The sequence below is a fragment of the Malania oleifera genome, chromosome 12, assembly GCF_029873635.1.
Source record: "Malania oleifera isolate guangnan ecotype guangnan chromosome 12, ASM2987363v1, whole genome shotgun sequence".
Lineage (NCBI taxonomy): Eukaryota > Viridiplantae > Streptophyta > Magnoliopsida > Santalales > Ximeniaceae > Malania > Malania oleifera.
The window spans coordinates 32,961,765-33,020,511 of NC_080428.1; the positions used below are offsets into that span (position 1 = coordinate 32,961,765).

General features: G+C 36.3%; 1 protein-coding gene across 1 annotated transcript; it reads left to right on the plus strand.

The window, feature by feature from the left end:
* Positions 1-29,713: 29,713 nt before the first annotated feature.
* Positions 29,714-46,865, plus strand: LOC131144297 (la-related protein 6A). Its single transcript, XM_058092852.1, has 11 exons — positions 29,714-30,122; positions 41,259-41,340; positions 42,880-42,974; positions 43,171-43,242; positions 43,321-43,400; positions 43,500-43,584; positions 44,632-44,679; positions 44,787-44,852; positions 44,924-45,052; positions 46,332-46,422; positions 46,576-46,865. The coding sequence occupies exons 1-11, from the start codon at positions 29,919-29,921 to the stop codon at positions 46,716-46,718; spliced, it is 1,095 nt and encodes a 364-aa protein (XP_057948835.1). The 5' UTR covers positions 29,714-29,918; the 3' UTR covers positions 46,719-46,865.
* The last annotated feature ends 11,882 nt before the right edge of the window (positions 46,866-58,747 follow it).

The following is a 58,747-nucleotide window of genomic DNA, read 5'->3' on the forward strand; positions in this document are numbered from 1 at the left end:
GAACTATCTCCTGAATGTAGATCTCCGCTAAACGGTTAAGGGAGTAGCCGATCTTGATAAATATATAGTGGGCTGTCTTAGTCAAACGATCAACAATCACTCAGATGGCATTCTGGCCATGTAATGCCGCCGGCAGTCCTGACACGAAGTCCATAAATATATGATCCCACTTCCACTCTGGGATAAATAATGGCTACAATTGCCCTGTTGGCCTCTGGTGCTCAGCCTTTACCTTTTGGCATGTCAAACACTGGGCTACATACTTGACGATCTCTCTCTTCATACCACTCCACTAGTACGACTCTCGCAAATCTCTGTACATTTTCGTACCACCGAGATGAACCGTATACAAAGATCTATGAGCCTCATTTAAAATAGTCTTCCTGATGTCAGCATCAGCTGGAACACATAATCTGGAACGGAACCGCAAAGCTCCATCATCTGAAATGCAGAATTCCTCCCCCTAACCACTCTGCACTCTGTCCATCACCTCTGCTAATTCTAGATCTTTCTTCTAAGTAACTTTAATTCTTTCTTGCAGCGTAGGCTGCACCACTAAACTGGCGATACATACTGGAGTATTACTCTCAATCAATTCAATGCCGAGTCTCTCTAGATCTATCATGATCGGATGCTGGGTCTCTATAGTCGCCAACGTTGATTCCCTGGACTTCCTGCTCAATGCAACAGCTACCACGTTTGCTTTTCCCGGGTGATAACTGATGGTACAATCAAAATCCTTAATTAACTCTAACCACCTTCTGTAGTGACCAGAAGAATGATATTATTTAAATAATAAGAAGGAGAGAAATAGATACACAAAAGGAGGCCGTAGACTTAGTGTTCGTCGATGACATTGCATTTTTGGGATAATTTTAATTTTAGGAAACTTCCAGGACTTGTCAACGAATATAGGGGTTCGTCGACGAGTGCAGAAGAAAATTCGTCGACGAACACATGGTTTCGTAGACGAGAAAATACCGAGGGAAGGTTCGGGCTACTCTGAATTTCATCGACAAATATAGGGCTTCGTCGATGAATTTACTGAAAGATTCATCGACGAAGTGATGCGTCTTGTCAACGAATCCTGCCCTATAAATAGATAAAAAACGGATTTTTACTCATTTCTCACGCCGCTCTCTCTCTCCTCTCTCTCACCTACAAACACTCTCCCTTCTCTTTTCATTTTCGGCCCCACCAAATGCCGGATTGACGATCCGAAGCCACCACGATGTTCCTGGCAGAGTTCTCTTCAAGTTTGCCAGGACGGATCATTGGTGGGATCGAGTTGGATTTCATCCCAAATTCAGGGTAAGGCCTTTTAGCCCAATTTTGGTCTTCTAACAGTTATAGGAAATGATGTAGGCTAAAAATACTAATATTTGGTTCTGGAGAATATTGTGTTCAGGGTGTTGTGCAGGAGGCCCTGCGGGTGTTAGGCTAGTAAATTGTAGGGGGCTTTCTGGTCGTCAGGTAAGGGAAATATGCTATGCTAGGTATTTTTAAAATGTTATACAATTTATTTAATTACGAAAATTATGAATTAAAGTATCGTGTGGCTTGGGAATAAGAATATTGTATGAAGATATGTTTTATGATATTTCAATATCTTGATTTTACGATATTTCAGTACCATGATTTTATGAATCTCAATACCATGATTATACAAATATCAGTATTGTGATTATGCAATTACAATGTTATGATTATTCAGTTCTCAGATTTACAGTACAGTTTATGCAGCATCATGGTTATTCCAGTACTTCAGAATCATGGTAGATCAGATATATACGTATAAGAATATATTATATGATATCAGATCTTGTTGGACTTGCAGCTACAGAGCATGGTACCGTTGCTACAGATACTATGTTACTTTATGAGTGCAACCACCTATTTAGATAATACGTGGTAAGGTCATTCACTTAGGCCCTTGAAGAGGTTAGGCTCCCCATCCAGATATGGGTTGAGGTGGGCAGATCGACTTATGGAGTATAGTGATTTATTCATAGTTGGCCAACCAGGGTAAATCCAGTCTACGGGCTGCACAATCCTGTCATGAGGGGGCAAGTCATGACACACAGATAACCACAGGGAATAGTTTCAGTTACTATTACATACGTACGAATTTACAGAAACAGGGATCATACTTATGTACACTAGAAGTACTTTGAATTATAACCTATAATACTGCTATGTTAAGCAACATGGAAAGGGGTGGTGTATTTTATTATTTGTACTGTACTTTTGTATTCAGTTATTCATGTTTATATGAAAACAGATTTCATGATATATAGTAGCTCATTTGCCACACACTAGTAATAACATATTTCTTCTTACTGAGCGTTGGCTCATCCCAGTATTGAAACATTTTTCAGGTGATCTAGGTAGGCGAGCAGACCAGGCTTTTAGATAGAGGGGCTTCTGTACTGCCTTGCCAGTGGAGAGTGAGTACATTTTGGGAGTATTTTTGTATACCCTAGTTAGTTGAGAGTGTTTTTGGGAACAGTGATATGTGTATATTTTGAGAAATATGTAGTACTCTGGTATTGTGTGGCGTGGTATTGTATATATTTACATATGGTTATGTTTATTCAGTTCTACTTCTTGCTGCTTAGGTTATTGATTGAGTTTACTCCCAGTATGGTATCAGAGCATGTAGAATGTTATAGTATAAAAAAAAAATACCCAGTTTATTAAGCAGGTCGTTACACCTTCTCTACCTCATATTCAGTTCCTTCTACGTGAAGAAATACTTTAAACTCTTGTGGTTGGAGAAAATCTCACACTGCTCGCCGTACAAGTAATGCCTCCAAATTTTCAATGCGTGTACCACTGCAGCCAATTCAAGATCATGTGTAGGGTTGTTCTTTTCATATTCCTTCAACTGTTTAGACGAATATGCCACCACCCTGCCATGTTGCATCAATACACAACCAAGTCCCTTCAAAGATGCATCACTATAAATGACATACCCATCACCCCTAATGGGATAACCAATATTGGTGTTGTGACTAATCTTTGTTTCAGTTCTTGAGAACTCTACTCACAGCTGTCGTCCCACTCAAATTTAACATTTTTCCTCGTCAGTCGTGTCAAAGGTCCTGACAAAGCTAAGAATCCCTCAATGAAACGGCAGTAATAGCCAGCTAGCCCCAAGAAACTCCTGATCTCTTGGACATTTTTCAGTCTAGCCCAATTCACTACCGCCTCAATCTTGCCAGGATCTAAAAAAATACCGTCTACAGATACAACATGCCCCCAGAACACGACCTTCTCAAGCCCAAATTCACATTTACTGAACTTGGTGAACAACTTCTTTTCCCGAAGTGTTTACAAAACCTGCCTCAAGTGCGTCTCATGGTCCTCATAGTTCTTCGAATATACCAATACATTATCAATAAAAATAACAATAAACTGGTCTAGGTATTAGTGGAAGACTTTGTTCATCAAGTCCATAAATATCGCAGGAGCATTCGTTAAACCAAACGGCATAACAAGAAACTTGTAATGCCTGTACCTAGTCCTGAAGGCCGTCTTCGAGACGTCTTCTGCTTTCACTTTTACCTGATGGTAACCGCATCTGAGGTCAATCTTTGAATACACCCGTGTACCTTGGATTTGGTCAAATAAATCGTTGATACGGGTAAGAGGATACTTGTTCTTGATTGTCATTTTATTAATCTCCCTATAGTCTATACACATCCTCATAGACCCGTCCTTCTTCTTTACGAACAGTACTGGAGCTCCCCACGAAGATACACTAGGTCGTATGAAGCCCTTATCAAGCAAATCCTGCAACTAATCTTTCAGTTCTGCCAACTCTGCTAGTGTCATTCGATACGGTGCTTTAGAGATCGGCGCTGTACCTGTAAGTAGATCAATGGAAAAATCTACCTCTCGATCAGGTAGTGCACTTGGTAATTCATCTAGGAACACATCTGTAAATTCTTTTACCACAGGCATGCTAGCAAGTTTCAATTCATTCTCTGAGATCTCCTTTACAACAGCCACAAACCCCTGACAACCACTCAACAGTAGTCTTCTGGTCTGAATAGCTGAAACTAGCTGAGGCGGGGATTGCACTTGCGATCCTACGAACTTGAATTATGCTTCCCCGGAAGATCTGAATATCACTTCTTGTGCTCGGCAATCTATGCTGGAAAAATTAGCTGCTAGCCAATCCATGCCAAATATAACATCAAACCCGTGCATATCTAGGACTACCAGATCAGCAGACGAAGTCTTTCCTTGAATATCAACTAGACAACCTCGGAGCACCCAACTACACCTCACTACTGACCGAGTCGGTGTAGATACCAACAATTCAACATCTAATGATTGTGTTTCAGCCCCACTTAATTTAACACACCCCGAAGACATGAACGAGTGCGTAGCACCTGAATCAAACAATGTCATAACTTTAAAAGAAAGCATAATAACCATACCTGTCACCACGTCACCTGCCATCTCAGCCTCACTTGGCATCAGAGTAAACACCCTGGATGGAGCCATATTCCTCTACTGGCCCCCACGTGGCGCCTGATAACCTCCCTGGTATGGTCTGGGAGCTAGAACTGCATTTGGTGGGTAGGGCAGTCTCGCACCATATGCCCCAATCTACCGCAGCGATAGAACACCACCCCTCTTGCTCGACACTCTCCCAAGTGTCTCCTATCACAAGTTTGACAAACTGGCGGCCCCTGCCCTGTCTGCACCTCGTGTCCTCCGGTCTCCTGTCACCGTCCTCTGCCATAGTTTCCTCTCCTCCACTGACCCGGTCTATGACCCTACTAGTAGCCGGTAGATGCAGATCTCTTTCTCTGTCCCTGCTCCTCTGCATTAAGACGCTCACCAATCTCTGCCAAGGTTGCCCTGTCGACTAACTTAGCAAAGTCATGGATCCGCAACACCACCACCTGCTTGAATATACTCCGCCTCAAGCCTCTCTCAAACTCCCTCGCCTTCTTTACTTCATTAGGAACAATATACGAGGCGAAACGAGAGAGCTAGATGAAATACGTTGCATACTGCTGGATGGATAAATGTCCTTACTTCAGACTCAGGAACTCTTCTATGTTAGCCTCCTTGACAGTAGCTGGAAAAAATCTATCAAAGAACAATTCTGTAAATCGGTCCCATGTCATGGCTATTGGAGTCACCCTCTGCTGCTCCAGTAGTCTCACCGCAGTCCACCACCTCTCGGCCTCTCCTGTCAGTCTAGAGGTGGCAAAGAGGACCCTCTATTCCTCAGTACATTGCAACATAGCCAAGACTTTCTCGGTCTCCTGCATCTAGTTCTCAATAGCTGCAGGATCAACTCGACCTGAGAACGCCGGAGGATTTATCTTCATAAATTTTTCTATAGTGTACCCATGACTTGCAGATGTACCACTCTGCTCCCTCGAGCTCCTAGCGATCTTAGCCATAACCTGCTGAGCCATGCTACGTAATACAACATTAGAGTTGGTCCAAGCTTGTAACGACCTCAAAATTCTTATCATTTTTTTTTTAATTTTATATATATATACAGCAAACATTCATACGCAGCGGAAACATATAGCATGAAACCATTTATACATAAATTGCACAATACCAGATTCTAGAATATACAAACCATACAAAAATGCCACTCCAATGTTATCTATACCGAAAACATACACAACTTTGCCAAAAACTCACCCGATAACCAGGGTGGCCAAACACTCTCTCTATCCGCGAGCCTGATCTGCTCGCCTATCTGGCTCACATGAAAAATGTTAGAATAAAGGGGTGAGTCGACGCTCAGTAAGTGGAAATATGCTATCACTAGTGTGTGGCAACTAAGTTAAGGATACTTTTAAAATAATTACTGAACTGCAATGTAATAAATTATCTGTAAAACATATCTTTCTTTCACAATTTAAAACATATTGTAACATCTGTTTTTCTACTTTTCATACTGGTAATATCATACTATACTGTAAAACTGTAAACATATAAATATCTGTACTTTATCCCTGGGACTCTGTACGTCATGATTTGACCCCTCATGACAGGGTTGTGCGGCCCGTAGGCGGGATTCTATCTGGTCGGCCCTCCAGATAGGTCATCATACTCTACACTACCTCAGTCCAGCCAAACTGCATCCTCTCTTAAGCTCGGGACTGGCTACTACCTCGTCAAATCGGCCCCCTCAACCCAGTGTACTGGGGAGCTGCATACTCTCCGAGCACGGCTGATGGTACCCACATACTATATGAGATATGTGGTTGCACTCTATCTGTATCTAGCAACGGTACCGTGCTCTGTACTCTTTATCTGTCTGTATAACTTTCCTCAAGGATTTGATACTATATACATATATATATATATATATACTCTTTTACTGTTTTCATCGTGTTTCCAAAATTACCATAACTTTGTCTTTTTGTACTGTAAACACTGTATCTGTAGCCTCTGTATATCTATCTGTGTATTCTGTATATATACTCTGTCCGTGTTCTGTATGTTATGGTAATAGGACAAACATGGCATGTTATAACACTGTATATATGTATATACCGTTCTATAATAAACTGTAATATAAAATACTGATCTGAGTATCTGTATACATGTATTTGGGTATATGTATATAACCGTTTCATGAACTATTCATATAAAACTGTATATGCATGTGCATTTCTCTGTGAATATAAATCTATCTCTGTATAATCTCATATGTTGGAAAACCATATCAAATGTATATACTATCTATATTTTTGTATTTGGTATAGTATGATGTTTCATAACAACTATATAAATTCATTCTTCACATGAAAGTCTACTTAGGTCACACAAACATTTATGCTCATTTTCTATAAAACTGTATAATAAATTGACATAAAAATATGCTTATGAAATCTCTATTAACTCTATTAAAACTCCTAGCATAGCATATTTCCCTTACCTCAACTTTGAAAAGCCCCTATAAAAATTTGGCTCTATACCCGCAGGATTCCTAGATCAACCTCAGGAAAATACAATATCTTAGAACAAAATATTATTATTTTTCTGCCTACGTCATTTCTTATAACTACCATAAAGCCAAAAACTCAATAAAAGACCTTACCTAGAATTTGGGATGAAATTCAATTTCATTTTCTTGATGATCTGCTCCGGAAAACTTGTAGGGAATTTCACTAGGAGCGTCGTGGTAGCCTCGGATCGTCAATTCGGCGACTGGTGGGACTTGAAACGAAGAGAGAAGGGAGAGAAAGTCATAGGGAGAGAGAGGAGAGAGAGAGAGACTTCTTAAAATGAGATATTTTCCGAATTCCGCATATATATATATATATATATATATAACAGGGGATTTCGTCGACGAAATTCAGGCAGCCTCAGAACCCCTCTCGGTATTTTCTCGTCGACGAAGCCCTATGTTCATTGATGAAGTCTTACGGCCTCCTTCTGTTTCTGTATCTATTTTCCTCTCTCTTTAATATTTGAATATCAATATTTTTCTAGGTCATTACACAGCTGCACCTGATGGTCCTGCTCCATCACTGCCACTCGCATGGGCACTACTTCCTCCTCGATCCATCCTGGAAACAACAAACACAACTTAGAAATTCTATCCTTATAATTTACCTACCTATCCTCACTACTTATCTCAACATTTCTTACTTATTTCTAATCCCCAGTCTGACATTCTATGAACATAACCCGACAATAGCTTACTATGGTTTTCCTGAAATCGTCACCTTAGGAAAAACACAGAAACTACCACGGAAGTCTCGCCTAAAGACTATAGAACAAAACCTCAAATCATTTCCTAAACTCTGGTATTGTTTCCTCTGCATTCTAAAGTCTATAGAATCTAACAACCTAGGCTCTAATACCAAACTGTGACGACCTACTTAATTTCACATTTATATATATATAAATCAATATCACAAATCCCAACTCAACAAATCATAATCCACCTGGACCCGTGGATACCAGGGATAAATCAGAACACATAACGGAAGGCAAAGTAGTAGGAAACATACAATCATATACATCTCATTACACCATACATCATAATACCAGAGTTAGTACAATCACTGTATGTATATATACACAACACTCAACCCAAAAAGATGTCTTAGGGCCTTTTTCACAAAATACTTACCCTTTTGGAAGGGCAGATCTACCGTACTAGATCAGCGGGGCTTTACCCGCTCTCTTATTTGGGGCTCCTGAAAAGTTTATAAAATTTTGGGGTGAGACACCTCTCGGAAAGGGAAATAAACTAATACCAGTGTGTGGCAACATGAGTATTCTGTGTTATACATATACCATATAAAACATATTTAGTAAACTTTTATGTCAGATTTGAGAAAACATATATATCATCAAAACATGGCAGAACATATTGCATTTTCATAAACATATTTCATCTCATATAATAATAATACAAAAGCATTCTGGGTAGGTTAGCTGGCTATTGTTATGTATTACCCCTACATGACTGGGTTGTGTGGCCCGAAGGCGGGACTTGACAATGGTTGGTCGACCACTGTCAAGTCAAAAGTACAGTCTATAAGTCTAATGGGTCTGCCAGACTTAGTCCGTACACCAGGGGCGCTCACACACTTCTTAAAAATCACATCGACCATCCAATCTCACACCACTCCGTATAGTGGCGTTAACACAAATATCATGATCATGAAGACCATGGACACATAGCAATAGTACCGTGCAAGTACTAGCCTAGACCAAGCCAACCATATTCTAATATCATATAACATATACTGAAACTGTGATACATGGCTATCTCATATCATTAATTATCAAATCAATCATATCATTTTGCATATATATGTATATCATGAAAATCATCGGCCCGTACGCCAGTATTTCACATTTTATCATAGGTCGACCCATACGCTGGCAAATCATATAATAGCACAACCCGTATGTTGGCAAATCACATCCATAGCTCGGCCCGTACGCCAGCAAATCATATACATAGCTCAGCCCGTACGTTGGCAAATCACATCTATAGCACGGCCCGTACACCGGTAAAATATATCTATAGCTCAGCCCGTATGCTGGCAAATCATACACATAACATAGCCCGTACGCCGGCGAAACATATAAAAATCTTGGCCCATACGCTGGTTTTCCATTATAAAACTCTGTATCATTAACACATTCCTAAAAAACAATATTTCATAACAACTTCTACTCATGCCACACTAACAAGTTTTTCGTATACTCAACATACCATCATTTTCAATAGTATTTTCCCAAATATATAAATCATAAATAAATATATTTATTTTCTGAAATCGAATGCTATAACAATATATATATTTTCATAAAATATTAGCTTACTTTATCCCCTTACCTGATTCCTAAAAAGCCCATAAGAAAATCTGTCTCGCACCCGTAGGGTTCCCAACTCAACACCCTGAAAACTACATTCCCCAGAACTAAAGTTCGGCATTTCTACACGTATATCACTTCCTACATATGTCAATTAACCAAATACTGAGTAGAAAACCTTACCCTAGGTTTGGGATGGTTTCCAACTCAGCCCCACTGACGATCCGCTCCGGCAGACTTGCAGAGAACTTTCCCAGGAGAATCGTGGTGGCTTCAGATCGTCAAACCGGCGGAAATCCAGAGCGAAATCGAAGAAAGAAGAGGAGGGAGTCGAAGGGGGAGAGAGAATGTGAGTGGTTGCTTAATTTTGAAGTAAAAATCCGAGTTATTGATATTTATAGGACTAGATTCGTTGATGAGCCACGTCATCTCGTCGACGATTCTTTTAATAATTTCGTCGACGAAACCCACTCCTCGTCGATGAAATTTAGACTGCTCAAAACCTTTCTCGATAGTTCCTCGTCGATGAACCTTGCCTTCGTCGACGAGATCCTCTTATACCCTCGTCGACGAATCCCCTGTGTTCGTCGACGAGGCCCTGACAATTTCCCTTGGTTATTCCTTCCAAAATGCAATGTCGTCGACGAAGTCAACAACCTCCTTTTGTTTCCGGTTTCCAATCCCCTTTCTTTTTTATTATTTAAATACCATTATTCTTTGGGTCGTTACAATAAAAAAGTATTTGGGAGTGCAACCAGACTTCCAAACAAGTAAGTGCCACTATACCTTTTAACTGTTAACTCTCCAAAACTAGCAAGCCTTTGAGTTGTTTAACTGATCACCCAAAACCCATTGTCTAAGCTGTAGAGAGCTGAAGAATTATAGGAATTATGTAAATAAAAGAAAAGGGAGAAAATGACTTTTCAAAAAGGGGTTTCAGTAGTGTAAAAGCCCCAAAAAGAGATATAAAAGATTAGTGGATTGATTTCTAAAAAAAAAATTAATAATAATAATAATTAATTAATTAATTAATTAATCGGATTTAAAAGAAAAAGGGAAAAAAATTTAATTAATTAAAATTTATTTATTTATTTTTAATAAATATATTATTAATATTAATTAAAAATATATTATTATTATTATTATTAAACTACCTGAAGCTTCAAGCTTCAGGTAGATTCCAATTGGCACGCCCCCCCCCATCTTCTATCTTCTTCTTCTTTTATTCTTTTCTTTTCTTTTCTCTGCTTTTCTCTGCAACTTCTGTAATCTCTCTCTCTCTTCACGTTCTCTCTCCCTCTCTCCTTGATTTCGTGACGGATTTTCGCCCGATCGAAAGTCCGAAAATACCACTGGACTCCATTCACCATTGCTGTCATTTCTACTGAAGTGGATCGATGGTAGGAGCGGCGTAAGCGTATTCCCTAGGGTAAGCCATTTTTTTCTTTTTCTTTAATTTCTTACAAAATATAAGCCCAATTGACGAACGGACACCACCACGAGAATCTAGGGATGATTCTCTACAAGTCTAGTTGGACGGAATTCTCGTGGGGGTGTTGGGCCAAAACCCCAAATTTGGGGTGCGGCGATTATTAAGGAGCTTATTTTTAATTAATTAGCATTAATTTAGAAATGCTAAAATATTAAGCATTTGGGACTGAAGTAGGATTTATGAAATTTAGGGTCCGGGTGAGCGTCGTAGGTGTAATTTTGGGACTCGCAGGCAAAATTTGAAAAATTAAGTAGAGATGTTAAATAATAGTTTAAATATTAATTTGAGGTATATGGAGCCTAGAGAAGGTTAGATGAGCATTATTTTGGAGAAATAGATTAATTAATCTGGGGAAAATGTAAATTTCAGGAGTTGAATTTCGGGCGCTAAGGGCGTAGGATTTGGGTCCTAAGGAATTTCTCAATAGCCAGGTAAGGGAATAAATTAAAGCAGTAATTTTTCATGCAAATTATTATTGATTATGAGTAAATTTATTTTTAGAAAAACTTATGTTATATTGTGTATTATGAATGAAATTTACGATTGGGAAAATACTGCTATGATGATTAAAATATTTATGTATGTATGAGGTGCCGGAAAATCATGATTTTAGAATATGAAGTATGACTTTTAACAGCATATGTGTGGCATGAATATTATTTTATGTGAAATGTATTGTGATGTGAAAGATTTTACGAAGAAAGCATGATTTCAGGTATTATGAAAATATGAGTTATGTTGTGATGGTTTTGACGATTATGTGATAAATGATATATTTTCAGAATATATACACCTGAAACAATTTTGGCGCGAGGCCATATATTTATGTTATCGGCACGAGGCCGTATTTATGTTATTGGTGCGAGGCCATGTATTTATGTTTTCGGCACGAGGCCGTAATTACTATATTTTCGACACGAGGTCGTAATGATGTTATATATATGATCATGTATTATATGTTATCACCATCAGGATGTTAGTTTAGTTCAGTTCAGGGGCTCGGTACCGTAGCTATATGTGTAGATCAGATATCTACGACAGATTAGTGCTAATCATCCTACGAGGGGATGAGAGATGGATAGTCGATGTGACTTTCAGTAGAGTGTGGACGTCCACCTGGCAGTCCGAACGAGGGTGTGGCGGGCTCATACTTACAGACATATTTGATTCGGCAATGGTCAGCCAGCCATTGTCGGGTCCCGCCTTCGAGCTGCACAACCCGTCATGGGGGGTAATACATGACACCAGCTAACTATTCATCCTGAGTTTGTTTTCAGTACTACAGTTAGAACAGATGATTTTATGTATGATATGATTTATTAACAGATGTGAAAATATATGTTTACCCAGTACGATATGATTATGTTTATAGAATTATGAAATGTACTGTATACGTTCAAATGCATTAAATATTCATGTTGCCACACAGCTGTATTTAGTTTATTTTCCCTTACTGAAAAGTGTCTCACCCCCAAACTTAATTAATTTTTCAGGAGCCCCTGAGAGACCGGCGAGTGAGGTTACCCTGTGAGAAGGGTAAGATTTTGTAATAGGGTCATAATAATTTTGTGTTTGACCCTAGAGATATTTTGATGTATATGAGGATGTATAGAAGTACAGTTTTTTAATGTTATAGAATGTTCTGGTATTATGTTTTATGATTGGATGTTTGAGATTTTATGTTTACTGCTGCTAGGTTTTCCGATGTGTTTGACAGGTGTCCCCGTTGCCCATAGGTTTGGGTTGACCATTTTATTTATTATGTGACATTTTATATTAAGAAATTGAGGGACGTTACAAGTAGGGTCTCGTCGACAAGTGCAGAGTGCTCGTCGACGAACAAACTTCTTGGACTCGTCGACATGGGTGCGTGTGGCATGAGTATAACATTTCCATGAAAATTATATTATATTGAAATATTAAGATTTTTCCAAGATAAGCAAGTTATAGTAGTATTCAAGAAAACCCTAAAAACAGTACAGGAACCATGGTTTTAAGATTATGTTAAATAGTGTAAGAATTTATGTTTATTACGTTATGAATTATGCCGGCGTAAATGCTGTGATTTTTACGTTATGAATTATGCCGGCGTAAATGTCGTGATTTTTACATTATGAATTATGTTGATGCAAATGCTGTGATTTTTACATTATGAATTATGCCGGCGTGAATGTCGTGATTATGTATGATACGTAAGAAATCATTAAATATGTTTATGTCAAATGTTACTCTGAATTACAAAATAACTATGTTTTAATATGAAATGTAATATGTTATCAGAATTCGGATAGCTTAGTTTAGTTTTATGAAGCACGGTACCGTAGTTATATGTTTATGTTAGTGTTGTCACACATCTTATGTAGAGTGTAGGAGATGGCAGTCGATATGGCTTTATGGGAGTGTCATAGTTCTCCTGATAGTCCAACTCAGGTGGAATAGGCTCATTGTACTTACACACCTATGTTTGACTCAGTATGGTCGACCAGCCATTACTAGATCCTGCCTTTGGGCTACACAACCTTGTCATGTGGGGGGTAAGACATGACAACAACTGACTATCTATCCTGAGTAATAATTTAGAGTTTTTTTTTCCCATTTTATTTTTTTAAATATATATTAAATAATACATTTTTTAGGAAAATAATTCCCGGAATGAATCTGACATAATCTCGCTACTTGGTCTAGTGAGATTTGCCTTGACACGCGTCTAGATCAGATTTGGCTGTCATCTAAATCTTACTACACCAAGTAGCGAGATTTGCTGTGCGTATGAAATTTTTTGTGTTCTCCTTTTTTATTTATTTATTATAATACTGATTAATTAAATAATTGGAGGGAAGAATCATTTATTAATTTAAATTTTCACATATAATAAATTACAATTTATGATTTAAAAAAAAATTATTTTTATCATAAATTAATATAATAGTCATACATTACAATTATACACTAATAGCAAGATTATATTTAATTAAATAGGGAAATCTTTTATTATTTTATTGAGTAGAAAATATTTAAATATTAATTAAAAATAATTATTATTGAAATTGTTAACTAATAATCTTAATAATTGGATGAAGTATGAAAAATTAATCGATGGAGAAATTAACGCTCACAGGTTTTTCGTGAAAGTGGAACAAGGAGGGGTTGAGATAGTCCTTGCGCTTGCTGAGGATTTCAGCGACAGAGGGGGCAGGTGTAGGGAGGAGGAAAGTAATTGAAGGGGCAGGAAGAGGCCAATGCAGACAGCTTATATAGCAGTAAAGGAAAATTGCACAATTCATGCTTGCTATGGTGTACTGCTTCCCAAAATCTCTCATTCTGTGGTCGCATTATCCCTCACTCACCATCTTGCTTTGCTCATTTGTAATTTTTCTGTATCTCAGTGGACACAATCCTTTAATTTTTGCCTTTTTTCTTATTTGTGATTTTGTCAAACTTTCCCTTATTGATAAATCCATCAACCTTCCCCTCAATAATAAAATTTATTAATATCTTCTTTTAAAATTTATAATTAATTCTCGATTTTGTCAAACTTTTCCTTATTGATAAATCCATCAACCTTCCCTTAAATAACAAAATTTATAAATATTTTCTTTTAAAATTTTTCTTGATTTTGTCAAACTTTCCCTCATTGATAAATCCATCAACATTCCCCTATATAACAAACTTTATTAATATTTTCTTTTTAAAAATTATAATTAATTCTCGCTTTTGTCAAACTTTTCCTCATTGACAAATCCATCAACCTTCCCCTCAAAGTTGAAGTATGCTCTACAAAGCCCCTTTTCTCTCTGCTGTTGGTTCATCTGCGAGCAAAGGAAGGAAGAAAGTCAATATGCAAGAAAATCTCGCTGGATGAACTAGTGAGATTTGCCACACGTCCAAAGACGGATGGATGAGCGAATCCCAATTCCGAAGCAAATCTCGCTTGATGAACCAGCGAGATTTTCCATGCGTCCAACGCCACACCATTTTCTCAAGCAAATCTTGCTACTTGGTCTAGCTAGATTTGTTTAAATCTTACTGGACCAAGTAGCGAGATTACGTCAAAGTCATTTCAAGAATTATTTTCCCAAAAAAGGTATTATTTAATATATTTAAAAAAAGATAAATTGGGAAAATACTCTAATAATTCAAGTATGATATGGTTATATAAGATGATTTTTCAGTATATAAATTTAGTATGTTAAACTATGTTATGTTAAATCATGTTTACTCAGGTATGATACAACTGTATATATCATTTATAAATTATGTACTATTTATATATATATATCACGAAAAATACTCATGTTGTCACACACTGATATTAGTTTATCTTCCTTACTGAGAGGTGTCAGATAGAAGAGCGGATAAAGCTCCGCAGTGGTAAGAATTGGTCGAATTACCCTATCAGAAGGGTAAATAGGTGAGATAGGGTCTGATGGGTTTTTTTTTTGTGATTATGACCCTAGGATACTTTTTGGGTCTTTTGTGGATGAATGCATATATATGACAGATTTAGTAGAACTCTGGTATGATTTCTTATGTTTTATGGCATGTATGTAATTATATATTTTCCGCTGCTTAGGTATCAGAGTTGTATGACAGATATATCCCTGGTACCCATGGGTCCATGTTGGTCATGATTATGATAGTTTACCAGGATGTTAGAATTATTAATATTAATATTACATGGGAAAATAAATATGGTAAAAGAGGCAGGTCGTTACAGTTTGGTATTAGAGCCTAGGTTGCTAGGTTTCATAGACTTTAGAGTGTAGTGGAAACAATACCAGAGTATAGGAAAAAGGATTTGAGGTTTTGTTTAGCAGTTGGAGGCATGACTTCCGTGGTGGTTTCTGTGTCTTTCCTGGGGTGAAGATTTCAGGAAAGTCATAGTAAACTATTATCGGGTTGTGTTTATGAATTGTAGAATTGAATCTTGAATTAAGATAGAAATGTCAAGGTAAAGGGATAATATGAGTTTTGGTTAGATATGTAAATTATAAGGATGAGGTCCCTAAGCCATGTTTATTATCTTTTCAAGATGGACTCGGGTAGTGGCAGTGCTCATACGAGCAATAGTGAGGGTGCAGGGCCCTGAGGTGCAGGCGGAGTTGATTCAGATTGGCTCAGCAAGTCATGGACGAGATTGCATGGAGCTCCGAAGAGTAGGGAGACCCGTTTGGAGGTCACAGATGCACAATAGAGAAATTCACCAAGATGAATCCTCCGACATTTTCAAGAGGAGCAGACCCTATAGTCACTGAAAACTGAATGCAGGAAATAAAGAAAGTTTTGGTAGTGCTGCAATGCATAGCGAAGCAAAGGGTCTTATTCGCCACCTATAAACTGACAGGAGAGGCTAAAAGATGGTGGACTATGGTGAAACTGTTGGAGGAACAGAAAGCGGTACCTATAGCTATGACGTGGTGCCGTTTTAAAGATTTGTTCTTCGATAGATACTTTTCGGCCACTATCAGGGAGACCAAAGTGGAGTAGTTTCCAAATTTAAAGCAAGGACGACAAATAGTTCAGCAGTACGCGGTGAGGTTTATAGAGTTGTCCCGCTTTGCTCCGTACATCATACCCGATGAGGCGAAGAAGGCGAGGCAGTTTGAAAGAGGTCTGAGGCGAAAAATATACAAACAGGTAGCGGTGTTGAAAATGTAGAACTTTGCTAAATTGGTAGACAGAGCAGTTGTGGCTGAGGCCAGTGAGCGGATGGGTGCAGAGGAGCAGGGACAGAAGAAGAGGTCCACGCCTTCAGGCTATTAGAAGGGATCTATTCGGAGCCAGTGGAGGAGAGGTAATTATGGCAGGGAACAGAGACAAGAGACGAGAGGTCATGAGATTTAGGGTATATAGATCTACCCAGTTTGTCAGACATGTAGAAAGAGACACTTGGGAGAGTGTTAAGCAGGGAGAGGCGTCTGCTATCGTTGCGGTGTATCGGGACATTTAGTACAAGATTGCCTTACACCACCTGGTACTGTACCTGCTCCCAAATCACACCGGGGAGGTTATCAAGTGCCTCGTGGAGGCTAGCAGAGGAATGTGGCCCCGGTGAGGGTTTATGCTTTGATGACGGGAGACGTGGAGGCTGTAGACGACATCGTGATAGGTACCATTACTGCTTTATCATATCAAGCTATTATTTTATTTGATACAGATGTCACCCACTCTTTTGTGTCTATAGGATATGTGTTAGCCTTACAAGGCTTAAAATCTTGTTTTGATGCTAACAAACAAGTGGAACTTAACATATTTGGTTAAGTGATATTATTTCAGAGCTCACATATGTGAAAGCAAGGTCAAAGTGCTCACAAGGATCAAATGAAGCTTAAAGAATCAAAAACATGGTTTTAAAGATGATATATTAAAGCTTAAAGAAAATGAGGACATGGATGATTTGTTGAGAGCCAAAGAAAAGCAAAGCAAAAGAGCCAAAGAAAAGCAAAGTAAGAGAGCTCAAAGAAAGACAAAGCATAAAGACTCAAGTACCTAGAATATGAAAAGTCTTAGAAGTCTTTATGTAAGTACTTTAATATTTAAATATCATTTGAAATATTTTGAAGCTCTTTTAGGGGTAATACATGGACTTAGAGACCTATTTTAAAATTTCAGAAAATGTTTTATAAAAGAGCAAAGAAAGAGAGCGAAACAGATTTTGGAAACTAAAAATAAAAAACCAGAAAATGAATTGTTCAGAAGACCAAAGTCACTGCCCAAAAGTCTAAAGAATTACTTCTAGAAGACCAAAAATTAAGTTCATTCGTCTAAAGATTTATTGGTAAAACTCAAAAATAGGCAGAAGCATATCAGAATACTGAATCCTGACTTCAGTCGTTTGAACCCAAGACTTCAGAAGTTTGAACCCCAAGATCAGACGTCTAACCCTGTGTCCAGTTCAATATTTTCAAAGCATTAAGGAACTTCAATTGTCTGAACCCGATACTTCAGAAGACTGAACACAATTAACGATCGAAAATTTTAAATGTTTTAAAGTTTAAATATCAGTTGCTTGTGTCCCAAAATTTCTAAAACTTGGAAAATACTCAAAGTAAACTTGGGCAACACAAAAAACACTTTTGAAAGATTATAAATACATGGTTTTGCAAATCAAATCATAACCAATAGCCAAGGAATTGAAAAATCTGTTGTAAGTTATTGTTCTCTCTTGCTCACATCTTTTGCAAGCTGATACTGCTGAATTTTTGAAAGAGCTGATCTTCCTAATCTAGTCCTACTGCTGATATTCATTTAAGAAAGGAATTTGGTGAATTCTAAACTTGAACTTCAATTTTATTTCATATTGATATTTCTACATTGAAGTATATAGTGTTTGAAATTATACTAATTTGCTTTATGTAAGAGTGTTATTGTACGCAACTTTTGTTTCTTGTTTCTTGACGATTCCAGGATTGTTGGATCGTTGGCTAAGCATGAGGTATTTCTTAGAGAGGTGTTGCTTTAGCCTATTGAAGGAGTGACCGAGTGAGGGATATCACTTGGAGAGGTGGGCTTTAACCTACTAAAAGAGTGTGTAATAGTGTTGTTCTGCCCGGCAAAGGAATTGGTTTAGTGAATCCTTTGGTGGTTTACAAAAGGTGAGGACATAGGCTAGGGATAAGTCAAACCTCGTAAAAACTCGGTGTCACTCTTTCTTTCCCTTACTCTCTTTACATTCAGCACATATAAACAGCGTGGATGATTTAATTTTCTTAATTATACAAACTACATAATTTGGAAATTAAATAAACTTAAAGTTCAATTTTGATTTGGGATTGCGAAAATCAAAATGGAGTACGTTGGTTGATCAAAACTTTGTGGAAACCTCAAAAGGAAGTACGTTGGTTGGTTAACACCCAAAGACAAATTAACTAAAGAGTTTATTTAAATTCTGAGTTGTTTGGGAATTGAGTTGTGGTTTGCATTGAAGGAACGATTTCATATATACAGGGCTTGAATATAAATCATATACTCAACACTACATACAACAAAGCTGAATCTATCAAAAGTGCTGCATCTTGATTGATTGAATATATTTTGTTTGATTGAGTTTTGTTTGATTGTTTACTTGAATTGTGTGGTTGTGCATTGAAGTCTTTAAAAAATTAAAAGAGGTTAAGAATTCATTTAAGGAACTAAAAGGAAATTTTTATAACCCAATTCACCCTCCCTCTTAGGACTACACCTTTGTTTTCAATATGTTAAATTGTCGGGTGTTGAGACACAGTTATTAGATGTTGAATTGTTAGTAGCAACATCGATAGGTTCAGTGGTGAGGTGTCGCAAGGTGCTTAGGGGTTACTCAGTAGAAATTCAGGGGAGAGTATTGTTGACTTTATAGGTCATAGCCGGTTTTGATAATGACAAATACTCTTGGTATTTAATATCTGTCAAGTTTGTGTGCAGGTTCATAATAACAAGATCATTTGATGGCATGTGAAGACTTGAAGATTGAAGACCCTCAAAACTATCTTCATTGTTGTAATTTATATTATTTGGGTCTATAATAATATCTGCATGTCATGCATGTAGGATTCGTAAGCTCAAAATGACCATAGGGACTGAATGACTTAAGGGCACCCTTCGGTCGACTGACGCCAGGTTGTTGGGCATACTTGAAAAGACCTTAAGTCCCAACACTCACCCAAAAATCATATAATATATAGGAGTGTTTAATCTGTGCTAAAATTGAACATAATTAGGAAAATTTAGAAAGCTCGGGCGACCGAACCCTTGGAGTTCAAAACTCCTTGCGCGGCCGAACTGTTGAAAAGTCAACAGTTGACTTGGGCTCTCGGGCGACCAAACCATTTTTGTGCGTACTGTCCACGGGCGCCCGAACCCCTCGAAAGGGACATTCCACCAACTTGGGTGACTGAACTATTTAGTTCAAATTGGCCCCGGGTGACCAAACACATGAGTTCGGGCCACCGACTGAAGGGCAGGGCACCCGAACCTACGAACAAATGCTACTAACTTTAATTCAGGATGCCGAACCAAGACACGGATGACTGAACTCCTTTAAATTACTTTTATTATTGTATTTGTTCAGGTGACCGAACCTTGATTCAGCCACCCGAACCTCGGCAGGTTAAAAATTATTTAACCATGGTAAAATTGGGTTATGTGGGGTTAATGGCGTTTAAACATTTTGAATCTTTTCTAATAATTACCAACATGTCCCAAAACGGTTATATTTTTAACCCTGTCTATAAATATGGGTTCATTTGCAAGATTAGAGATAGATTAGCCAAAATAATTAGCAAAAGTCCTCTCTATCTCAAAATCCCATTTTGCTCAAAATACTCTCAAATATTTATTCCTTTGATACATCTTGATATTGTGAGAGTTTATTGAGTGGTATTGTGTTTATTAAATAGTGCTAATACTCCCAATTGATTGATTGATTGATATACCTTTCTTGGAGAGTTTTAGCTTAGGTTTATCTCACAGATTTTCATACTATAAACTTGTGTTGGGATAAGCTAGTAAGCTTAGGATATTTGCATTGTTATTGCAAGTGTCCAATAGCTTGGATTTTTATTGTGCAAATATTTTCCAAACAAACAAAACATTTTCAAACTAGTATTATGCGTATTTCATTGAGGAAAATCTTCTTGAACTAGTTTGAATATTTGATTGATATCTTTGGAATACTGATTTGCTATTGATTTGTGCTTTGCTTAACTTCCAAGGCATTGCTTGTTTAGAACACTCTTGAGCATATTAGTGATCATATTTTGTTGAGTGTTATTTGCACGTATATACACATCACTGAGCTTACATTTACCTACATTGTTGACGTGCATTTGATTGATTAAGTATACTACGCGTATCTGGGTACACATTTGCTTTACATGCAAGCATAATCACTATACCATTTCGTTGTATTTCAAATACTGTTGTATTTTTAGGCACGGGCCTGAAGAGGGAGACTAGCCTTTTGAAATAGTCCCAGATTGGCTTAGACCCGATTAGGAAAGCTAGGTGCTCCATCTTGGTAAGACGTGTTGGTTGAGGTCAGCCCCTTAATTGACCTGGTAAAGGTTGAGGTCAGCCCTGTGCTAATTGACCTGGTTGTATTAGGTGCCGCTCCACCCGTTAAGTAAGTCATTAGTGGAATCCTCGGGCTTGCGAGCTAGAGGCGGGGACGTAGGCACAGTTGACCGAACCTCGATAACATATCGTGTCTTTTTATATTTTTGCATTTTATATTTACTACACGTGTATGTTATTGTGTGAATGATGTGCATGATTTAAATTCTACATATTATACTTATCTGCGCATTTGGGTAGATAAACCTAGGGTGTGAATGTACTGTTGTTGAACTAGTTTAACTAAGGAGAAAAAGTCTTGAATTCCAATTCACCCCCCCTCTTGGGAATACACCAAAGCTAACAAGTATTACCAGTTGAACTAATTGTGTTAGATTTGCATGGATTCAATGTAATATTTGGTATGGACTAGCTGGCTACTAACCATGCTAATATTGAGTGTCATTTGAAAGAGGTGATTTTCAGACCACGAGGAAAGCTAGAATTCAGATTTGTGGGGTCGTGGGTGCATTCCCTACCTCAGTTAGTGTCAGCCATGCAAGAGAGAAGACTACTTCTGTACGGATGTGACCGGTGCAAACTGCAAGTGCACAGTATCATAGTTTTATAATATAATGATGTGTAGAGTATCGTCCTCAGGGATTGATGTCTTAATTTTACCAAGTACCGAAATTTTACTAACCTTGATTTTATTTAGAAAAATTAATAATTTTAGACTGCAAAATTTAAACAAGGCTACTTTAAATAAACTATTCAGGAGAATTTAAAACTGGATACCGCGTGTCAAATTGATGATGGTGAAAACTTCTAGGAAACCGATTTCACCTAGTTTCTCACTATGCTTTACTCATTTAGCTAATTTAACTTCGTTTTCTCTGTTTGTTAGCAAATCGCCAATTTTTCCAAAAGCCTCTTTCGATAGTCAATCGGAACCTATTCTTGTTTATTATTTAACATAAGAGTATGCAAATTAATAACACAAGAACGCAGTAAGACCCTCGATTTTTTATGCTATGTAGGTTCATACAAGTCTTTCGATCTCTATATTTACCTACGCTGAATTATCCAAGATCTATCCTATAATCCCCCCTTTCGGTAGCAAATCACAAGACTAAAATCATTTAATTAATGGCCAGTTAATTAAAAGCATTAGGCACAGAATAACTCAAACAAACATTAATGAAAACTATTTCAGATTAGCATCAAAGAGCAAGTATAGTTCGAAACTGGCTACATCGTTTTCCTAGAATTCAAAAATTTAGTTCATTCCAAAAATAAAATCCAACATAACAGATTTCACCATATTTTCTTCAATTTGGAGCGTACGGGAAAGATCAACACTCGCCGCACCGCCGTCGCGCGTCACGAACACCTCGAACACCGCCGTTGTTCACCTCCTTCCGATTCTGAAAAGATAGTATTTTTGCGTGCTTCCAACTCTCCTTTACTGGCTGTGTGTGTATCCCCGCAGCCCACCCAAAAGAAAACCACAAGAAAGCTCCCCAAAAAATAATTTTTCCCAGAAACTTTATGTGGTTTGGCCTCTCTTCTGTTTTCACCAAGAAAAATCTTTTCTTTTCTTTTCTATGGTCCGGCCTCTCCCTTCTCTCTAGCCCCAGCGCACGCTGCTCTCTCCCCTCTCTTCTTGCACACCACACTCTCCCAAGGAAACCCTCCCTTGTTGACTTTTCCATCCTTTCCTTTTGTCCTTTCTTTCTTTGCTTTTCTTTCCTTTCTTTTTTTCTTTCCATTCTTTTGTCTTTCCTTTGTATGTACCCAGCGCACACTACCCTTATGAGATGACCCGGCTGCATGGCTGGGTCACATCTCATTTTTTGATTTTTTGATTTTTTGATTTTTTTTTTCAAAGGTACATGAACTGCCCTCCTCTTTCAAGCCCACTTTCGACCCTCTTACAGCTCGTAACTCTCACAGATTAAAACATAAAAGATGTAGAGAACTTTTTCAGATTTTCCTAGAATTTTGAATCATCTCGATCAGAGCTCGTATGAGAAAGTTATGTCAAGATTACGAAGAATTGTCGAAAAAATCCATAAAACGGTGTATGCTAACTTCACGTCTGATTTCGGCCTTGATGCTGTCAGTATTTTGCAAAACACAAAACACAAAAATTGTATATTGTTTTCTTATCTTTCTACAGCATCTTGAATCATCTGAATCAGAGGTTGGATGAGAGAGTTACGCACAGATTGTAAAGTACCATCGGTTTTTTTTTTTTAGCTTCCAACAGTTGCTCTGCAATAAAAAAAAACCAAAATTTCATACATTACTCAATAAAACCCAAATTTTATAAATAGAACACAATGTTAGAATATTGAGAGTAGTTAGGCATTTAAATACAAAATATCATTTGCAATGCATGAATTAAAGCACCTAATTATGCATTTTAAGCGCGTAATCAGGATGTCAGGGGTTCATGGCTTATGTAAAGGAGGGGACAGAAAATGAATTGAAGCTTGTCAGTACACCAGTGGTTAAGGAGTTTCGAGACGTTTTTCCAGAAGAACTCCCCGGATTGCCTCCCGACCACGAGATAGATTTTTCTATTGATTTATTTCCAGGGATGGCGCCAATCTCTAAAACTCTTTACTGAATGGTTCCAACGTAATTGGGAGAATTAAATGATCAGTTGCATGATTTATTGAATAAAGGGTTTATCAGACCTAATATATCGCCCTGGGGAGCTCCAGTGTTATTTGTGAAAAAGAAGGACGAGTCTATGAGGATGTGCATAGGTTACATGGAAATAAACAAAGTAACAATTAAAAATAGGTATCCTTTACCCCGTATAGATGACTTATTTGATCAGCTTCAGGGTACACGGGTCTAAATAAAAAACACATTTAGGGTTAGCTATTTATATGTAGGTTTGAATTATGGCCGTTGTGCGTGCTTTAGTAACTTAATATTTGAGAATCGAATAGATTTTCTGCCATTTGCGAAACTTATCGTAGTGCTTCAGTCGATTGAACTGAATATTCGGTCGCCCAAACCAATTCCAAAGTGGCAATAGCCATTTATGTTTGGAACTTAACAATGGCAATAGCCATTCGATCGATTGAACCTGAGGTCGGTCGCCCGAACTCCCTAATGCCAGAACAGTGTTCATACTATACTTTGGTCGAGCACTGTGCCTTAGCCGCTCGAACATCCTAAAGTATGAATTCCTTTATGTTTTTCATTTCAAAAATTATTTTAGCCTTTTGAAATAACTTTTAGACTTGTAAAACTATTTTCCAAGAATTAAAAATACTTAAGGTCCAACTAGGTCACCTAAAGTTTTGTCACAATAATAAAGTGAGATGTACTAACATGAATTCTATTTTACAATACACATAACAAACTATTTAGGTCACCGTGTCCTTAAGCTTGGTCTTCATCCAAGCTTCATGTTAACAACCATACATGATTGTCGTGTATGTTTCATGGCTTTCCATTTTGCATCTTCCATTATGCTTTAATACTGTAATACCTGTATACACACTTAATGGCACAATTTCATGCCTCAGTTTATCATTATCAAAACGGGATTAAGACTTGTTAGGCCAACATGTACCATGCATGCAAACATTCATGAATATGAATAGAATTTGAAAAGGAGAAGGATTAGAAATTGACCTTGTGGAAGATTACTTACTAGACTGTAGATTAACTAGGGACCTCTTTCTCTAATCATACCCCAAGTTCTTCCAACAAGGATGAAAGAAAGTAAATTTTCTTCCCTTTTTTCTAAGTAACAAAAACTGTTATGAATTCGCTATTTCTCACTCAATAAGGTCTCCTTGCCCCACTTGGATGTGTCATAATCTCTCTCTTAAAAGGTCCTTTTATAGACCTCCAATCGAATGGAGGAAAATACTTCTTTGAATTTGAATTTTGAAAATTAAAATTTAAAAAATAAATTCCAATAACTATCATACTGTAACGACCTGCTCCTTTTTCACATATATATTTTTTTTTAATAAATAAATTATCATCACATCATACATTCTAACTCAGCAGGTTACAATCCACCTGGACCCGTGGGCACCAGGGATATATCAAAGCATAAAGCAGAAGCCCTAGTAGCAGAAAATATACAAACATGTACATCTCAATACCATATACCACAATATAACAGAGTTACTACAATCACTGTATTTTCATATATATACATTCGAAAAATAAAACTTAGGGACATTTCCCACAAAATCTAACTATCCCTACAAAACTTACCCTTCAAAAAGGGTAGATAGACAATACTATATCAGCGGGACTTTTCCCGCTCTCCTATCCGGGGCTCCTGAAAAGTTAATAAGATTTAGGGGTGAGACACCTCTCAGTAAGGGAAATAAACTAATACCAATGTGTGGCAACATGAGTATTATGTGTTCTATATATACCATACATAACATATTCAATACTGTTTATCAAATCTGGGAAAACATACATATATATCAACACATAGCAGAATATATTGCATTTTCATAAACATATCTCATCTCATACACTAATAATAACATAAAACAATCCTAGTAGGTTAGCTGGCTGTTGTCATGTATTACCCCCACATGAGTGGGTTATGTGGCTCGAAGGCGGGACCTGACAATGGTTGGCCGACCACTGCCAAGTCAAACAGTAGTCTGTAGGTCCGATGGGTCTACCCAGACTGGTCCGTACACCAGGGGCGATAATAGCACACTTCTTGAAAATAACCACATCGACCATCCAATCTCACACCACTCCATACAGCGGCGTTAACACAGATATCATGATCACGAGGACCATGGACACATAGCAACGGTACCGTGCAAGTGCTAGCCTAGACCAAGCCAACCAGGTTCTGATATCATATACATATACTAAAATCGTGATACATGGATAACTCATATCATTAATTATCAAATCATTAATATCATTTTTCACATATACATATATCATGAAAATCATCGGCCCGTACGCCGGCAAATCACATAACATTGCCCGTATGCTGGCAAATCACATAGCTCGGCCCATACGCCGGCAAATCACGTAACACAGCCCATACACTGGCAAATCTCATCCACATAGCACGGCCCGTACGCCGGCAAATCACATATATATATATATATATATCTCGGCCTGTATGCCGGTTTTCCATCATAGAAATCCATATCGTCCCCATTCCCAAAAAAACAGTATTTCACAACATTTTTATGCTCATGCCACACTAAATAAATTTTCCACGTATTCAACATATCATCATTTTAACAGTATTTTCCAAATATAAATCATATATATAAATATATTTATTTTTCCTGAAAAAAGATGCTACATATATATACATACATTTTCTCAAAACAAAACTAACTTAGTTTATTCCCTTACCTGATTCCTGAAAAGTCCCTAAGAAAATCTTCCCCGTACCCACAAGGTTCTTAACTCAACACCCTGAAAATGAAAACTCGCAGAATTAAAGTTTAGTATTTTCGAACGTACAACATTTTCTATAACTACCACTAAGTCAAATTCGACTTAAAAAGTCTTACCTCAACTTAGGGATGATTCCCAACGTTCCTAATCAACACCCTAGAACTGAAAATTTCCAGTATTAAAGTTCAGTATTTTTATGCGTATATCACTTTCTTCAACTGTCAAAAATCCAAATATTGAATATAAAACCTTACCTCGGATTTGGGATGAAATCCAACTTCATTTCTCTGACGATCCGCTCCGGCAGACTTGTAGAGAACTTCGCCAGGAGCGTTGTGGTGGCTTCGGTTTGTCGATCCGGCGTAAAACTAGCCCGGAATCGAAGAGAGAGAGAGTTGTAGGAGAGAGAGATAGAGAGAAAGAGAGAGAGTGCGCACACGCACACCCAAAAATCCAATTCAATTTGGATTTTGACTTTCAAAGCTTCTTGAAAAAGCTTGTGTTATTCTATATATATATATATATATATATATATATATATATTTGTTCCTTATCATATTATTCATTTTACTTGTTAATTTAATTAATTAATTTTATTTTATTATTATTATTTTTTTAAAATTTTATTTTATTTTTTTCCCGGTTACTACACATACACTAACTGCCAATGTCATAACTTGACATGTGACATCATTGGGGAACATGACAAGCCCAAATTTACTAGCCAATCGTTTGAAGACAACTCAAAAATTTAAATTTTGGTGGGGCGGGTTGCCTGCCCGTGGGTGGTGCCAAACACTAGAAATAGAGGAAAGGTCAACTGACTGCTTAGTGAAAAATTTTGTTTTCTCTAATTTTCTTAATATTTTGGTATCTTCATTTATGTGAACTTATTTGATCAAAAAATGACTATTGACACAATCTTTTGAGCTTTTGACAAAATTTGTATATAAAAGCTCAAATAGTCTTACTAGTATTCTAGGAATTTTTCACATTCTTAGAGAAGTCAAGATGTTGATTCTAGCAATTGAGAAATTTCAATGAGAAGTTCTTTCCTTGATCCTAAGAAAAATTACCCATATGAATAAGGCCTAGAGAATGATTAAAAAATATTAGGAGGAAGAAATTCAACTTAAAGAAGGGAGATATGAGAAAGCCTAATTGAAGCCATAATTTTGTCAAGCTTCCTAATTAAAAAGTCATCACTCCTTTTGTTAGACCAAGTGAACAGATGACCTGTAAAAAAAACATCTTGAAGACTAGTAGCTTTTAAACAACACTTGAAGTTCTTTAGTTGCCTTGATATGAAGAGAAGAATAGAGTTAGACCTTGTGGTTAAGGGTCTTTCATTCCAACTGTGTTTTGATGACAACAACCCATTAGCAGTTTTTTAAAGTTACTAACCTTTTCTTCTAGTCTAACTCAGTTGCACTGAACGACTCCAAAGCAAGCAAGTTTCAAACCAGCCAAAAGCAACATATGACATGACCAGAACTCGACCACTCAAACCAAAACATTCATGGATCCTACATAGCAAGCACATGTTCTAAGTTGAGTGTGAGAGTTAGAGAGGTTGTTTCTGTAATCCTTTGTGTATGGTGTGACTCAAAAGAATAAGCAATAAATGGGCAAATCACATACATATCACTAGAACATAGGCACAATCCCACATATATAACAAGTCAAGTAAAAATACACAAGATGTCTAAAACCCTCAAAAGTATTTTATTAAACCTAAGACATCTTGAAATAGATCAAAGATCATTTTCTAAAATAAAGATAAGAACCTTTTTACTTCAACACAAACATGGTTGAAATGAATTTTTGAAAAAGTAAAAGAGGCCTCGTCAATGAATACAGGGTCTTGTCGACGAGAACAACACAGACTCTCGTTAACGTACACAGGGTACTCGTTGACGAGAAGATATGGAGAACACCAAAAAGTTTAGAGCACCTTCGTCGAAGAATACAAGGGATTTGGCGACGAAGTCTGCACACATTTCGTTGACGTACACAGCGTACTCGTCGACAAAAAGAAACCGAGACCTACCAAAATTCAGAACCAGTGACTTGACAACGAACACAGGGCTTCTTCGACGAATAAGCTAAAGGGCTCGTCGACGAAGGCGCGATTTCATCGACAAACGTCGGGCTGCAGACTTCATTTAATGCGGCAGAACGACTAGTTTCCTTCTTGTCTCATATCAATAAATGCCCAACGACTCTCTAGTGCTCAGATCGCCCCTTTGGTGTCTAAAATAGGTCTTTTGCATTAACTTCAAATGTGTGAAGCTTACTAGTTATTGAAAACATTCATTGTGCATTTACTCTAGGGTTTCATTGTGCAACCACTTGCCCTCTTGCTCTTCTTTTATTTACACTCCATTGAAAAATAGGATATAGTGTGAGAATTACATTGTGATACTCAGCTCAAGAGGAGCATTTAGGATTGTATCTACCTCTCTTCCAACTACTTGTATTGTAAGGTTCTTTGTGAGCCATTATAAGGTGTCTCTAGGTGAGCAACATTGTAAGAGCTCTTTGTGAGCAGCGGATTGTGTAGGCTTCTCTGTCGGAAGGAGGCTCACCTAGTGGATTTGGGGAATCCTTGAGTTAGTCTCAAGGCGTGGACGTAGGCGCTGTGCCGAACCACATTAATATCACTTTGTTAAGTGTCTCTTCTCTTTTCTCTCTTGTATTGCTTTGCCATTACCATTTGGTTGATTTATACACTGCGATTTTTGTTCTTGCCAAGAAATTTGTGTGATTGCAGAAAATCTTACATATCCTCGAAAAACGTCTATTCACCCCCCCTCTAGACGCATATCCGGGCCAACAAAAAGGATTTTGAACTCTCAAGGACATTGTTCACAGTATTTGTTCGCATCGGAGGAGTTCATGGATGAACTTAATATACATGAGTGAACACCAATTTGATACATAGATCTACCCATCCATCCACCTGTGATCTTGAAAATGTTCATGTCTAGCTTTCTTTTCTAGAGTAATGACCATGCTTTATGCAAAAAAATAAAAATAAAATCCAAAATGGCTTAACTTGTACTTAGTCTTATGAAAGCATGCTTGGGGTATATATGATCATTGGAAGTATAAGTTATTTCATAAGTTCTGCCTTAAAACTCAAAAAATAATTGAGTAAAACATGACAAGCTGAACTTAGAATCTTGATTTGAGGGAAGATTTTATTTTGTTCATGACATTTTTTTTGCCACAATAATTTTAAAAAATTCCTATATAACCTTCAGGTACAACTATTTAAAATGAAATATTAAAAAAATAATAATAATACATGATTAATATTTAAAAAGTAAAATTAAAAAAATGCTAACCATTTAATATTACCTCCTAATATTTATAACAGCTTTAATTATTTACAATTAAGAGTATTAATTTTTTTTAAAGATTAAAATAAGAATAATACTTGCACGATCATGAATCGCCTCCCGGGGCGGCTCTGTCTGCACTCTGCGGGAGGCTTTCCCTCCGATAAAGGTGAAGGGACGAAGAGACAGAGCAGGCGAAGAAAGGAGCGGGAGTGTGTTTTTCCATCTCTTTCACGCTTCTCTCTTCCCCTCTCGTTTCTTCTCCCTGACCCTTCCTTCTGCTCCCAATGGAAGGCGAAGGTGAAGGTATCATCACCACCACCACGGCTACGGCGTCCGCCGCTACGGCCACATTATCTCCGCCTCAAGATCCCGATGTATTGCCTGCCGGATCCCTCGAAGACCCCGTCTTTCAGCTAGAAGCAGTCCCGTGTCACCCATCTGAGACGGCGCCGCTCACCGGCGATCTCCGTGACAAGATCATCAAGCAGGCAACTACCGCACTATTTTTTTGTTTCTTTCTATGTTTCTTGTTGCAATCTAGTCCCGCTTCTGTTTCTTTCGTGTTTAGGCGTGATTGGCGTGAATTTGTTTTTCATGCGCTGATTTTTGAATTGTGGAGACCTTTGTTTGCGTCTGGGTGTGGGGTGGGGCTCGAGGGGCTGTTTTTGCGCCGTTTTAGTTTTGTTTAGTTGCTGCTTGGACCTTTATGTTTTTTGAATCGAGATAGAGTTAAAGCAGTTCATTTGTTATATGTGTTGTGCCACCGGAGCTTGCACGCGTTAGAATTTAAATGCATATTCTTCTTCAGCTGACGTGCTTAATTGGGTATTGTTGCATCGATGAATTTCTACAACATTTGAAACTGGAGCATGCTTATGCTTTTTATTTGTCTTTTTTTACGATATGTTTACTGGCTGAGAAAAGGAAGTGAAAGAAGAAGAATCCAGGCCTCGAATCTTGGTTTTTCCATTGCTGATGAAAAAAAGCCTTCAGACAGCTGACTGCTAACCCTAATGATTTGAATTTTTTTCATCCTTTGGAAAGCAATATAACTTTTTCAAATGTTCATGGAATTTACAATTGTAGAGAAATATAACCACAATAGTGGTTTATTTAAAAATCCTAATAAACTTGACTATGTTTCAAAATAAAGAGATGATATATTGGTGATTTCTACTGGAAGAAGCATATGCACACACATAGCTTGGATCTTTAACAATTTTAAAAGGTGAAGGCGTAAGCCTTTGTTTATAATGCATTAGCCTTTACAGGATTTGGTATTTTTAGATTGAGCCTCAAGGCATTTAGGCATACCTAGAATGCCTTAATGCAAGCCTCGATTGAGCCTTTTAAAACATTGAAATTTAATATTGCATAAATCATAAATGTCATTTGGAAGGCTAGGGCTTCTTTTAAGATCAGCGCTTTCATGTGGATGCAGGTTAACGCCATTCACTAGGCTTAGACACTTATGATTTGTTGTTCGTAAAGAGGCCCTACAAGTCATTCAGTCTATATGCATCATATGTTTAGAGTCAAGCGAAACTAATGAGCGTTTGTTTCTCCATGTTGGGTGGCGTAGTAGTTTTGGGCCAGTGTGTTCTCACCATGGACTGTTGACTTTTTCTTTGTTGGTGTGACATTAGGTTTTTGTGAGGAGTAAGAAAGGGATACTTTTGTGGATATGCACTATTTTTGCTCATTTTTGGACTTTGTGGATTGGAAGGAACGTAAGAATTTTTAATGGCAAAACAACTACTTGCCATTTATTATGGGATAGAGCTGTTTTCCTTGCTTCCTTTTGGGCTTCATCTTTGCGGTTCTTTAGGGTAGTTTTGCTGTATGATCTTTAGAGGGATTGGTGGAGAGCTTTATTATAACTCTTTTAAGTTTTAGGAGGATATCTTATTCTTTGTTTTTGGTTATTCTATCTCTTTTATGGTAATGAATTTCTTTTTCTATAATACATATATATGCTGTATGCAATATGTTTATCTCCTTGAATTATTTATTTTTATTCATATGTTTATTGTCATGTCCTTTTTGTGACGCATGTATGCTTATTATTTAAGGATTTGTCATGTGCCACCTATGTTCCTATGTCTTGTGCCTTGTGCTCATGCTTCATAGTTTGTATTTCATTGCATTATGCAAGCTAGTTAAAGGATTGTCAGGTGGTGATGTTTGGACAAACAAAGTTGTGTAGAGGTCTTTGAAAGCAGCATGGTGGTTGCCAATAATGAAACTACCTGCTTCTTCTAGTTAAGAGGGCTTTTCCTTATGATACGAAATACTTGGGTGGCTATAGTTAGAGGCTGAATTGTTGGGATTTGATTTGTGCTTTTGTGTGCTTGATGTGGGCAAGACTCTTTCACTATGATTATTGGATAACTTGGAACTCGTAGCATTGTAGATAGGGTGATGATGTACATGGATTTTTTTGAAGAATGTAGAATATTTGGATTATAAATGTTATGTGTTTGGCTTGTTAATGGTTATGATCAAGTTTGTTAGAATTGGGATCCTACGTAGGATTGTTGGAGAGGTCTACAGGATTAGATCGTGGGATCGGATTAAGGATCATAAGATTCAACTTACAATGTAAAATTAATATTAAAAATTTATTTATGTGGAATTTTATTCTTAAGACTAAAAACTTGGTTAGTATGTAAGAAGTTAGGTATGAAAGCTACTAAAAAGCTTCTCTGCTTTTCTGCCACTTTAATTAGGGAACTTTTTAGAAAAATTGCTGAATTTAATAAGTGCTGATAATAAGAGTTGAATTGAAAAAATGTTGAAAGTTATAGTGGTATTTGGTTATGTTTAAAATAAGTGGTATTTGGATACTTACTTTTATTATAGGGTGCTATATAAATTTTTTAAAGATATTTTAAATTAAAAAATAATAATATTTTTTAATTTACAATTTCATTAATAATTATTTTAAATATTTATAATTAAAATTTAATATATTTTATTTTTAAAAAATAATATTAGATTATTATTTTTTAATTAATAATAATTTTATAATTAATTTATGTTTATAACATATTTCTATCATATTAAATTATGATAAAAAAATAATATTATTAATTAAGTTTAAAATTTTAATTTATTTATTGTTAATTTAAATTAATAAATAGTTCTTGATCAATCCATAATTGAATTATAATTACTTATATATATTTTTAAATATATTTTAGATAAAAATATTAATATTTTTTTAATTAAAAATTCAAATGATATTTGTATTAATTTTCTAATTAAAATTTAAAATTTTATATTAATTCAACTAATATAATATTATTTATTAGTTGACAATAATCATGTTATTAATGTATAATTATAATATATGATTATGACATTAATTTATGTTAAAAATAGCATTAATAACTAAATTAAAAATTTTAGTTTATTTAGTGTTAATTTAAATATATAGATGGTTCTTTTTATTCATTATAGAATTTAATTATATTTTTATTAATAACTAATAGGTTAGAATACATAATAAAATAATATATGATTAATTTTTAATTAACAATTCAATTAATAATTCTTTTAACTATTATTTTTAATTAAAATTTAAATATTTTTATTAAGTAAAAATAATATAATATTATTTTTGATTAATAATAATCTTGACCTTAATATATATTTATGACATATAATTATCATATTAATTTATGTGAAACTAATATTATTATTTAACTTAGTATTTTTTATTTTTAATATTAGTTTAAATTAATAGATGGTTTTTCTTCTTCATTCCAAAATTGAACTATGTTTCATTAATAATTAATATGTTATAATACATAATAAAATGATATATGATTATCTTCTACTATATTTTTTTTTAAATTATAAAATAATCACTAAATTTTTATATTTTAATATTAACCCCGCCTATGAACAGTGTCACTTATAAGTGGCCAAAAAGTTATCTTAGATTGCTTCTCAAAATTCACTTAAATAATTCTCAAATAAGTGATTTTGGAAAAACACTTGTTGCATAAATGTTTGTTGTAGTGCAAGCCAAACGCCAACTTTTTGTAAAAATGCTTATTTTAAGTGATAAGTGCTATAAAGACTTTTTTTTTTTAATTGCTCCCGAATGGGAGCTTAGACTATTAGAATGATCACTCATGAGTCAACACTAAAAAAAATAAAAATCAGAACTCTAAAGTCTTTGACAATAAGAAGAATAAGGAAAGAAAAACCAAGAATCGAAGAATCAGTTAGCAGCCAGAACTGCTGTTTGTTGAAATTAAGAGACAATCAGAGGAAATTCACTCAAGAGTTAGCTGTCTGGTTGTTGAAGGTCTGACTCCAGAGCAGTCTGTGCATCTCCAAGATTGCATCAAGGAATATGAACTTTGCAAGCTGATTGAACTACGAAATATCCAAATTGATCAAAGACAAGAAGAACCCAAGAACTCCAAACTGATTGAATGAGAAGAATGCTGCTAGAAGTGACCCAAGAAAACCAGATCTTACTGAACAAGAACAACTATGCAAGCTTATTGAACAAGAACTGAAAAAGAAAACTACTGTTATTGTCAAGTGCTCTCTGCAAGCTGAACCTTTTTCCTTTTGTTCTGTTTAGAGGGACATGAGTTATCTGCAAGCTGCTGCTATTGGGATGTATACAAAATAAATAAATCAGACCCAGGTGCTATTTTGTCCTAATTGTAAACAATTTGGGCAAAATGGACCAAAAAATGCAACACAAAACTATCAGGCCAAGAAAAATGCATCTTGGGCCTCATATTTAAAGCCCATGAATGAAAAAAAAAAGGGCAGTCCAGTTCAGTGTAGAATCGGTAGAATCCCAAGTAGAATTACGATACTAAGATTCTACTTGTGATTAGATATGGTCTATGGGTAGCATAGTGTGCCCCTTGACCATTTGAGGTGTGTACGTGTGCCTGATCATGGGTGTTTATGTATGTTTGTTGGTTTAGGACCATAGTGGCGTTGGCATGTGTACACTTAGGCCATGATGACCAAGAAAATTGTTTGCTTGACTTAATGAGACTATTGATGTGCTCCATGGCTGAGATGCATGGTATGTCAGTTAGCAAGCGGGTTAGTTGGTACAAATTAGTGCATGAATAATATACCAACTGAGAATTAAACAATTCCAAATCCATTTTAGAATATTAGTCCAGATTAAAACCAAAGTTACAATCGAGCCAAACTATTGTGATCCAACATTAATGGAAGATTACATGATATTTCCCTAGAATGTCCTTTGTGTGCCTAAAACTCATATCACAATGAAATGTTTGTTTTATTGTTTTGTTGAGTGTTGATTTTATATGACCTTAGGGTGGGTTTCTTGAAGTCTTAATGATGTAGGACAAGAAGTCGGACTACAGGTTATCCCTTGTTGTAAACTAATTCAAAAGAATTGGCTCAAGAGATTGTTGGGTTTAGGTAATATTTATTGTGTTTAGCTTAATTAGTATAAGATTATGTGTATTTGGGGGCTTGTTTGTAATATTTGTGTATTTTTAGAAGCTTGTTTGCAATTTCATATAGTTGTGTGTAACTTTTTGTGTTATTTGCTTTCTTATAAAAAGTGTGTGAAAGGCATGTAGGAGTAGGGCATTGTTGAACTTGAACTGATGGTGAGCGTATGATTTCCCCCCCTCATATCTCCATTTTTTATTCTTCTTCTTCTCCTCTCCTCTGTCTCCCCCAAATTATGTGTTGGCTGCAATTCCAGGATGCTGTCCCGCATCATTTGGTATCAAAGCCCAACCACATCACAGCAATCTTCCATTTTCAATCCACCATTTTTCCTTCTCACCCTTCTCTTTTCTTCTTCTTTCCTTCTTCTATATTATGCCTCTAATTTTCTGTCTCTCTGCTCTTCACTCTCTCGTGGTTCTCTTTCCTGACCCTGCGTTCTGCCTGCAGCATCTTATTTCCCTATCTCATCTTATTTCTTCTTCTTCTCACCTCTCCTCTGTGTCTTTTCTATAATTCTCTCTATTCACTCTCTATTTTAATATTCTGACACTCTGTTAACTTCCAGCCCCATAGTCTCCATCTGCAGTATTCAAATTTCTGCAGAATCCTCGGAACAAACTTCTCTTCTCCATCTCTGATTTTCTTCTTATTCGTCTAAAACCTCCTGCAACTTCCGGCCAAATTACAGTTTTGCCCCTCGAATTCAAATCCCAATTGCCAGCCAACATTTCACGACAGCACCATCACTAAACAAAACAGAAACCCTCAAAAGGCCCTCCCAAAAAATTGTCTCCTTCCGGCTAGCTGTGTGGCCTCATGCACCTGAGAAAGTCTAAAGTCCCCCAAACATCACCTCTTTGAAATCCTTAAGTTGGGATTATTTCTGCACACCACCACGACTACTGGATTAAGTGCTTCTCAATCTACTACAGCCAAAAACTCATCACTGTAAGGCACTCGCTATGTGCCCCCATTGTTGGAATTGGTGTGATCCCAAGAGGTGGAGGGGTGAATTGGGTTTTAAAAATATTTCGGCTAATTTAAACATTTACACTGATTCACCATAGTTCATATTCCATTTAGTATAATCGCGTGTATGAAAAATGATGAAACTATACGTTCAAACATACACGTGCGGCATATCTCATTTAACTGAAATGTGTACATGCAAATAATTATAACAGTAAATAAACAAGCATATAAATATGGAAATTAAAGTGCAAAAAGTAAATGAGATAGAGAAAGAGACACAATATTTGTTATCGAGGTGCGGCCAAACCAACCTACGTCCCCGCTTTAGGCATACCCACCAAGGATTCCACTATCCCTGCTCATTTAAACGGGTTGAGCAGAAGTTGTTACAACCTCTCCTTATGGGGTCAGGTAAACCCCAGCTCAATTACAAGGTTGAGTCCAACTTGTCTCCCTTACGGGGTGGAGACTCTCCAGTTTAATTTTCGAGCTGAACTGAACCGGTCTCACTTACGGGGCTGAGACTCCCCAGTTTAATTCCGGGCTGAACCCCACCGGTACAATAAAAATATTTTTGTACATAATAAAATGCTTTTAGATACAAGCATGAATGTACACAATCAAGCTCATAAATACATGCACTCTCTTATGATATGAGTTATGTTCAGTAGAGAAAGGTTGTTTTTCTTAAAATGATTTTGTAATCTTTGAAAAGAATATATATGATAAATGCTTCAAAGATTTGGCCCCTAATAAAAGTTTTTTCCTAAAATATATTTCAATAAAAACTGTAGGAGAACTTAGGATTTTTGTGTTAAAATTTTTTTTTGCACAAATAATATATATATATATATATATATATATATGAGAATATATATGTGATAAATATGTTCTCCATTAAAGATTTTTGCAATAACAAATATTTGGAGAAGGTAAGACTTAAGCTCAAAAATATTTGTGCACTAAATAATTTCCCCTAAGAATATGAAGATACTCGAGAGAAATCTTAAGGCTACTCTCAAAAATGATTTTAAGAAAATAAAGTATGTGGGAGAGTGAGTGCTCTAAAAAGAAATGCCCAAACAAAAATATATCCTCTCTTTTAAAAGATTTTCTAAGGAAGAATAAAGAGAGTTTGGAGAGTACAAAATTTTACCCCAACAATGATTTTGCAATAAAAATATGAGTGGGGGAATTTTGATTAAGAAAATAATTTGAGAGAAAAATTAGTTAATCAAAGTTGCTAATCTAAGTTATGAAAAGGGGTATATATAGAGTCTGGGAGATTTTTGACCGTTGGGGACACACCGGGTATTATTAGAAAAGTTTAATTAATTTTTAAACCCATTTTAGCATTTAAAAGTACCGCAACCCGAGAGGCTCAGTCGCCCGATCCTTAGGGCCAGTCACCCGAATAGACACAAAGCCTGTGTTGGGTTCGGGTGACTGTGGGTGAGTTTGGTTGGCTGGGACAAGGCGATTTCCCATTCGTTCATGCTTTCGGTCACCTGGTGATTGGTTCGGTTTGCTAAGCCTCACAATTCGGTCGTTGGGGTGATTTTGAACTATAAGTTCGGGCGCCCGTGGAAGTTGGAAAAAGTGAAGACCAGGGTTCGATCGACCGTGGACGTTCATTTTTGTTCAGTCGCCTGAGGCTTAGTCAAGATTTTGACTTTTTGGCCAACATAGTGTTCGGTCGACCGAGGTGTTTATATGAAATGGGTCGGTTGATCGGAGCTATTAAAGTAACCCAAAAATCCAACATCGGTCGATTGAAGTCTACCCTAAGGTCTGTCTATGGTCTATCTGAGCATTAAGTCATATCATGCAAGATATATGCATTTATTAGAGATCAAAATATAAAAACGTAAATGCATATACAAATTAAATTAAGTGTCTTCTTCTTTTATTCTTCTGATGTCATGGAATGTGCCCGAGTGTGTGGTCTTTACGTCCCTTCTGGCTTCCATGTCCTTTATCTCGTGTGTGTGCTGAATTATGAACCTGTTAAAAATGTTCAATGCACACACGAGATATTGGTGTTTTGTCAGCATTAAAATAGGGATCGGACTCAAAAAGTCAATATCCATGCACCGGTGATGCGCATGAGGTAATTTGCCAGTCTCTCTTGTATTTTTCAGTTTTGTGAGAAATTGCTCCAGTCGTGAGATTTTGGGTTTTGTCCATGATATTTTGATGTGCAACGTGATATTCTGATTGTGGACAACTGGACATGATATTTTGCAAGCAAGCATGATAATTTAACGCAAAAGGCTAAAATTTGATTGTCAACATCAAGAATTGGGCCAAATTGTTGCCATTTGTAAGTTTCTTATACGTGTTTGATTTGCATGAAGATTGTTCTTGAAAATTAGGAGTAATGTTTGTGGTTTTACGTGAGGAGATTGAGAATTGTGGGCAAATTGTTATAAGGACATTTGGTGATACATATTTGCAAAATACGTATGTATATACTGTACAAATTGTGGGCAATTTGTAAAACCCACAATCTCTCTCTCTCTCTCTCTCGTACAAACTTTTCCTGCTTCCCCTTCATGTGTTTGATGCCATGGAAGTTCTTGCGGTAATTGATGTTGAATCGATCGATCCAAATCAAAGGTAAATCCTTTGATCTACGATTGGATAAAGCTGGAGAAGTTGCATCCTTGCCGGTGGTCGAGGACAATGCATCTTAGAATTGGTGGGTTAGGTTTTCCAAAGGTGTTGTGTCTTGGTTCATTGATGGTGTGTCTATCTTTTGTTGCATGTGAAGAGGGTTTCAATCGTTTGGTTTGAGTTTCGCAAAGCTCTGGATGTCAATTAAATGGATGAAGGTAGGAAAATATTTGGAGTTAGGATTGGGATGGAAAAGGGAAGAACTTTTCGGTTTATATTCCTCAGGGTGGAAAAAGGCGATGGGTGACAAAGTTGAATGAGTGTGTTCTCTGAGTTAGCGAAGGTTTTTTGTGAGGAAATTAGAAGTGCAGGTGCAGATAACTCTCCGTGACTCAAATTGTGGAGTCAAGTGGTGCTGGAAGGCAAAAATCACGAAGGTGATGACTGCGGTAGTCAAGCTATTAAGGTTGGGAAACAAGAGCTGTGTTCGTAGTGTGGAGATGAGTTGCATTTGAATGATTCTAGGGCCATTGCAGATCAATTGGCCTTGATCGATAGGTGCAAGAAGGTATTTGAAGATAAGAGAGAAAATTCAGGTGAGTCAATGACAAAGGTACCAAGGAGAGATTGTAAAGGAGAGTTCAGTATTGTGGAAATTCCTCAAGTTTCGAAGAATGTTGGAGGTTCTAATGAGACAAGAAAAGTTGAGGTAAAGAAATGGAGGGATTTTTCAGATTCAGATAGTGATGAAAATAGTGATTTTGATTGTGCTGGAGGGAGGGGGGGCAGTTGCTGGATGGGATTCATGAACAATATGGATGTGCTTTTGACTCCTATGAAATGGAGGATTTGTCTTATGTTCATCCACCCCTGTTGGAAGGCCTAGAGGGAGTTTCAATTTTCGATAATGATGGGTCGGTGAATAAGTTCCAGTTTATGGATAGGATTTTGCCCACTGTAGTGGCGATTTCCAAGGAATTAGAAGCTCAAATTCTTATGGATAATGTGGATTTAAAGATAAGTGATATTGGAGGAAATGAAGTTTGTCTGGATGGTGGTAAAAGTTGAAAGGTGAACGGTCAAAGGGAATTAGCGAATTTGGAGACTTCGGTAAATTATGATGGGAAGGGTTTGAAACGGGGATTTCTTAGTTAATTTCATTTAATATTATTTTGTGATTTTTGTGTGTGTGTGCATGTGTGTATGTGTGTGTGTGTGGTTTTGTTTTTATATATATATATATGGTGGACTCCTTGTCCCTGCACATTGCACCTTCTCTTCTTTCTATCTAATATAAATTATTTTGTTATAAAAAAATACATGTATAAGCCCAACAACATGGTTACAAATTATTAGAAAAAGGAATGCCATTTGTCAAACTTTGGGCACAATTTCAAGCATTTTCACACCTTTCTCAAGTGCGGAAAAAATGCTTGCAAAATCATCATTGATGGAAGATGCTCTATGAATGTGATTTCTATAAAGTGGTCACTTGTATGCAGTTTGATCCGAAACCTATCCCAGAGCCTTATGAGTTTCTTTGGTTGGCAACTCTACATGTTTGCATAAGATATTTGGTTCCTATCCAAATAGGTGACTATTTTGCTAATATTTTGGTATGATATCATACCTATAAATATGGTGATGCACTCCTTGGTTCTTCTTGGTTGGATGATTTGGGTGTGAGTCAAGGACATGAGAACATATATGACTTCCACTGTAATGACAAGAAGATCGTTTTGAAGCTTGCTCTACGTACCAACCAAGACAAAGAATCTGACATTACTCACCATGTCAAAGTTACCCAACTTGAAGACACTACAAACAAGGAAATGCATATGTTTGAAGGCGTCTAAAGTCTATCAAACATTCTTATGGTTGAGTTTGTCATGTCTGATGTGTTCATTGATGCCAATTCTCAATTCAAGTCTATAGTGCTGCCAATGAAACATGATTACTTGCATCACTCAAGTGTTGGAATTCAAAGAGTCCAAGACTGCTTTTGATCCTCCAACATTTTGAAATTCGAGTCTGAATTTTTTGTAACTGGGGGAGATTTGGTCTAGGACAAGAATACGGACTGTGGGTAATCCCTTGTTGGAGACTAAGACAAAAGAATTGAGTCAAGGATTGTTGGGTTTAGTTAATAGTTTATTGTATTCAGTTTTATCCATATAGGATTACGTGTTTGGGGGCTTGTTTGTAATATTTCAATATTTTAGTCGTGTATTTGTAATTTCATCTAGGTTTAGGGGTATATGTGTAATTTCTTGTATTATTGGATTTCTTATAAATAATGTTGAAAGCCATGTCGGAGTAGGTTATTGTTAAATTTGAATTGATGGTAAATGTCTGATTTTCCCCTTTGTATCTCCTTCTCTTCCTTTTTCCTTCTTTTTTTTTTGCCACCTCATCTCCTCTATCTCTCCTGAATAATTCAAGGACGCTGTCCTGCTTCAATCACTTAAATTAGAGTTTCATTGCTATCTTAATCACTTAAATTTTAGTTCTTTTTTCATTTGTGCAGTGCCACTCATTGGATTTGTGTTAGGGTTTTGCAGGTAGAGTATTATTTTAGTGATGAGAATTTGCCTACTGACAAGTATATGATGGGTTTTGTGAAGAAGGACAAAGAAGGATTTGGTGAGTACCCAATTTGTGTGGTTTGAACTTTTGAATTGATTTAGCTTGGTGTTATATATATATAAAATAAAGATTTTACTCCTAGTCCTAGATTTGGCACATCTGTTATTTTGAACATGGTGTTCTATGGGGCCATTGAAAATCACTGTGCATGATAATAAGATCATGTGTTCACCTGTATCTAGGCAATATTGTTTTTTGTATGCAACTATTTTGGTGAATTATGGACCCTATTTTAAGAATATCAAATAACTCCATACTAGCACACAATAATGGATTTAGAGGCTAGAAATTGCACCATTTAAGGTTCATTTGCAATAAGATAATCTTATTGGCTTGTTTGTATGCAATGTTGCTTTAATTTCTATTTGAAGAGTCAGCCAAAGTAAAAAGCTCCATAGGCATGAGGTTTTGTAAGTAGTCTAAATCATTTGATAGAACTTTATTAAAATAAATTTGATGTTAGGTTTTATGCTGGTGTTATTACTGAATCTTAGGATCCAAATGGCATGTGATTCTGGGCACAGCTTTAATTTGGTTCATGATTGTTTCTAGATCAGATTTAATATCTGAATAGAAGTCGTCTGAATCATTTGGTAAAATTTTGATGAAACAATTTGATGTTTAGGGGTTTGAACCAGTGTTATTTCCAAATTCAATGATTCTAACAACTTGTCATTCTGTACACAAATTGAATTGTGCAAAATTATTCCAGACTATTTAAGTTGGAAAATTAAAATTATAATACATACATTGCCGTATGACCTAGTGAACTGAGATTCTCTCTCTCTCTCACTAGGTAAATCTCAACGGCGATGTGCGGTGTTGTTTATAATATTATTTTTAAGTTTCTATTCTTTACCATACATTTAAAATAATAATAATAAAAATTGAAGTTGTGTTTGAAGGTACGACTTTCGGGTCTCGGATTTAGATTTTTGTGAACTTGGATGAAAATCAATACAATTTTATATTGCATGTTATCCAATCCACACAAACCATGTCCAAGGTGCAAACTCTAAGCTCTCCAAACATGGCATGAAAAAAATTGAAATGCAAAAAAAAGGGTTGAAATCAAATTCAGCTCAAAGAAAACTTTTGTTTATAATATTTGAAATGTTGTCTGTGTGCGGACACACTTTGCATGCTTGTCAAGTAGTAGAATGGTATATTTATTTCGAAATAATATGGTTTGTATGGGTGTTGAGGTCTTGACCCATATATAAAGACCTAGCATGCTTTGTCAAAGAGACGAATGATATATTTGTGTCAGAATAGTATGGTTTGTGAGGGATTTGAATTATATATAAAGGTTAGTTATAAAGAAATTCATGTTTTATCTTCCCTTTATGGCAGCATAGAAGGTCCTTACCTTTCCTGGCAGTTTGTGCAGTCCTGGTCCCCTTGTGTGTGTGTGTGCATGCATGTGAGCACTCTTCTTTTTCTTTTTAATAACTATGGTGGGTTTAAACCATTTTCACCTTCTGTCTATTTGTTTAGATTGAATTCATTTTTATAGTGGCATGTTTCTTCTTGTAGTTCCTATTGGAGTTATTGCTTCTTTTAGGAAAATGAAGAAGCTTGTCCGAGACAGTTCACTAATAGTGGTTGCACTTAGGGAATCCTCTTTGCTTGTAAGCTTCTACAATCTGCCCTTTTAAATTTCAGTAACCCCCCCCCCCCCTCTTTTTTTCTCATGTTTGTGTTGAAACTCATTTGGGGTTTACTCATATTTTTTTTGTTCCCACTGTATTTTCTTTTGGTTATACTCTTGTCTTTGTTTTTCACCTCTCTAAATCCTGGTTAAATTTTGTTCTTTGCATACTGCAGGTTGTTAGTTCAGACGGGAAAAAGGTGAAGCGACTTCACCCTCTTCCATTTACAGAGATCAAAGACCCGAAGGTATTTGCATTTTGAAATTTATTTTTTTTGTTGTTTATTTTCTAATGAAAATTCTAGCATCTGATTTTTGGACACTAGTTATGCACGGTTTTGGTCGAGAATTTACCAGAGGATCATTCTAGAGAGAACATTTGGAGAATATTTGGCAAAGTTGGAAAGTATGTCATTTACTTCCCCTTTTATACTCATGTTGTTACATCCTTAACTGGTGCTTTAACATTTTATATAACATCCTCAGAATGTTTTTTGATTTACAGCATAAAAAATATTTGCATCCGTAACCCACAGGCCATTGATGAGTCAACGAAAGGTGGCAAGATGGAGAAGCTGATCAGTAATAAGGTATGAAAGCAAGAGAGAGGATCTAACCTGGAGTTCTTAATGTTGCACAAGTATGCATGCATTGGTTGGGTGACCACCTTTATTTATTTTTTATTTTCATTAGCTAAATTATGAAAGATCATGCTATCAAAGTTGCTCTTTTTATTTAATTATAGGTCTGAATTTTTGGCATCAAGTTCCTGGACCATACTGCTGAAGTTTCAGAGCTTCACTTTTTTATTGATAGGAACTTGATGGGATATGCCACGTTTTAAGAAAAATGGAATTCATAGCTGGATCCTTTCTGATTGGTGGCAGTAATTTGCTTCTTTTCATTGGATTTTTTTGGTTTTGTTTTTAATGACTAGCAGAATGGCCATGTCTTTTAGTTGACAACGTTCTTCAGCACAAAGGGATTGGCAATCAATCCATCTTATTGGGTCAAACATCGCGCCCCACTTTCCACTTCAGCAGTCATTGTAATTTCAGCTGGAGAAATTCTTGTTCTTTATGATGTGGTCAATCAACACGCATGTCTAATTGATCTGGCTTTTCATCTTTTCTGAGTTGCATTTGTGGTCCTTAGTCCTTAGCTGCATTAATTGTTTGGTGGGTTCAATCTTTGCCTGGTCTTATCTTAGGATATTAGATAAGTTTGATGAAAGGAATTGTTCTTATCCCACTTCCTATGTTCCAATAAAAAGTGATAAATCTTTTCACTTAATATACTATGGTATTGAAAACTGTACATCCAATAATTATGGTGTTGAAGAAGTGGATGCATGTGGTATATAATATAGATGGATGGATGGTTTTTTTAGCTGGTTATGTCCGTTACGTACTGTGGTATGATCTGGATTCAAAAGTTCAAATGCATTAACCAAAACACTGATCAGCTAGCCCCTTTCTTTTGCATTAGAAGAGAAGAAGAGCAGGCTGGGGTGGGGTTAGTCTGCACACCTGCTGATTTTAAAGGATTCCTTACATAATCCTGTTTTATGTAGAATTTACTGGTTCATTAGTTTCATTGGCACCCCTTATTCACCTCCTGTTTCTTCCTGTATATAGATACATGCTCTCGTCGAGTATGAGACTGTGGAGGCTGCTGAAAAGGCTGTGAGTGTCAACTGTCAAGTTACATTTTCACTTCTAATCCATATGATCTTTGATGATTTATTTTAAGGACTGTAGCACCTTTTTCCCTTTTTTGCTAATTGGATCAGGTGGCTACATTAAATGATGAGCAAGACTGGAGAAATGGCATGCGGGTCAAGCTTCTCAAGCGAATGGTAAGCAGACATGATCCTTCCTCTCTTGGCAATTTAGGTGTAAATGTCAACTCGTGTCACAAATTCTTCAGGGCAAGCATGGGCTAAGAAGAAAAGGCTGGAGGGACCATGATTCTGATAAGAATACTGATGTCCAATCATCTGGTCCAGCCAGAGATGAAAAAGACCATAATTTTAGTGATGAGACACCTGAAGAAGGGGTAAGTAATTTGACGTCCTTTGGCACTTAATTGTTTTTCCTTCTTGATCCTTAGTGATATTAAAAACCCTATTGGGGGTTATTGGCTTTATTGATTAGATTATTTTTATAGTAGAGATTATGCAAGCTAGTACTGGGAGAGCTACTGCATTACATTGTGAACCATAAATTATTGTTTTTTGATTGATAGAAAAAGAAAATTTATTGAGAAAGAGGCAGAAGTACTAACTACAAGACATCCTCAAAAGCTAAAAAGGAGGGAGTGGGGGGGGGGGGGGTGGGGACCAACTGATACTGTTTTTGGTTAAGTCTCATTTTGTTTTGGTTTTTCATAATTGCATTATTATCCAGTGGTGAGATTAATGGGATTCAGGACTGACCTTATGAGCTTAATAGGAAGACTGATACTGCTAAATGATTGGTTTTGGGGCTTTTGAAGTGTTTGCATATAGAGGTTTTTGTTTATGTGCGTACAGGAGATATTAGGCACTGGTGTACGATGCTGTAATGGTTGTAAACTTCCGAAGCTCTATCTTAAGATGAACATAAGCAAAACCTTTCCTTGCCATCACCTAGTGTTATATAGATGAAGCTGTTTGTGACTGTCGGCCACTTTGGAAGTACCAGTGTTGGCTGTCGTATGGGTAGATCCCCAATGCAACTTACTCTATTAGTTGCAGTAGTAAGACTAAGACACAATTTTCGGCTGGTAGGTGGTGAACCAGTGATGCGTAGGTATAATAAGGCTCAACATTCAAAATACTGACAATTATGAAGTAAATAAAATGCCCGAGGGGGACGGGTAAAATGTACATGTGCAGTTATCAAAAAGGTTCACCTGCATGTGCTATCCATGCTATATATTGTACTGATTTTTGAGATTTATATGTTAAATGTTTGATGTTATTTGAAGGTAGTGATTGTTAATATTATTGACAACACATCATCATTCACTTCGGAATTTGGCATTTCTGCTGTTGATTATCTGTAGTCTATAATAGAATCAGGTAATTTATTTTGATGATGAATTTTACTGGAAAAAAATACTCTTAGTTCCACCAAGTTATTTGTGTAGTATATGTTTAATTTATATTATGCTTTTGGCAATACCTATTGCCAATTTACCATACTAATTGCCCAGGACTTGAAATTTGTGAATTGGACTAATATACTGATGTTCTGGGCGATGTGCCTCTGCTGTTGCCTAGAATTACGACACAAAAACAAAAAGAATATATACATATATATTTAAATGTTGTGTGGCGTGTTTTTCTTCACAGGACGGGGAACACTCGAAGGAGAAAAATGAGCAGAAAGGTCAAAACCAGGGGAGATCGAGAAGACAGAAATATCGCGGCATGAACGGGCAGGGTATTTACTATTTAGACAAGCCCTACTTTTTCTTTGGTTCCTCTGTTGTTTGAACCTTATTATATATATATTTTTCCTGTTGACTTTTCAGTGCTTGATCTTTTTTCCTCTTTGTTTCTTGTTTTTATTGGAAAAATAAAAATAAAAAATCAGGGCATGGAGGTATTTCCTCTAGTCATGTTGAAGCCTCAAAGCCACCGCCTGGTCCAAAAATGCCTGATGGAACTAGAGGGTTTACAATGGGACGTGGCCGCCTGCCTGCCCTCCAGTTCCTTGCGCGGGGCGAGAGTTATTAAGAGTTCCAGGTTATTCCTGTGTCATATTTTGTGCTATTTTGGCCAAGGTTGGTGGTGTTAAGTGTTGGGTATGCACCAACTAAATACACGTTTGTGAAGCTTTTTGGTTTGCAAATGAATTCCAGTACTGCAAAGTTGTGTGGATTATGGTCTTGGTGTGTTTTGGTTGATTGCCAGATTGTTGCAGATAATAGTTTTTTTATTTTTTATTTTTTATATCATTTTTAAAAATTAAAAAATAACTTTTTTAGTTATTTTGAAACCTAGAAATATAAAATAAATAATAAATTTTTTGCACAACTAAAATCTTTTATTTCTATCTTTCTAAAGAATCATTTAAAATTAAAAACCAAGCCAGAATTTGTATAATTCTTGAAAAAATTAAATGAAAAATAATTTCCACAACTTAACAAGCTCTTACCTTCTGTGAATGTCTAATAATGGTTTTTTGGCTTGATAGGCTTGGTGATTAATAAACTTATGAACTTTGGTTAAAATTTCACTTTTGTACTTGTCCCAATTATTAAGTTTTGTGTGTGTGTGTGTGTGTGTGTGTGAGAGAGAGAGAGAGAGAGAGAGAGAGAAGAAAGAATCCCACAACAATTAATTAGAAAAAATTTAAAAAATTAGGAATTATTTGCACATGAAATAAAAAGGTTATCACTGTCAAAAATTATAAAAATGAAAATTTAAAACAAAAATTAAACGCTAGAATAAAAATCAAACAACCTATTTGATCAATATTTTTATAAATAAAACAAATAAAAACTTAACAAATGCTAATTTTTGTCATTGGGCCAAATAATATTTTAAAATGTGATTAAAATAATAGAACTAGAAATTAATATAAATTTAAAATACTATAATAAAAAATAAAAGTTACTGTGATTATTTTACTTAGTTATATATTTCAAAATTTACTTTACAAGAACAAATTTAATGTACATGACAATTGAAATATAGTAGGAATATTTTGTAAATGACCTATATTATTTTTTAAAATTTTTAAAAAAATATATAGGAATTTTTATTGTAAGTATATCTTAAATTTATATAATCATTTTATTTTTATTTTAAATAAAATTATGGATAAAATTAATAATTTAATCCAAAAAATTTAATTCTAATACTAAAATATTCTGACAATAACCTATCAAAACAATTGGAAGTCATAAAAATTTGATTTTCATTTTTTTTTTTTTTGGCAAATGGATGAAAACCATAAGCAAAAACAGAATATCAATAACATAAATAAACACATAAATAAACGCATTTTCATAAACTATTTGTTCACTATACATAAATGAAAATAAAAAAAAAATAAAAAATAAAAATGATACTAAACATGCCCTTAAAGAAATGAGGAAAATAATTAACATGATAGGTGAATGCCCTATTTTGATTATGACAAATACTCTGGTATTTAATGTCTATCTAATTTGTGTGCAGGTTTATATTAGCAAACCAATTGATGACACGTGAAAACTTGAAGACTAAAGACCCTGAAGACTTATTGTAATTTATATTTTGTGTAATTTGAGTCTGTAATAGTAACTAGATATATCGGTCTGTAATAATCTCTGCATGTCATGCATGTAGGTATTTGTAAGCTCTCAAAATGATCGTAGATTGACCATAGAGACCGAATGACTTTAAGGCACTCTTCGGTCGACCGACGCCAGGTTTTTGGACGTACTTGAAAAGACCCTAGGTTCCTACACATTGTGCACAAAGTCACCATAATCACTTACATTGTCGGGGGAAAGAATTGAAATAAAATTGGACAAAATAGGGTAAGTATGTATCGAGGTCGGGCGACCGAACCTCAGGAGTTCAAAACTCCTCGGGTGGCCGAATTGTTGGAAAGTCAGCAGTTTGACCAGGCTTCGGGCGACCGAACATAAAATGACCCTATCGCCCTCAGGCGACCGAATCCTTAGAAGGTTACTTTTCACCAACTCGGGCTGCCGAACTTTTCAGTTCAAAAAGGGCTCGGGCGACTGAACTTGTTAGTTTGGTTAACCAAACTTTGTTTTGGGCACCCAAATCGCACGGAAAATATTTCTGACTTTTGATCAGGAAATCGAACCTAGACTCGGGATGCCGAATTGTTTAATAATGCTTTTTTTAACTGAGTCTATTCGGGCACTCGAACCTCAAACCGGGCACCCGAACTTCTCGGGTTAAATTAATTTTTACAGGGGTTAAAATTAAGTAAACTGGGTTAATTTTTCTAATTGGTTTTAAAACAAATTTAATAATACCCATAAAGTCTCCAACGGTTATAATTTTGTCATTCTCTATATATAGGGGCTCATTTGCAAAATAAAAAAGATATTAGCCAAAACTAATTAGCAAAAATCTTCTCTATCTCAAATACTCTTTTTGTCCAAATACTCTCAAATTTCTATTCCCTTGATACATTTTAGTATTGTGAGAGTATATTGGTTATGCTAGTGTATACTAGGTATTGCTAAAAACTCCCACTTGCTTGTGTGATTGAGATATTATTTTTGAGGAGTTTAGCTTCGGTTTATCCCACTAATTTTCATACTATAAATCTTGTGTTGGGATAACCTAGTAGTAAGCTTAGGATATTTGCATTGTTATTGCAAGTGTCTAAAAGCTTTGTTTTTTGTTGTGCAAAGATATTTTCAAACAAACAAAATATTTTCAAACTAGTAGTGTGCCTATTTCATTGAAGAAAATCTTCTTGAACTAGTTTAGATATCTGATTGATATATTTGGAATACTGATTTGCTATTGATTTGTGCTTTGCTTAAATTCCAAGGTATTGCTTGTTTAGAACACTCTTGAACATACTAGCGATCATATCTTGTTAAATGTTGCTAGCACAAAAATACACATCACTGAGCTTACATTTACCTACATTGTTGATGTGTATGTGATTGCATGTATCGGGTACATATCTGCTTTACATGAAAGCATAATCACTATGCCAGTTCTTATTGTGAAAAATACTGTTGTATTTCCAGCCATGACCTGAGGGGGTTTGATCTAGTCCGGAAGGATCAGGTTGGGGTCAGCCCTGTGAATTTGACCTAGGGTCTTCTTCGCCCCGCAAGGAGAATTTGTAAAGGTTGAGGTCAACCCTGTGCTAATTGACCTGATTGTATTAGGTGGCGCTCCACCCGTTAAGTGAGCATTAGTGGAATCCTCGGGCTTGCGAGTTAGAGGCGGGGACGTAGGCATAGTTGGCTGAACCCCGATAACATATCGTGCGTGTACTTTATATTCTCAACACTTTACAATTCTGCACGTGTATGTTATAGCGCATGATTTAATTTCTGCATATTATCTGTGCATTTGGGTTTGTGTATATAGAAAGACCCTAGGTTGTGAAATAATGTTGTTGATCTAGTTTAACCTAGGCAAAAGTTTTTTAATACCCAGTTCACCCCCCTCTTGGGAATACACCAAAGCTATTTTGTGACATTATGAAGTATTGAGTTTAATATACACTTTTTGATACACATTGTCATGACACTTAAATTTATAATGCATTTGTTTTTTTTTGTCAATGTCATAACATCAAGTTTCACTTGGTTTAGTTAATCATATTCATTGGTTTATAACCCCATAAGTAGTAAAATAGAAAATAAAAGCATGCATTCCAACAAACTATTTGCTAAGCAACACATCTCAACATTCAAAATTTTTTTTTTTTATCAAGATAAAGAAGCTCTCTTTACATTCATGAGGAACACCCACACAAATGTTATGATGTTTCACCTATATAATAGGTCTATGCAATTTACATATTTGATATCCCTAGTTACTCAAAGACTTGTTATTAACAATATCAATTACCTAGTTATATCAGATGCAACTAGTATGTATCACAAGGTATTAGCCAACTTTAGTTGTCGTTGCATGACTAAAAATTATGCTAGAAGTTGGAAATCTGTGAGTTCTTCTCAATCCAAGGGCATGTTAGTCAATCATTACAAAAACATACCAAATAACTACTTTATTGGTCAAAATGTCAACCAACTGCCCATGTCCCTAGTTAATATGCCCAAAACTAGTTTTAAAATTGAGTATGGTTAGAGAAATGATCCTAATTATGTTCACTTCTAACCATCTTGATTGTCCAATGAGACAATCCAACAACCATCAAATGAGAAATCTATGTGGTTCCCACAAGCATTATAATTAGTAATCTAAAACTCATAAGATATTTCATGACATATGACATTGTCTCAATAAGGTCAAGTGATCAAAGGACTAACACACATCTTGTTGTTGACTATTAGATTGTAAATTCAATGATGAATTATCATGCCCCGAACCCGGAAATGGGACCCAGGGGTGAAAATGTAAACCAACTAGTCCCTGTATCATACAAATCATCCACAGATACAGTACAAAGGATGAGGGTCCGACCTCGTGGGGTTCCTAGGCAATACACATCCAAACATAACAGATCATACGCAGCGGAATAAGGTCTTACTACATACATACAGTACCATACCAGAGTCTATACAAGAGCAGAAACAAGGCTTTATCACAAATGTACAAACGGGCGCTCAAAGCATCTCAAAATGGCAACCCACCAAAATACAGTCCTAGCATTTACCCAAGCGTTAATTGCAGTACACCGGCCACTACGCTCCCTACACCAGGACGCTAGTTCCGGTTACTCGAAGGACTTGTAAAAATGTACGTATAGTAGGGGTGATACACCTCTCAGTAAGGAAGAACACATGTTCTATCAGTGTGTGACATTTGAGTGTTATCATGATGCAACATACACGCAGTTAAATACAGTTCCAATACTAATTTTACACAGTGCATACAAGAACACAAACACATGATCAGCAATCCCAGTGTCGTCACACCCATCATCCCAAAGCCAGCCCGCGACATACGGCGTTGGCCTATAGCCAACCCGTGAACACGGCGCCACCGGCACATGGCTAGTCCCCGACTCCCATGGCATCGTACCGGCACTAACTGGTGGATCCACACCCTTCAGCCTAATCTACTGGAATAGGCTCACGCCCTCAGATATAGAGCCAGACCTCTACCAATCTATGGCCAGCGATTTCATACGCCCTCGGATATAGAGCCGGACACTCTTAGTACCTGGAACAATTCGGAACAGCGTTCTTACTAGCATTTCAACATATCACACACACATGCATGCTTATATAACCAAACAAATCACACCCATTTGGTAATCTAAAATCATGGTTTTCCAACATATACAGTTTAAAACAAGTAAACGCACGACCATCCCTATAACACAGTATAAATCAACATATAAATAGGTTTTCAACAAAACTAGGGATGTAGCCTGTTGCCCCCTTTTTCCTAAAACTGCAATCATGAAAAACCCATAGTTTTCCCCATTAGATCCCCCCAAATGAGTAGCCAAAACACACACAAGATCGTGGACCATAGTTCCACCAAGTCCGATTTAAAAAATAATCGATATAAACACAATTCCCCTTACCTTTTCCCAAATAGCAAATCTCGAACTCTAAAGCCCCTAGACAACAAATCGAGTTCCAAAACCTACAATCAACAGTACAAAAGATACTCACAACACTATTCTCTACTAAACTACTGGATCATAATTGAAAATCGAGCCTTACCTCGATTTTAAGTCGAAACCCGAAAATCTCCAAACCGAGATTTCGATCTGTAGAACTTGTAGAGAATCCTTCCACGATCCTCGTGGTAACTTCAGATTTATGATTCTAATGACGAATGACGAAGAAATCTAGAGAGATAGAGAGTAGGGAGAGTTCTAGAGAGAGAGAGAGAGACGGAGATAGGATTAGAGTTTTCCTAGCTTGGAAGTAAAGAGATTCCTATTCGTCGATGAAATGGCGTCCTCATCGACGAATCTGCCATTGCCTTCATCGACGAAGCGGTGGCCTTGTCAACGAGCCTGAGATCCCCGGTTTTCCCGAAATCTTTTGGCTTCTCCTTGTCAACGAGCCTCTGAATTTTGTCGACGAGATATACAAGGCCTTCGTCGACAAGATATACAAGGCCTTCGTCGACGAAGCCTATTCAAATACCAATTTTACCCCTCTCTTATTTACTTAAACCCACCTATCACGGTTCTGGTTCTTACATGAATAGTAAGGCATACCTTGAAAGATGTGTATCTATTTGGACAACCTTTATACATTTTCCCAAAGAAGAAGCAATTAAATGCAACTAGTTAACCAAGTGCTTTCTTAAAAAGTGGAGTAAAGGGAAGAAATGCCAATCTCATTTATCTGAGTTTCATTCTCTTGATGGGGAGTTGTCATATCAATTTCCCAATAGCAAGTCAAGAAAGATGCAAGAATATACCTTATTTGCCCGAATCTCATTCGCTTAAGTGAGCATCGTGAAGAAGGCAAAGAGATAAAAACATTCAATTGAATGAGCTTACTTAGAATCCAAGTACAAAATCATTACCCAAAGAAAGCGAATGATGTAGGTGATTAAAAGCACTACATATTGATGCCTAGATTAATCATAAAGAAGTGATCTAGCCTCATCTTCATCTATTGGGAGACATGTTATTTGTTGAATGGAGCATAACATCTAAAGATTTGAAGGATTGAGACGAAGAAGATATCTCTCGTGTCAAGCACATGGAGAAAATCTACAAGCTCTCGAGGAAAGGATGGAATCTCTAGAAAATCAAATGCAATTAGGTTTTTCTGAGGAGGTCGAAGCCGATTACTTGACTACTAAGTTGGAGATTCAAGTGTGGGAGAATAGGGAAGTATCTCACCTAGGACAAATTGCAAAAAATAAAAATAAAAATTGGTTGATTGAGGAGGATCAAAATTCAAAATTCTTCCATTCAGTTATCAATTAGAGACGAAATAAGGGCCGTATAGACGATATGGTTCTAAATGATGGGAGGATATTGGATGGTGCAGAAGAAATACATAATGAAGCCGTTGTTTTTTTTTTTTTTTTTTAGAATTTTTTCTCAGAGGCTTCAGTGGTTGAACCTTGTGATATCTTCGAATTAATTCAAAGACAGATTTCAGATGCTGATAATAATTTTCTCTACTTCAATTCGATGGAAGAAGAAGTTAAAAAAACGGTGTTCTCTATTCCTAAAGAAAGCAGTCCATGACCAGATGAGTTTGACTCTAAATTTTATATTTCTTGTTGGGACATTGTTAAAAAAAATGTCTTGGATGCGGCAAAGAATTTTTTTCAGGGCACTCTGTTGGCCTAACAAGGTCTTTCAATTGGTTTTGGTGATAACAAACAAAGGATGATTTAACTTGAAAAAGGTTGAGTTTTGGTGTTTCAGGAAATATGGATCAAGTGTGGTTCAAAGCAAAGTTCAAAAATAGCCCAACTCAAACAAATTGTTCAAAGAATTTCAAAAGCAAAGAGAACTTAAGCATGAAGCATTAGGAAACATATTTGTAAGTATTTCAAAAGGCAAAATATCATTTGAAATATATTTTGAAGCTTTTTGAAAGAGATTATAAAGATTTAAAGACCTATTTAAATATATTAAATTGAATTTTTATAAAGATCATGAGAGAGCAAAATAGTGGGAGAGCAAAATAGTTTTAAAGAAAGACATTTTATAAAACAGATTTTTAATAGTTCAGATGACTGAAGTAGAGACTTCAGATGACTGAACTTTAAGTTCAGACATCTGAAGAATTACTTTAGACGTCTGAAGATTAAGTGCAGACGTCTGAAGAATTTACAGAACAGGCAGAGAGTTTCAGTAGCAAGTTTAGACGTCTGAACTTGCGACTTCAGACATCTGAACCTGCGACCTCAAACATCTGAACCCTGACTTTAGACATCTGACCCTGTATCCAGTTCTATTTATCAAGGGTTTCAGGAACTTCAGACATCTGACCTCGACTCTTCAGACGTCTGAACACTGTCCAACGGGCAAAAATTTTAAAACTCTTATTTTTAAATTATAGCCATTTGAAACCCAAATTTTCTAATATCTTGGGAAATTTTTTAAGGAAACTCTTGCAACAAGGAAACCTACTTAGAAGCCTATAAATACATGGTTCTTGTGAATTAAAAAAGATATCCCAAGCATTGAAATTTTCTCAAAGCTCTCTTGCTCTCAAAATCTCTTTTACTCAATCTCTTGCAAAGCTGAAAGTATTGTTGTTCTGATCTTTTGTTCATTAAATCTTGAAGAATTCTTGATTTCTCATCTGGAGAAAAGGATTTTGGTGAATTCTTTGAAAAGCTTCAAAAGTTTATTTCATTCTTGATATTTTATCTTTTGAAGTACATAGTTTTTATTTGTACTAATCTGCTCTTTGTGTGAGCTTCTCTTGTACACCAGATTTTGATATTTCTCTTGTAGATTTTGAACGATTCCAGGCCGTTGGAACATTGACCAAATAAGGGCATATTGTTTGGAGAAGGCGGGCTCTAGCCTTGACTAAAGGAGTGGTTGTAAACAGGCGTTGTTCCACCTGGTAACGGAACTGCTATAGTGGAAACCTTTGGTATTTTGCTAAGAGCGAGGACGTAGGTTGTGTTGAAGCCGAACCTCGTAAAAATCTTGTGTCTTTCTCTCTATTTTATATACTATACATGCTGTGTTGTATAATTTCAAAGTGCAGGTCACAAGTTCCAAAGAGAAAAAAACAAAGACTCTTGGTATTTAGAAAGTACGTTTTGATTAATCGTTTGCGGAAACCCAAACGGGAGTACGTTGGTTAATCTGCGGAAATCTTAATCAAGAGAAGCGCATACTAAAAGCTAATTCAAAGAAGGTGATAAACATTCACACGGAAATCAACAAAAGCAAAATTATCCTTGATTGAGTGATTGAATTATTTTAGCTTTATTGATTATCTTGTTCATTTAAATTACAAGTATTCAAAAGTGTGCTTATAAATTATCTGTTGTGCTTTCTTTAGTATCTTAAAAAAAAGGATTAAAAATCATCAAAATAAAAAAATTCCAATTCACCCCCCCTCTTGGGAAGCTATTCCTAATTTCACACTCCTCTTTACCAATTCTTTTCCTCTTCGTTTATTGTTTTAATTCCATAGGTGGACAATCCTTCTAACTTTGATAAATTTCGGCCTATTAGTTTGTGCTCTGTGGCTTACAATTTTTTTTTTCAAGATTATTGTTTTTAGGCTAACTAAGATTGTTGATAAGTTGGTCTCACATAAGCAAAGTGCTTTTATTCCTGAGTGTAGTATTTTTGAGAATATTATGCTTGCACAGGAAATGATTTATTCTTTGCACAAAAAAATGGCTAGCGGCAATGTGATGGTAAAACTAGATATGGCTAAGGCTTATGACGGAGTGAATTGGAATTTTCTTCTGAAAGTTCTTAAGGCTTTTGGTTTCTTTGAGAGGTTTTGCAAGCTTATAAAAAATTGTGTGGAGTCCTCGTGATTTTTCGTTATGATGAATGAAACTTTTAAAGGGTTTTTTCAATCAACTAGAGGCGTGAGGCAAGGGGATCCACTTTCTCCTTATTTATTCATCATAATGGATGAGGTTTTGATAAGGTTGCTTACGAAAAACTATGAGACAAGTCGTATTGGATAATTTAATCATCTAATTGGGCCCCCTTTGGTTTCGCATTTGCTTTATGTTGATGATATTCTTATTTTTGCAAATGATGGGAAAAAGTTTATTAGAAATTTGGTTTACACTAAGGAGATGTATGAGAAGTGGTCGAGTAAAAAAATCAGTAAGACAAAGTCTGCCTTATTCATTTCAAAATACATTACTCCTGCTCAGAAACGTGGGTTATTGAGAATTACAGGTTTCATGGAAGGTAAATTCCCAGTTACGTATTTTGATGCGCCTTTGGTTTCTGGAAAATTGTCTTTCAGGATCATGGAGCCTCTTGTAGAGAACATTAGGAAGAAAATTGCAGGGTGAAAATTTAAGTTGCTCTCGCAAGCTGGAAGTTTGATTTTATTAAGACATGTGTTGTTTAGCATGCCGATACATTTGATGCCGGTTAATAATTTTTCATAGGTCACATTCTCTCGCATCAACTCTCTTCTTGCTAATTTTTTATGAGGAGAGGTGAAAGGTAAAAGGAAGATTCATTGGCACTCTTGGGAGAAAATTTGTAAACACACCTCGGAAGGGGGTATGGGCTTGAGAAATTTTAAAGAAGTCCAAAAATCGCTTCTCATTAAATTTGCCTTCAGACTACTTACTTCTAACAATCTATGATCAGGTTTTTTCAGGACTAAATATTGTAGAAATGATTATTTATTAATAAGGAAGGGGAGACCAAATGACTCTTGGTTCTGGAGATTAATGATGACCACCATTCTAGAAGTTATGGATAATGTTAAAATTTTGGTGAGAGGTGGGAACTCTTCTTTTTTGTTCGATGAGTGGCTTACACCAGGCCCGTTAGCGGTGCACATTGAGTGTTGAATCAAGTGTCATCCCAAGAGGGAGGGGGGGGGGGTGAATTCGGTATTTAAAAAATTCTAAGGCACTTAGTTACCTCTTAAACTCTTCTTATAAATTTACCAACAATTTCTTGTTACTTAATTATGTATGTGTACGGCTATTCAATCTATGCATGCAATATACACAATTTAAATGCAATGCTGAAAATAAAGAGTGAAGGGAAGAAAGAGGACAAACGCAGTTTTACGAGGTTCAGCCGACTTGGCCTACGTCCTCGCCTTGAGCAACCACTCAAGGATTCACTAAAAACCTACTCCTTAAAGTGGGACGGAGCTTCTCTTACAATCCGCTGCTTACAAGAGGCACAGCTTCCTCCCACTCCGCTGCGTACAAGAGATACAACTCTCTCTTCACACACCAAACCGTGTATACAATAAAATCTGGAAAACAACACTCAAAACAATGCTTCTAATGAAAGCTTGTGAGTACAATTCAATTTCCTAGCACATTAACATATGATATAACTTGAAGCTTATGAATGCATGAAAAACGATACAATCGTTTGATGTATGATATGCTTCAATACACAATTTCTTATTTAATCAAAAACTCCCAAGTAAAAAGATATTTGAAATGCCTTGGAGTCAACTAGGGTTCTTGATTCACTTTGTAAAGATGCACAAGTATGTTTGATGTGAGCTATTTAACAAAAACTTTGACTTGAATACAAACTCAATAAAAATCACAAAGTTTCTTTCAAGGTTTAATCTTTTAATCAAACTAGGTTTTTCAATAAAAAGCCCTATGAACAATATATATGTATATTTATATACTCTTGAATCAAAAATCAATCAACCGAGCTAACAAGACTTTCTTAAGAAATGATCTTTTCAAAAATCAACTTTTATACGTGTATGCACACTCACGATCAAAACCTCTTTCTAATGATAATCAAGAAAAACACGTAATGAGATGAGAGGTTCTTGAAAAATAATAACTTGAAAGATCAAACCTCAATACTGGATTGAAGTTCAGTTGAATGAAAGAATGCCCTTTGATTTTCAGAAGAGATTTTCCCAAAGAAGATGGAAGAAGATTGCAGTGCAGACAATCAGCTCTAGGGTTTTCTCAAATCTTGCAATGAGGTGTGTTCTTTTCTTGTTGTGTGTCTTCGCTTCTTTTTAGGGTTTAGATAATCAGTATAGATAGTGTATAACCCTTAGGATTAATCTCAGTCGTTGGATCAATAAGATAGCTCGCGAGTTCTTTTAATAAAAAACACGTTTTTAACATTCCCACGACTTCAGGCGCTTGAGGGTAAAAGTCCAGGCGACCGAAGTTCCTTAAGCCTTGAAAAATCACGTTGGAACACAGGGTCAGGCGACCGAAGTGGTGACTTCAGGCTCCTGAAGTGACTTCAGGCGCCTAAGGTTCCAGGGTTAGGCAAGCGAAGAGCCTCGGCCAGATTCTGTCTTTCCCATTTAATTCTTTAGGCTACCAAACTTAATCTTCAGGCAACCAAAGAAAATCTTCAGGCGCCTAAGGTTGAGTTTAGGATACCAAAGTCCCCTTTTTCTCAAATTTTCTTTTCTAATTTAAAAATCTGCTTTGCTCCTTTTCTTGGGTCTTTTAAAAAACATATTTTTCAT

What these genes read in the sequence shown, in the direction of transcription:
- LOC131144297 (XM_058092852.1), top strand. Translation starts at nt 29,919, where the DNA reads ATGGAAGGCGAAGGTGAAGGTATCATCACCACCACCACGGCTACGGCG. An exon ending in CAGAGATCAAAGACCCGAAG is followed by an intron (nt 43,243 to 43,320) that starts GTATTTGCATTT and finishes TTTGGACACTAG; the next exon opens with TTATGCACGGTTTTGGTCGA. An exon ending in AGAAGCTGATCAGTAATAAG is followed by an intron (nt 43,585 to 44,631) that starts GTATGAAAGCAA and finishes TCCTGTATATAG; the next exon opens with ATACATGCTCTCGTCGAGTA.